Source organism: Lithobates pipiens, unplaced genomic scaffold (genome assembly GCF_037356315.1).
Source record: "Lithobates pipiens isolate NorthernLeopardFrog02 unplaced genomic scaffold, aLitPip1_a1.2 Scaffold_25, whole genome shotgun sequence".
Classification (NCBI taxonomy): Eukaryota; Metazoa; Chordata; class Amphibia; order Anura; family Ranidae; genus Lithobates; species Lithobates pipiens.
This window is the reverse complement of record NW_027507787.1, coordinates 126,487,850-126,559,938: the sequence shown is the minus strand read 5'-3', so window position 1 is coordinate 126,559,938 and position 72,089 is coordinate 126,487,850.

Here is a 72,089-nt window from a genome sequence, read left to right as displayed (position 1 = left end):
TTTGGCTAAGGCTGGGGTCACACCTATGCGAATTCGATGCAGGTTTCTCCACATCCAATTCGTATAGCAGGAGATTGTGACCGGCTCTCTATGGAGCCAGTTTACACATCTCCACAGTGGCTCTGGTGCAATTTTGCACAGATGCCCTGTGCATTTTTTGGCCTATTTCAGGTCACAATTCAGCCAAAAATTCAGGCCTGAAACTGTGAATGGAGACGAACCGGACTCCTGCTGTGAGCCCCTGTGTGTTATAGTGTGAACCCAGCCAAACTCAAAGAAGCCAGATGATCTTCCAGAAAGACCGGTGGGGTCCTCTTCCATTGTGTCTGTGCAAGTGAAAGGCATCTACATTAAGGCGTTATTGGACACTGGAGCACAGGCCACACTGCTGTATAGGGACTACTATGACAGATACCTAAAACACATCCCCCTGTGCAAGCTGGAAGAGCAGGAGATGTGGGGAATTGGGACTGAGAAATTTCCCTATGATGGATACATACAAGTTCACTTTTGGGCCAGCAGCAGCCAAGAAGATAGAAACATTCAATATCATAGCTGTGATGTGCCCTAGGCCCCCAGGGGCTGAACAGAACTCTATGCTGATTGGAACTAACACTTTCCTGATGAGAAGATTATTAGTTCCATTGATAGGGAAGGAAGAATCGGCGCCTAATGAGATACACCTTCAGCTGCATCAGGCCTTCAAATGGGTAGCACAGGAGCAGAGTGCCCCAGCAGAGGGGCGGGAAGACTGGAGATTAGGAGTCAAGGAGAATGTGTGTAAGCCAGGGGAGATTGTTTACATGAAGGCATTGTCAAGCTGACCTGGAACTGGCCCTTTTTATTGTGCTGGAAACAGATGCTCAAGCAGGAGCCGCCAGGGTGGTATTAGTCCCAGAGATAGTCTCCATAAAAGCCTTATCCCGTAATCGAAGGAAGGTCCCGATCACACACGCTAATGGGGCAGGGGAGTGGAGCTACTCTAGTGACGCCCGCTGAAGTGCTGGAGAGGAAAGCGATCACAAGTTGAGAAGTGAGTTTCTCTCCTGCTTTGAAACACTGCCTCCTAAATGGCAGAAAAGAGTCCGACTTCAGTTGTTCAAGTGGGAGAAGATTTTTTCCCAGAATGACTGACATTGGGTGCGCCAAGAGTGCCCAGCATCACATTCGGCTAGGAAAGAAGAAAGAAATGGCTGCACATCCAGAACTTCCAATTGCCTTTTATTTTGCTTCACAAAGAAAACACCGGAGACACCAAACTGTGGTCACGTAGACGCGTTTCACATATACATCTTGTGCTTAACCATTACAATGACTGAGACAACTGATAGATCTTAACCACTTGCCGCCCGCCCTATTACAAAAAGACGGCGGCAAAGTGGTTTGATAATCCTGACCGGACGTCATATGACGTCCTCAGGATTATGAGCCGCTGCGCACCCCCGGGGGCGCGCATCGCGGCGATCATTGTTGCGGGGTGTCAGTCTGACACCCGGCAACTACGATCTCGGTAAAGAGTCTCCGACGGAGACTCTTTACCATGTGATCAGCCGTGTCCAATCACGGCTGATCACAGTGTAAATGGGAAGAGCCGGTGATCGGCTTTTCCTCACTCGCGTCTGTCAGACGCGAGTAGAGGAGAGCCGATCGGCTGCTCCTCTGACAGGGGGGGTCTGTGCTGATCGATTATCAGCACAGCCCCCCCGAGGATGCCTACACTGGACCACCAGGGACACCACCAGGGAAAAGGTAATCCTCCCTAGACCACCAGGGATGCCAATGGTCAGCACAATGGATGCCAATCAGTGCCCATAATGGATGCCAATCAGTGCCCACAATGGGCATCACTGATTGACATGCATTATTGTTTGGCACTGATTGGCATCCATTAGTACAGTATAACACCAATGCCGCCTATGAGTGCCCACCTGTGCCGCCTATGAGTGCCCACCTGTTATGAGTGCCCACCTGTGCCGCCTATGAGTGCCCACCTGTGCTGCCTATGAGTGCCCACCTGTGCCGCCTATCAGTGCCCACCCATGCCCATCTGTGCCGCCTATCCATGCCCATCTCTGCCGCCCATCCATGCCAATCCATGCCAGCTATCAGTGCCAATTTGTGCCACCTATCAGTGTCCATCCATGTCGCCCATCCGTGTCACCCATCCGTGTCGCCCATCCGTGCCGCCTATCAGTGCCGCCTATCAGTGTCCATCAATGCCACCTCATCAGTGCCACTTCATTGGTGCCCATCAGTGCCGCCTTATCAGTGCCCATCAGTGTAGCCCCATCAGTGCCCATCAGTGAAGGAGAAAACTTACTTATTTACAAAGTTTTGAAACTGAAACAAAAAAAAACATTTTTTTTTTCAAAATTTTCGGTATTTTTTTATTTGTAGCGCAAAAAATAAAAACTGTAGAGGTGATCAAATACCACCAAAAGAAAGCTCTATTTGTGGGAAAAAAATGATAAAAATTTCATTTGGGTACAGTGTAGCATTACCGCGCAATTGTCATTTAAAGTGCGACAGCGCTGAAAGCTCAAAATTGGTCTGGGCAGGAAGGTGTTTAAGTGCCCTGTATTGAAGTGCTTAAATAGACCGCCCCAATAGCTACAGGTGTAGCTATGAATTATACCTAAACACTGTGTACTGCAAGTAATAGGAAATAATTTAAGTAGCGCTAGATATCATTAATGAGTGATCTAAAAAAATATATAAATTTATATATTTTAGGTATATACCAGTGTTTAGGTATAATTTATTTTGTTTCAATATTGTTTCATGAAAGTAGCAGCTGTTTTTCACTGACATTTTGTTGTATGTTATTGCTTGTTTTGGCGCAGTGGTGGTATTGAATAATATTTTTTTTGGGGAGGTTATTTGTCAGTACCAGCAGACTAAAGGTGCTTTATTGTCATAAAAGGAAAAAATACAGTATATCAGTTGACACAGTACATAACACTACACGTGAGTTAGACATAATTACTGACAGAAATCAAATTGGTGCAGGCAAGATATAGACCATAGTGCATTTGTACTAGTACATTGAGGAAGATGGGTCCCTTAATTTCCATATTTCCACTCCACCCCTAAAGCCCTTATGGATATGAAATGAAGGGTATTAGGAAGATGTCCATGCAGCCCACACCTTCTCAAAATTTCTATGGACATCCCGGTTCACATAAATGATCCTATACATGGGCAAGGCGGCCTTAATCTGTGTTTCCCAGGTGGGGAGGGATGATGGGGAAGAATCAATCCATTTAAGGAGAATTAATTTTTTGGCATAAAACAGAAGATAAGAAATCAGCAGTTTCCGATGGTGGGAACATTGCTCGTCATCGTGTACCCCCAGTAGGGCAAGTGCACGTGAGGTTGGGATGGCCATTTGTAATCTAGAATTGATCTTGCTAAACACTGCTGCCCAAAATGTCACTATAATGGGGCAGTCCCAGAAAACGTGGAGGAAAGTACCTATTTGGGTCTTGCATTTGGGGCACATAGAGTCTCTATCTGCGAAAATGCGATGGAGCCTCTGAGGGGTATAGTAGATCCTGTGAAGGAATTTTACCTGGATTAGTTTGTCTTTGGACGCTATTACTAGCTTTGGGCCATGGTCCAGACAGTCCTCCCATCCCTCCCTATCTAGTGTCGATATATTGCTATGCCATATTTCCCATCGTTTCTCTATCTTGGGGGAGTCCTTGCCTAGGAGTGTGCTATATGAAGTAGATAGTGGTTTATTAAGGTCCCCACGGGTTAGTACTTCTTCAATGGGATCAGCTTGGAGGAGGGGTTTTTGAGGGAACTGGGCCCTAGCTGCATGTTTGAATTGTAGATATCTAAATCTCATCCATTGGGGTAACTGGTATTTAGTCATCATCTCTGAGAGGGACATCAACTCGCCCCAGGGCATTACCTGCTCCAGAGTTGTAATGCCATAGCGGGCCCAGACCTGCGGGTCTGGGATAGTATGGAAGTGTGCCAATGTTGGATTTCCCAAGAGTGGTTGTGCAGGGGACAATTGGCCAGGATTTAGGTAGCAACGTCTAGCAGCCACCCACACCCTCCATGTCGTGCGCGTGGGTCCTGTAATCTCTGGGTATGCCCCGGGCCCCTGTAGGGGAGGTTGCGAAGGTCAGCCAGTGAGCCCAAGCAACTTGCCTCAAGGTATACTCTGGCATTAGATCAGGGTCCCTGGAACCACCAGTGGACCGAGACTAGCATAGCGGCCCAAAAATATGTTTGAAAATTCGGAAGGGGCAGGCAACCATTAAGTGGACCGTGCCAGCCTGGGTGTCCCGCCGCTCCAGATGAAGGAACCCACGCAGCCATCAATCTCCTTGAAGAATGAGCCAGGGACCCATACAGGGCTCTAAACAAGTAGTTAACTTTAGGCAGCATCATCTTAAGGAGGTTGATTCGTCCCAGTAGGTTTAGTGGCAGGTTTGCCCAAGCTGAGCATTTTGTACGCAGGGTTATCATAACTGGCGTTAAATACTTTTCTATATAGTCAGAGGGATTTTTGGTAATCAGGACCCCAAGGTCCACTGCAGCGGGGAGGAGGGAGCCTCCAATGCAGTGCCCTCATCAATTGGGAACAGTACTGATTTAGTCCAGTTAATTTGAGTGCCTGAGAGTCCCCCAAAATAATCAAAGATTCTTAGGGCCTCTAGCAGTGAGGGACCAGCGTTGTTTAGGTATAATAGTGCTTCATCGGCATACAGATACAGCCGCTCCTCCAGCATACCCACCCGCAAGCGCCGGACACCCGGAGCACTCCTGACCAAATTTGCCAGGGGCTCCAGTGCCAGGGCGAACAGGCTGGGGGAGAACGGGCATCCCTGCCTCGTGCCGCGAAACAAGTCAAACGGATCCGATATCCAGTTATTCGTAAGGACTCGAGCTCTGGGTGCGTGGGATAGTAAGCGAATGCCATGAATAAACTTAGGTCCATTAAACTGAGTCAAATGCCTTCTCGGCATCAAGGGAGGCCTTGGCTCTGGTACCTGAGTTGACATGTGGGGCAGTGAGGTTGAGGAAGAGACGTGTCAGACTTTGCATACCTGACTGATGAGCCCGAGATAGCAGCGGAAGGTCTCCCTTACGTGTCTGGTTCACGGCCCCTGGTAGTATGGACAGGAGGCACGGGAGCACAGACTGGTATGAGAGCCTGGCGGGTTAGATGCAGGAGAAGAGGCCCAAGGGCCTGATGCTGATGGGTTGAAGGTCCCCAGGCAGCTGGACTTTGGCAGCGGATGCAAAGCAAGAGCTGGTGAGGCAAGTCCAGTCACAGGCACGGTTGGCAACAGATAGGTGGTGCAGTGCAAGGGATCAGGCAAGTTCAAAGTCCAGGCCAAAGGCAGGGTTGGCAACAGGCGGGCAGCATGGTACAGTGGAGCAGGCAGGTTCAAGGTCACAGACAGGCCAAGGTCAAGGGCAGGCAGCAAACAGGGCGATCCAAGGGTCAAGCCGGGTAGTCAGGAGATCAGTAGCTTCAAGCAAGGTTACGGGTACTAGGGCACAGGGAGTTGCAGATCGGACAGCACCGAGCACACTGCAGGGGACACCTAAATAGGCCGATTGGCGGGATAGACAGTGAATCAAGAAAGGAGGAGAGGGCAGAGTCTGTGATATTTGTCTGGGAGGAATAAACTTCTATGAAATATTCTCTAAAACGACTATTGATATTACTTGGCACAGTGAGTAGCTGGCCAGAGCTGGCTCTTATGGAGCCTATAGGAGTAGAGGGTATATTACCTTTAGCCAGCCATGCCAGAAGTTTCCCATTCCCCCCCCCCCCCCCTATGTTCAAAGACTCGTTGTGCAGAGTATAGGAGAGCTTTGTCTGTCTGAGCTACTCTAGCAGTGGGTAGACTGTGTAGTGCCTGTTGCCATGTCCTGTACCGCTCATCTCCCGGGGCGGAGACAATGTCAGCCTCTAATGTGGCAGCCTTTGCTTCAAGCTCTTCCAAGGATCGGGTAGATTCTCATTTTAGGCGAGTGATGTTGGTCATAAATTCCCCACTAGCCCAGGCCTTAAAAGAGTCCCAGAGGATAGGTGGGGTAGTGAAGTCAGAGTTTTCAGTCCTGAAGTTACAGATAGAGGTTCCTGCAGTCTCTCATTATTTGCCCAAAATCTGGACAAACGCCATAAACGGGTCCCAGGGGGAGTAGTCAGAGTGAGCGTTAAACATAAGGGCGCATGATCCGATATGCCCCTGGGAAGCACAGTCAGGTCATGTACATATTGTAGAGCTAGACTAGAAGCATGCACAAGATCTATTCTAGACAGGGTTTTGTATGAGGAGGAATGGCAAGTGTATTCCTTCAGCGTTGGGTGCATGTGTCTCCAAATGTCAGTGAGGATGAAAGTGTCAGCCCACTGCCTGAGATCTGGAGTGTCATGAGCAGTTGAGTGCAGCCTGTCCATTTCCATAGAGGGGACCATATTGAAGTCCCCCAGAAGGAAAACAAGGGCTGTATCAAACTGTACAACAATTTGCATGATTTCATGGAAGATCTGGCCCGAGGCCGGTGGTGGGATATAAATCCCCACCAGAACCACATCTTTATCATAAATATTAGCATGAACTATGATAAATCTTCCCTCCCTGTCGGTTTTGACCTCCAGAAGCCTTAATGGTAGAGTCTTGCGCACTAGGATGCTAACCCCACAAGCATGTGGAGTAAGTGGAGTGATAATTTAGTCCCACCCAAGCTTTTTAAAGGCAGACAATTTTGTTTCCCAACAGATGTGTCTCCTGTAGGATACAGATCTGAAGGGTTATACTTCTGTAAAAAACGGAACACCAGGGAGCTCTTCATCGCTGAGTTGAGGTCCCACACATTCCATTAAATTATACTGAACTCAGCCATCATAAATCAGAGACGGGGTAAATGTAGGGGTGATCTGCTCGCGAGGGTAGCTATCCGGCCCCGTCAGCACACATAGCATCACACATAGTTCCATGTCAACAACCTTTAAGTACAGACAACATAAAGCACCTATGGAGAAAAATGAGTTAACAAATAAACCAACTACCCCTCCCCCCCATGCCGCATCCCCCACCCCAACCAAGGAATGCTTAGGTTCCAAAACATCAAACACCCAATGTCAGGGAGCGTGAACCAGTGGGTGCAGTCATTCAGTGGATTTAGTCTGTCCACATATTGTGGAGCGAGGCTCCGTCACCAGAAGGAAGCAGGAGAAAAAGCAAGGAGAAGGTGTTTGCAGGCTGTTTCCATCACTACCACAATAAAAATAAAAAGGAAAAAAAGCCCCCAGATTTAACAAAGTTTCTTCAGAATCAATCCATGGTGCCGTTAAATGTAGAGTAACATAGTCCAGCAGCACAAGAGAACCTGCAGGTGCTGGAGGCACTTATCCCACCAGGAAGTGGTCCAGAGCGGATCTCCAGCAGGGCTCAGTTTGTAGGTGGGTATCAGGCACATCGGTTTATAGGCCATAATCGAGGGACAGTAGAGAAAATAGCATGTGCTCTTGAACTGCAGGAACCTGCCACTAGAGTCTGCTGTTGAGTAGTCAATAGGCCCATTGAAATCACAATGAATGGAGCACCATATGTTGTGAAAGCTGCGGTCTTGTAATAGTAAGTAAAAAGCACACCGAGTAGGTATATCCCTTCCCAGGGAGTCCATTAGACTGTTGGTAGTATTAGGTAAGGCACAATTAATCCTAATTCGCAGGATGGCAGACTTACAGTCAAACATCACCTGGTATTACCAGGGGCACATATAAATAAATAAAATGCTGTAATGGATGACTTTGAGTCGCATGGCCACTTTAACTTGGTCAAAAGAGCGTCTCAACCTTTGGGTTTCAAGGGAATAATCAGGAAATATGTTATTTTGGTACAACAATTCGCCCTTCACTCTGGCTGCCCTGAGCACCTCATCCCTATCTCTAAAGTTTAAAAACTTGAGGATGATGGTGCGTGATGGTGCTCCTGGGGGTCCCGGTTTGGGTGGGATACGATGGGCCCTCTCCACTGCATAAAAGGGCGAGAACTGGGCTGATGGTAGTAAGGTGCGGAGCAGATCTCCACAAACTCAGTTGGGCGCTGACCCTCAACCCCCTTCGCCATACCAACGATGTGGCGGTTGTTCCTCCTGTTGCGATTTTCGGCATCCTTGGATTTGTACTCAAGGGCTCTAATTTTAGTATGGAGGGCACGGAGGTCTGCTCCTTGGGTCTCCACAGTGTTCTCCACATGTCTCATGCGCTGCTCAGTGGTGGTCAGTCTGGAGCGCATTTTGTCCATGTCCTGCCTAATAAGCCCTACATCCAATTGTACTGCGTCCACCTTAGTGGTTAGGGTGGTAACAGAAGCCTGGCAGCAGGGCCGCAGATAAGCCAGTACAACTGGCCCTGTTATACCGGGCCTGGCCACCAGGGGGGCCCGAGCAATCTGAACAGATTGCAGAAGAAAGAAAAAAAAGTCTTTCTCCAACTCTCCACTCCTCCCATAGCAGCTGTTGAACTGCTCTCAATGAGCACTCACTGGGGCTAAACATCTCAGAGGCAGAAAGGCGGAGCCTGACTGTGAGATCTTGTAGTTTGAGTGGGTGGGAGGGGGTGTGGCTGGCTTCAAGGATGATCGTTCCTGGCTTCTTCTGTATAGGGGCGGGGCCAGGGGTGGGGCTGAAGGGGGCCCCGTCAGGTAGGTTGTACAGGGCCCCATGATTTCTATCAGTGGCCCTGCCTGGCAGCCTGCTATAGCTGCCAGGACATCAGCTAAGCCAGGCTGGGGAGAAGGGGATAGCTCTGCCTGCTCCGTCTGGGACGCCATGTTGGGGAAGGAGCGTGCTCCAGCCGCCACGCGGCCTGTGCAGGCCGGCACTGATTCCTCAGTCACAGGGGGAAATTTAAGCTTCTTAATCCTTCCTCGTGGAGCACGAGCTGAGCGGCGGTGCATGTAGGTGTTTTTCGCCGTAAATCCGGGACCTGTTGCTGCTGTGGAGGATGAAAAGCCTAGGATCCCAACTGAGCTTTTGTTCCAGGCGTCCTTTCACAGCGCCATCTTGGCCATGCCCCCAGATATCAGCTTTTTCAGCCAGCGATTCCCTACACCATAAGAACTATCATAATGACTGTTCTGCTGCTTGATCATTCTTACCCCCCCCCCCCCCCCCCGCTGCCTTATGGTGCTTCTACCGACTCACCGCTACGATCGAAGCCAGGATAATTTTTTTCAATTTTATTTCAGGCTTTCCAGCCTAGAGGTGAGATGTGGGGTCTTATTGACCCCATATCTCACTGTAAAGAGGACCTGTCATGCCATATTCCTATTACAAGGGATGTTTACATTCCTTGTAAAAGGAAAAAGTGATCAAAAAAAAATTTTGGGGGGAAAAAATTGTCAAACTAAAATAAAGTAAAATGAACAATAACATTTTTTTTTTTTTTTAAAGTGCCCCTGTCCCCATGTGCTCGTATGCAGAAGCGAATGCATATGTAAGTCCCGCCCACATATGAAAACGGTGTTCAAACCACACATGTGAGGTATCGCTGCGAACGTTGGAGCGAGATCAATCATTTTGGCCCTAGACCTCCTCTGTAACTCAAAATATGTAACCAGTAAAAATTTTTAAAGCGTCGCCTATGGGGATTTTTAAGTAGTGAAGTTTGGCGCCATTCCACGAGCATGTACAATTTTGTAGGGTGACATGTTAGGTATCTATTTACTCGGCATAACTTCATCTTTCACATTATGTAAAAATATTGGGCTAACTTTACTGTATTGTTTTTTCTAAAGCACAAAACATTTTTTTTTCCAAATAAAATGCGTTCAAAAAATTGCTTCGCAAGTACCATTGTATTCTCTAGGGTCTTTGCTAAAAAAAAACATATATAATGTTTTGGGGTTCTATGTAATTTTCTAGCAAATAAATGATTTTTACATGTAGGAGAGAAATGTCAGAATTGGCCTGGGTGCTCCAGAACGCCTAAAGGTGCTCCCTGCATGTTGGGCCTTTGTATGTGGCCATGCTGTGTAAAAGTCTCACAAGTGTGGTGTCACAGTAATAGCAGAATGTGTTTTGAGGTGTAATTTGTGGTATGCATATGCTATGTGTGAGAAATAACCTACTAATATGACAATTTTGTGAAAAATAAAATAAAAAATCGTACATAGTAGGGTAGGTTGAAAAAAAACACAAGTCCATCAAGTCAAACCTATGTGTGTGATTATATATCAGTATTACATTGTATATCCCTGTATGTTGTGGTCGTTCAGGTGCCTATCTAATAGTTTCTTGAAACTATCAATGCCCTTTGCTGAGACCACCGCCTGTGGAAGGAAAATCCACATCCTTGCCGCTCTTACAGTAAAGAACCCTCTAGGTCATGGGTCTTCAAACTATGGCCCTCCAGTTGTTCAGGAACTACAATTCCCATCATGCCTAGTCATGTTTGTGAATGTCAGAGTTTTACAATGCCTCATGGGATTTGTAGTTTTGCAACAGCTGGAGGGCCGTAGTTTGAGGATCCCTGCTCTAGGTAGTTTAAGGTTAAACCTCTTTTCTTCTAATTTTAATGAGTGGCCACGAGTCTTGTTAAACTTCCTTTTGCGAAAAAGTTTTATCCATATCGTGGGGTCACACTGATTTTGCAAAGAATTGTGGGAATTGTGACAACTTCAAAAAATTCACCATGCCTCTTTCTAAATACCTTGGAACGTCTTCTTTCCAAAAAGGGGTCATTTGAGGGGGGGGGGGGGTATTTGTACTTTTCTGGCATGTTAGGGTCTCAAGAAATTTTCAGATATTGGCACCATAGTTTGCAGACTCTAAGCCCTTGTACACACGGTCGGACATTCCGACAACCAAATCCGTCGGATTTTGTCCGAAACTGTTGCATACACACAGTCGGACAAAGTTGTCCGAAAATCCGATCGTACTTAACGTGATGACGTTATTTCGTTAGGACGGGACTACGTTCAGGCTAGTAGCCAATAGCTTTGGTCTAGGAATTTGATCTGAGCATGTGTGGCACTTTGTCCGATCGGAATTCTCTACACATGATCGGACAAAGTTCAATCGGATCATGTTGTCGGAAAATTTTATAGCCCAGCTGGAAAACTTGCTCCATCGGATACTCTGACGGAAACAATCCTATGGAGCCCACACACTTTTGGATTATCCGAAAAATACAGTCCTATCGGACATTGTCCATCGGAATATCCGACCGTGTGTACAAGGGCTATAACTTTCACAAAGACCAAATAATATACACCAATTTGTACTTCTTTTTACTAAAGATATGTAGCAGTATAAATTTTGGCCAAAATTTATCAAGAGAAATTACGAAAAAATATTTTTTTTTTTCAGAATTTTCAGTCTTTTTTCTTTTATAGCGCAAAAAATAAAAAAAAACAACAGTAACTAAATACCACCAAAAGAAAGCTCTGTTTGTGTGAAAAAAAAGGACAAAAATTTCATTTGGGTACATTGTTGTATGACTGAGCAATTGATCAAAATATCAAATCAGATAAATGGCCAGACTGGGCAAGTAAGAGAGAGTTGCCTGGGAGCGGTTTCCGAGGAACATACCTTGCCATCAATGACTGCCAGACTGACATCTAAAAAGCACATGGAGCTGTTGTCAGCAGCGCCAGTGAATGACAGATTAAGATCATTATCATTAAGGTATGTAAGCATAGATGGTGTGAGATCCACTCCCCCACATACAACCAGCAATAGGTCGTCAATGAATCTTAGATAAATAACAATCCTAGCTCTATAGGGATTTCTATCCCCAAAGATGCGGGACCGCTCCCACCAACCCATATAAAGGTGGAAATGGTGGATGGTGGAAATTTCGCACCCATAGCTGCCCCACACCTTTTAGAGGTAGAAATCCCCATCAAAAACAAAGAAATTATGTAACCGAAGATATTCCAGCACTTCAGCAATAAAGAGACAATGTTAAATTGATAAGTTTGTCAGTGTCTCCAAGTAAAAATGTACAGCCGTTATAGCCTGCTTCTGGGGGGATGGAGGAATACAGTCTACTCACATCAAAAGTAACCCATGAGTAGTTTTCCTGCCACGCAAGATCCTTCATAATATATAAAAGATGGTTGGTGTCTTTCAAAAATCCCAGGAGCTGGTTCACCAATGGCTGTAGTTGTCTATCAAGCCATTGGCCCAACCACTCATTTAGGGAATTAATCCCCAATATGATCGGTCTACCCTCAGGGGCTCTAACTTTGTGTTTTTGGCAAATGATAAAATGTAGGGAGGACGAGAGAATGGGACATTCTGGTACTAGAGACTCTGCCACAGATTCAGCTACAGGAAGGCAAACCATTTTGAGAAAGGGCTCAGCGTGTACCTCTTAGTGACCCAAAAGATCTCAGAGAGCAACTGGCTGAGCTGAAGAGGTTGGGAGTCATCTGAGCATCTATAAGCCGCTATGCTTCCCCTAGTGTGGTGGTACGGAAGAAGCAAGGAACATTACGGATGTGTATTGACTACTGGACTCAGGAGAACCGTTCCTGAGCAATACACTACCCCCTATAAAGATGCCTTGCAGTGTCTCTCTGGGGAGAAATGGTTTAGTGTGCTGGATTTGAAGAGTGGGTATTACCAGATACCAATGCAACCCCATGTTAGGTAGAAGACAGCATTCACCCTGGTATACCTGGATGACATCATTGTCTTTGGGAGGACCCTGGTGTTTTGGACCCGGACTAGAAAAGCCCGGTATCTTGTTTCTGTTCCCCTGGCCAAATGAATCCTTAATATAAAGTGTGCACACTTGAAGTCAAACACTGACACACACATAGTTCAGTATTCAGATACTTCTGCTTTTTATTTCCTGAACTCCGGCTGATATACAGTGAGCCGTATATCTTACTATCAAATCAAAAATTAGATAAAAGACAGCGTGTACAAACCACAAATTATACATATTCATTATTTTGACGAAGGATAAGCTTTTTAGCTGGGTCATGTCTTAAAAAGGTAAAAGCAAGCTACGGTAGCTAAAATAGAGTCTTGTTCCCAGCCCCCTTCCTCTTGGTTGTACTGTCACGGTGGCCGGGAACAGGCGCAATTCTTCTCTTTGACATTGCTCTCTTTCTTTTAACTCTTGCAGTTTCACATGAAGGGAGAAGCTGGCAGACATCTTAATTATGATTAAATGAGTATGATTAAGGTTGATAACTGATAATGAAAGATAAGCACTTATATCCATAAGAGTACCAGAAATAGGCATTTCACTTATAACACTCATGATCACATCCATTACACTGGAAGAATATGAGGCAAGGCTGGAGAAGGTCTTCACAAGACTCCATGAAGAAGAGTTAGAGTTGTCTCTAGCAAAGTGTCAGTTTTACAGGACTTCAGTCACCTACTTAGGTCATGTTGTCTCATCAGAGGCTATTGCCATGGACTCAAAGATTTTGGAAGTGGTAACCACTTTGCCTAGTCCAAAGACGGTGACAGAGTTCAGATCCTTTTAGGGATTTTTGCTCTTACTACTGGAGATTCATGGTGAATTTAGCAAAATGAATTGTTTCAATCCGCCACGTAGGATGAAGAGAGTAGATCAATTCCTAGAAAACATGGAGCACACATGAAAGGAGAGCCAATACAAAATCAACGGACTTCCCAATGTGAGGTGGCTTTCCGCCGCCTCATAAGAAGCCTCACTGAAGCATAGGTACTAGCTAATGCAGATCTAGCTAAACCCTAAGATCTCCACGTGAATGCCAGCTGAGAGGGACTGGGTGGGGTCTTGTACCAGGAGCAAGATGGCGGTGCTCAGACCCATAGCTTATGTGAGCTGCAGTTTAACCCAGTCCAAAAAGAATTATCCAGTACACAAATTAGAATGTCTGGCCCTGAAGTGGACGGTCATGGATAAGTTGAAGGACGATTGATACGGAGATACATTCTTGGTAAAGACAGATAGAAATTCCTTGACATAGCTGTTATCTTCAGCCAAGCTGGGTGCTACATGTCACAGATGGCTGGCAACCTTGTCGGGCTTCCAGTTCAGCCTGATTTATCGACCCGGGGCTGGAAAGTGAGACGCTGATGCTCTGTCTCAAAGATCTCACAGACACACCAAAGAGTCAGGAGACTGGACTTACGTGAATGCTGAAGATGTGCGAGCCCTGTGTCAGGGCACCGCTCAGAGACTCAGGTGGGAGTTGAGTCCATAGGAGCACACCCTTCAGGAGTACCAAAGTGCTACTGTGATCTAACTCAAGTACGAAATGAGGGTCTCCCTCAGTTATCCAAAAGAGATTTGAAGACAGACCAGAGTAAGGACCCATTGAAGCATTGACCAAGCAAAACCAAAGCTTAAGAGTGCTGTGGCTGGGTCTAAAGTGATACACTGGGAATGGAACAGGCTACAGATGAGGGGTGGACTGTAGTACAGGAAGGGCACCTCTGAGGATTCAGAGGAAGAGTGGCAGCTATTTCTCCCAGAGAAACATTGTCAGACTGTGTTGGCATCACTACATGATGAGAATGGGCACTTAGGCCCAGAAAGGACATTTTGACTAATCAGGGACAGGTTTTAATGGTCTAACATGAGGACAGAAGTGGAGAGCTATTGCCATTCCTGTTTGCCATATATCTAAAGAATACCAGTTATGGCTGTACCCATGGAGCTGGTTTGCATTGACTTTCTGTGCCTGGAGCCCAATTTAGGTGGATAAAGGAATATCCTGGTGGTAACTGATCCTTTTTACTCGGTATGCTCAAGCTTACCCCACCAAAGATCAGCAGGCCACCACACTGGCGAAAGTACTAGTGGAAAAGTTCTTTGTACATTCTGGTCTACCCATGCGAATACACTCTGATCAAGGCAGGGGCTTTGAAAGCGGACTTGTACATCAACTATGTCAACTGTTTGGGCATAAAAAAGTCCAGAACCTCTCCTTATCCGCAGGGAGATCCTCATCCCGAAAGGTTTAACTTAATTCTACTGAACATGCTGGGAACTCTACCTACTGAGAAGGAGCAACATTAGGGAAACCATATTGCTGCTATTGTGCCACCTAAAATAGCACAATGAATAATGCTACTGGATACTCCCACAACAGACTGATGTTCTAGAGGGAAGCGCAACTCCCGGTTGACTTTGGCCTTCAATTGACCACACTTCTTTGACTTCCCACAAGGGATATGTAGACAGACTGCTGAGACATTTGAAACAAGCTTATGAGAAGACAGTGGAAAGTGCTACCACTGGTGAGCAAAGAAACCAGAAGAACTTTGACCTAAAAGTGAATGTGCAATGTCTCCAGCCTGGGGATTGTCTGTTGCTGAGGACCCTGAGGGTGCCTGGGAAGCATAAGTTAGCAGATCAGTGGCGGCCTCAATTCTATGTTATCTGCAAACAACTTCTAGGACTGCCTGTGCACCAAATCTATCCTGAAGGGAAAACAGGTTCTTTGAAGATGTGGCACTGGAAACATCTGCTTTCACTCTCCAATGCTGTCTGAGTGCCTCAAAAATCGACTCCTCCAAGCAAAGAATTGACACCCCCCAGAACCCAGTTGCACCAGCAGCATCCAAACCCACATCCATTAAGGGAGGATGAAGACAGTAAATATGAAGAAATAGTGCCTTTACTGGTTATGGCCCTTAACTCAAGAAACTCAGGGTCCTGTGTCACTGAATGAGAAAGAGGAGAGAGCCCATCCAGTTCAAGAGTTGAGATCTTTCCTCCACCTGAGAAGGTAGGTGAAGTCAAGATTGAAAGCACTAGTCCATCCACTGAAAGGGGCGTTGGAGATCTGATCAGCTTCGCTGATGAAGACCTGTTGTTTCCTGAGCCAGGCAACTCTCTTAAAGCTGGAACCTGACTACTGGGCAAGGAACCTAGTGAAAATCCCGTACACATACCCGATCACACTAAAGACGCAAACCTTCCCATTCCTGAGTTCAACTCTGCTGACTTATCTACTGATCTTCCATTGGAGCCCCGTGACCCTACTGGTGATGATAATCTGAATGTGAACTCTGTTCCTGTGCTTGAAGATCATTCACCTATTAGATTAAGATAGAATATAAATAACCCTAAGCCCTTGTACACACGGTCGGAAATTCCGACGGAAGGTGTCCGATCGGACCGCGTTGTCGGATAATCCGACTGTGTGTGGGCTCCATCGGACTGTTTCCGTTGGACATTCCGACGGACCAAGTTTTCCAACTTGTCTATAAAATTTTCCGACAACATGATCCAATCGGATCAAATTCCTAAACCAAAGCTATTGGCTACTAGCCTGAACATAGTCCCGTCCTAACGAAATAACGTCATCACGTTAAGTACGATCGGATTTTCTGACAACTTTGTCCGACTGTGTGTATGCAACAGTTTCAGACAAAATCTTAGCCCTTCATTCTCTGGGCTGGCTGCTCAACTGTCAGCTAATTGCCAGCTCTCATCTTTCTTCACAGTTAACCAGCTGTTCCTGATCTTGCTCGTCTGACATGCCTACTGTAAGCTGTCCAGCTCACTTCATCTCTGCCTTCGTCTTGGTCACATCACAAGAAACCATCTCCTGCGTAAAGACTGACTTGCTGACATCCCTTCTGGCTCCTTATCCTGTTTGCTGTTCCTCCACTTGGAACCCTGACTTCTGGACTGGCTGACTACTCGATCTGGTTACTGGACTCTGACTATGCTTTGACTACGCTTACTCTATTTACCTTTTTATTTTTTATTAATAAACAAGTGTGATTTAACTGCTTAACCAGTTCCGGACCAGCGCACGCTGATGTAAGTCGGCAGAATGGCACGGCAGGCATATTGGCGTACAGGTACGTCCAATCTTTAATGCCGCCCTGCCATTGCGAGCACGCCACCAGTGGCGCGCTCGCGTGCTTGTCGGGACCCCCGTGAGTCCAGTTGCGGGTCCCGCGGACTTGATCACCGCGGCCATACCCGTGATCGTGTCACGTGGCGGCTGAACAGAGAGATGCCGTTGTAAACAGCATCTCCCCGTTCTGCCTAGCAACAAGTGATGCTGACAACAAGATTGTCTCCATTTATGGCGAATTATGGTTTCCAACCTGCCATGTTGCCTGACTCGTTTGTTCCAGAGAGTATTCCTGCATTAGAGGAGCATCTTCGTGGTCTTCGTTCCACTTGGGTACAAGTCAAGGAGGCTTTGCGTCTTGCTAATGATAGGTACAGACTCCATGCTGACCGCAGACGCCTGCCTGCACCTTCCTACCTAGTTGGGGACAGGGTCTGGCTGGAATCTCACAATCTCCGGCTTCATGTTCCCTCACTGAAGTTTGCACCTTTCCGTATCCTTCACAGGATTAACCCAGTGGCTTACGGGTTGGAACTTCCTCCTAGTATGCACATCTCAAATGTGTTTCATGTCCCCTTATTGACCATTGGTCAGCAACCGATTTACCACCTCGGTGCCATGTCCTCACCCTATTCAGGTTGAGGACCATGAGGAGTATGAGGTAAAATCCATTGTTGACTCCCGTAGGTTCCGTGTGCACATACAGTACTTGGTGCATTGGAAGGGGTACGGTCTGGAGGAACGCTCCTGGGTTTCATCCACGGATCTACATGCCCCTGTCCTCCTCCACGAGTTCCATAGACATTTTCCCCTCAAGTCCGGTGGCCCTCCAAGAAAGGGGTCTTTGAGGAGGGGGTACTGTCAGGGCTGGCTTAGCCCTTCCTTCTCTGGGCTGGCTGCTCAGCTGTCAGCTAATTGCCAGTTCTCATCTCTCTCCACAGTTACCCAGCTGTTCCTGATCTTGCTCGCCTGACCTGCCTACTGTAAGCTGTCCAGCTCACTTCATCTCTGCCTTCACCTTGGTCACATCAGAAGAACCATCTCCTGCGTAAAGACTGGCTTGCTGACATTCCTTCTGGCTCCTTATCCTGGTTGCTGTTGCTCCACTTGGATCCCTGACTTCTGGACTGGCTGATTACTTGATCTGGTTACTGGACTCTGGCTATGCTTTGACTACGCTTACTCTATTTACCTTTTTATTTTTTTATTAATAAACAAGTGTGATTTAATTGTACTTCTGTCTCGGTCTGATTCATGGTTTCTGACATAAACAGAATCCAAAGCAAATTAATCAAATAAAATAAATGAGGTTATTGTTGTATTCTTTATATGAACAAGTACATGAATGGTTAACTGAAGTTCCTTGTGCAGTAATGCCGCGTACACACGATCGAACTGTATGACGTACTTAGTCCGTCATACAATCCGACGGACAATCCGGCGTACTTTCCACTGAACGGACTTGACCACACACGGATACACAAACAGTCCGACGAAAGCTTGCGCGATGACGTACAGCACGTACGACGGGACTAGAAATAGGAAGTCCAAGACACAGCAAAGCCCTGTAAATCCTTTCTGGGCATGCGCCATTCTTAGTCCGTCGGACTAGCATACTGACGACCGTATTGTCCGCTGAAACCAAAGTACGACGGAAAGATTGTTGTGCAAACCGAAATTCTTAGTACTCCGGACTGCACGCTGAAAAAGTCAGCTGAAGCCCACACACGAGCGGATTGTCCGTTGAAATGTGTTTCAACGGACTAAGTACGTCATACAATTCGACCGTGTGTACGCGGCATAAGAAATCCTTTGACTAATCAAAACAATCCCAGAGGCCGGGTTCACACTGGTACAGCAAGACAGTCATACCACTTTGGATCCAACTTTGCCCTGCGATTTGAAGTCCAACGTGCGTCCGAATTTAATGAACAGGGATCATACTTTGATCCCCGAAAATACCAGGCACTGTGTCTGGTATGGATCTTTAGGGGGAACTCCAAAAACTGGCTTGGGTCCAATCTCCAAGACCATACCAGGCCCTTCAGTCTGATATGGATTTTAAGGGGAACCCCCAAGATCCATACCAGACCCTTATCAGAGCACACAGCCTGGCAGGCCAGGAAAGGAGCTGGGGACAAGTGAGTGGTACCCCCTTCTTGAACTGCACCAGGCCCCCTCTTGAACTGTTGTACCAGGCAACATGGGGTGGGTTCTTTGGGGGCAGGGGGTTGCACCCCCCCACATTAAAGCATCTCATCCCCATGTTGAAGAGGACAAGAGGCCTCTTCCCGACAACCCTGGCTGATGGTTGCCAGGGTCTACGGGCATGGAGTTTATCAGAATCTGGAAGTCCCCTTTAACAAGGGAGTGCCCAGATGCTGGCCCCCACCCTATGTGAATGAGTATGGGGTACATTGTACTCCCACCCATTCACCTAAAAAAAAGTGTCAAAAATAAAACACATTACACATGTTTTTAAAGTCATTTATTAAGGCAGCTCTGTCGTCTCTTTCGATCTCTTCTCCCCTCTCCAGCTCTTCTGCCTTCTCCGCTGACATCTTCTGCCTCTGTTGGTTCTTCTCCATTGATGTCTTCTAGCCCTCTTCAGTTCTTCTGGCTCTGTCCACTGTCTTCTGCCTCTGCTGGGTCTTCTTCGCTATCTTTTTGCTCCTTTGCTGGGTCTTCTCCGCTGTCTTCACCCTCTGTTCTTCTTCCAATGTTGACTCAACGCTCTCTCCCACGATAATGCTGGGTGCGCGGTGTACCACTACTCATATTGGAATAGGGCGGGGTCACCGGAGACCCACCCCTTATGATGTCACCAAACATTATGCCCCGGATGGTGCCATCATAAGGGGTGGGGCCTCCAGATGACATCACAAGGTGACCCCGCCCCATACCAATATAAGTAGTGGCACACCGTGCACCTGGCATTAGAGCGGGAGAGAGCATTGAGTCAACATCAGAAGAAGAACAGAGGGAGAACACAGTGGAGAAGACCCAGCAAATGAGCGAGAAGATAGCGGAGAAGACCCAGCAGAGACAGAAGACAGCAGACAGAGGCAGAGGAACTGGTGCGGGCTAGAAGACATCAGCGGAGAAGTCCCAGAGAGGGGAGAAGAACTAGCAGAGGCAGAAGAAGTCAGCGGAGGAGGCAGAAGAGCCAGAGAAGGGAGAAGAGATCAGAAGAGACGACGGAGCTGCCTTAATAAAAATGACTTTAAAAACATTTGTAATGTGTTTATTTTTGACACTTTTTTTTTTTCGGTGAATGGGTAGGGGTACAATGTATGTTATTCACATAGAGTGGGGGGCTGGGATCTGGGGGCCCCCTTGTTAAAAGGGGTATGCTGCCCCAATAGAGCATAGAATTCATATATATACACATTGTTTTCCTAATAATTTTTCTATGGATATTTATATTCAGTTCACATGCTGCCATCTAGTGACATTTTGTGGTAATGCATTTGTGTTCTCAAGTTTATTTTTTCCATTATATTATGACATACTTCCTTTGTATGTAATGCTCCACACTTCTTCCTGTGTTTTGTACTTCCTGTGTTTTTGTACTTCCTGTGTCATCAATGGAGTAACAAGCCTCATGTAGCCAGCACATGTATTCATCATGTATTCACATGTATTCCTCATGTAACAAGCACATGTATTCTACATTGCAAGCTACAGACAATATCATCTTTTGATTGCACAATACCACAACCTGTTCATCTGTTTGTATCCTGTCATCTGCTTTAATCTGATGCTCAGAATAAAAGCATCTTGTGGATGGAAATCGGTATTGGTGAGTTCAAGCTATCTGATGAAGATTGTCCTCAGTGATTATATCTGCTTATACAGGCTAGCAATAGAGGTCTCACAAGGGATAGATCGCTTCACAACAATCAGAGTCAGAATAGGGTGCTTCCAGATTCCGATAAGCTCCCTGCCCACAGACTCCGGCAACCAACGGCCAGGGTTGTCGGGAAGAGGCCCTTGTCCTCATCAACATGGGGACAAGGTGCTTTGGGGGTGGATTTGGGGGGGCACTTTCTTGACCTGCCAGGCTGTGTGCTCGGATACGGGTCTGGCATGGGGGTTCCCCTTAAAATCCATACCAGATCAAAGACGTGGAGTTCTCCTTCAAGATCATCACACACATCACATAAGTCGCATGCCAGATCAGTTAGGATGGCGATCCGACTTTAATCCGACTTCAGTGATATTGAATGGGCTGAACTAGGGTCAAAGTTGGACCAAAGTAGTGCAGGGAGCATTTTCAAGGTCGGACTGACTTGTGTTGGACTAGTTAAGACGACTCTCATAGGGAGCATTGATTTTCATAAACCATGCGACATGAGCTCCCAATGTTGGAGCGTTTGTTGTACCAGTGTGAACCCGACCAGAAACGGTGAACAGGGATGCACCGTACCCCTGCTGTGAGCCGCTCCACGAGGCTGTGTGAATCCCGCCTCAGTCTGCTGGGCTGTTATGTCAGGAGGTGTGCAGATGTCTGGAAGTTTAGGGGGGGGGGGTCTATTTATAAAACATTTGTTGCACAAGTAGTTGAACAAAGAGATTAAAACAGATCTTCACACTTTTTGTAAAGTTTTGTCTCCTCTTAATTGTCATGCTAAATTATTTCATCTTTGGTTATTACAATGTAATCTTTTCTTTATCAATAACTTGTTTTAAAAATCTCCCACTGCTTCTGGTTGCGCCACCTAAGTCATTGATGTCATATTGTTAATCCTGTTGACTCCTGGCATTAGAGTTGAAACCTCATCCCTTTAAACCCGAACAGATGAATTACACAGGTTCTCAGGCTATTTTAACGCAGATGAGGCACCAAGTAAGTTTAATTTCCACCCTAATCAGCCACAGAACCTGTGTAATTATTATGTATTCGGTTTTATGAGGTGGCAACCCTACCTGGCATATCGGCGTCATCCCAGGAGACTTTAGGCATCCCCAGCTTGTGACATCGCATTTCATGCCTGGAAATCATGTGATTACAGGAGGGGTTAGGCACCAGACTTTGAATATAGCTTTCTCATTGAGATATTTCAAAAAACTGTATCACATTTTGGGCACTAGATGGAGTAGATGATACAGTTATTAATCTTCTAGGAAAAATATTCAAGCTATTGATTTTAATAAATAGACCCCGAAGTGTTAAAGATTACATTACAAAATGCTATATTATTTTGTTTCACTTATCCAGGAAATAAAATACCCCCAAGATCAGTGTTGTTTCAGCATAATACCCTCAGAATTAGTGTCAGTGTAACACAATATGACCAGGATTGGTGCCATTGCAGGCAAACATGCCTATGGTTGGTGTCGGTGCAGCAAAATACCCCCCCCCCCCCCCGGGGTTGGTGTCCATGCAGAAAAATAATCCAAGGATTGATGTCAATGTAGCAAATAAAAAAAACAGGGTTGGTGTCAGTGCAGCAAAATGCCTGCAGATTTTGTGTGAGTGCACCAATAGAAACCCTGCTTTTTGTGTAAATGCACAAAATATTAAAGCAAGGATTGATGTCAGCTCAGAAAATAAAAATCCCAGGATTGGTGTGAGTGTAGCAAACTCAAAAAACAAAAACCCATTGTTGGTGGCAGTGCAGCAAACCCCCCCCCCCCAAATTATTGTCATTGTGGTGGTGATGTCAGGGTGCAGGCCAGTGATAGGATAACTGTGGTGGCAGATCAGTGTGGAAAAGCCATGTGACTGCATAGTTCTGTGGACATTCCAACCTGCAAAAACTCAATTCAGGGAGGTGGCAACTAATTTCAGGGAGGTGCGTAGCCGCCGCCAAAATGCGGGTGTTGGGATGTCTGGTTCTGTGGCAGTGATTTCACTGGAATACATTTTTGAGTGCCAGTAATGTGCAGAAGCTTATGTAGCACCCTCTACCTTAGGTATGTAGGTGCAGGAGGTAGCTGTTTTTTTTTTTTTACAGCCAGTGCAGGTAAATTTAGGCAGGCTTATCTAAAAGCTAGGCCTGTTTGCTTTTGATCTGGAGCCTGGGAGTAGTTTAGAGCAGCAGCAGGTGACTGACATGTGGCTTCATCTTTCTGGCACCTCCCTCTGGTTTCCAGAAGGTTCTGGAAAAGAGGTGGGGAGAGAGGATTGGAGTGGCATGGGGTATATCTGGGAGCCTTGCTCAAAAAGACTCTTTTTTTAGTTGCTATTGGTTGCTACACCAAAGGGGACTGCAGACCCCTGCCAGCAAATGATGAATCCTTAACTGTTATACAGAGTGGGGCCTAACCATATGCTAGCTGTGCCAGGAACTGAGTATCACACAGTAGAGGAAGTACCAGGTCATTAACCACTTCAATACAGGGCATTTTCACCCCCTTCCTGCCCAGGCCAAGTTCCAGCTTTCAGTGCTGTAACATTTTGAATGACAATTGCATGGTCATGCTACGCTGTACCCATATTATAATTATTATTATTATTATTCAGGATTTATATAGCGCCAACAATTTACGCAATTTACAAAATAAAAGGAGACAATACAGTTACAATACAATAAAATACAAGAGGATTAAGAGGGCCCTGCTCAGAAGAGCTTACAATCTAATAGGGTGGGGCAGTGGGTACAAAAGGTTAAACTGTGGGGGAATGAGCTGATGGAAGCAGTAGGAGATTAGTTGGAGACATGATAGGCCTCCCTGAAGAGATGAGTTTTCAGGGATCGTCTGAAGGTAGCAAGAGTAGGGGATAGCCGGACCAGTGGAGGTAGCGAGTTCCCGAGGATGGGAGAGGCTCTGGAGAAATCCTGGAGATGAGCATGGGAGGAGACAAGAGAACTTGAGAAGAGCGGAGGGGACGATTTGGGTGATATTTGGAGACAAGATTGGTGATGTAGCTCGGGGCAGAGTTGTGAATGGCTTTGCATGTTGTGGTTAGTATTTTGAATTTAATCCGCTGGGTGATTGGGAGCCAGTGTAGGGATTGGAGGAGAGGGTTGGCAGACACTGAGTGGTTGGTAAGGTGGATAAGTTTGGCAGCAGCATTCATGATAGACTGAAGAGGGGATAGCCTATGGAGAGGCAGGCCAATGAGAAGGGAGTTGCAATAGTCAAGGCGAGTAATAACAAGGGAATGAATGAGGAGCTTGGTGGTTTCATTTGTTAAGAAGGGGCGAATTTTAGAGATGTTACGGATTATATTACTCAAACATGCCATGGGCATATGCAAAATTACATCCCAAAATGCATTCTGCCTGAGTATGGGTCTAGCTGCATAGAGGACCCCCCGAAAACCAAGCACCGCCTTCAGGCTTTCTAAGGGCGTACATTTTTGATTTCACTCCTCTATAACTAGTCGCTGATTTACGTATAGTGAGAGCAAACGCTGTTGTTGTCAAGATAAATAAATCAGTGCTGCAGCTGAATGGCATACCTGAAAAGTAAACAATGGTAACAATAAAACATTAACTCAATAAACTAACTTATTTTATTTATTTGATTGCAGTCTGTGCCTAAAAAAGATATGCCGAAGCATGGGGGCAATCCGTCCCCCATGCTTCAGCATACATGCTCTTTTTTTTAAACTGCAGTGGTAAAATCAACTCCTACAGTGCTGGAGTCGCTGATTTACGTATCATAAGAGCAAACCCTGTTGCTGTCAAGATAAATAAATCAGTGTTTCAGCTGAATAGCGCATCTACAAAGATAATAACGGTTAACAATAAAACACAGTAAACAGTAAAGTATAAAGGAATTACATAACTGCAAAGTAAACATGATAAAACATAGTAACATTAAAACATTGCAGTTATAGAATAGAGTGAAACAGAGCCGAACAATAGAGAGAGAAGAACAATAAAACAACATCTATTTTTGGCTTTATTTTATATATTTTTTTAATTTTTTACACTTTTATTTCTAACTATAAGGGTTTCAGGTTGGCATCTTCGGAGACCCTGTGAAAGCGTGCCCTATGACTGTGCAGTGCTATACCCTAAGCTAATATTCCACTAGTGTGTGGTAGCGCTGGAAACATTCACTGATGCAGAGACCAGGTTAGTTAGGACAGAAGGGACATGTGGGTGTCATGCCTGTATCCACGTTTCCTACAGACACAACATCTTTTTTGGGGTGTTCTTTAGCCTGAGGTACCATGGAGGACTTCTGGGAAGTGCCTCTCATGCAGCCAGCTCACTGCATTTGCATTGGGAAGTTGGGCCACAGCACCATCTGGAAACAGAAGGGCTGTGATGATCTCTTCCTGGAATTAAAGGAAGGATCCAGTTCGTCCTGAAACTTTGTATAGCACATAAGCGTTCAGCAGAACCAATTGAAAAAGGTATACAAACAAATTTTTGTACCAGCGTCTGGCCTTACTGGCAATTAGGTATGGTGGCAACAACTGGACGTTGAAGTCCACCCCTCCCATATTAAGGTGGTATTTGTGAACACAGAAGGGCTTCTCAACAACACCAGTAGCTTTTTGAATTTGGACAGTTGTATATACGTGAAGGGAGGACAGAATGAAAACATTCCGATTATCCCTCCAGTTCGCTGCATGCAAATTATTACACTTCAAGCAGACTCTCTCCCCCAGTCTAAGTCAGGATTCTACAAGCCACTGGGGTTAGATCGCACAGTGCCAATTCCATGATCAAGCATGTGACAAAAAAGTGGCGACCTCGTGTAATTGTCCACATACCAGTGATAACCCTTTCTGAATAAGGGTTGAACCAAGTCCCACACAATCTTATCAGCGCTCCCTATGTAGTTTGGGTAGTTCTCGGGCTCGACGTGACTATCTTTTCCCTCATTAATCTATATGTATAGCCTGTTGCTCTGTCACAGAGCTTATACAACTTGACCCCATATCTGGCACGCTTGGTGGGAAGATACGGTTTGAAAGACAAGCGGCCAGAAAATGTAATCAGTGACTCATCAATGCAGACAACTTGATCAGGAGAAAACAAGTCTGGAAACTGTTGATTGAAGTGGTTTACGAGGGGCCGAATTTTGTGGAACTAATCAAATTCAGGGTCACCCCGAGGACGACAGCGTTCATTGTCATTAAAATGCATGAACTGTAAGATCTGCTCATATCTAGCCCTGGCCACGGATTCAAAGAACACAGGCATATGGTGAATTGGGTTAGTGGACCAATATGACTGCAACTCACTTTTTTCAGCTATGCCCATGAGGAGGGATAGGCTCAGAAAGGCCTTAAATTCGGAAACTACAATAGATCTGTAGAGAACGTCCATGAAAAACAGCGAATAAAAATCAAGTGACGTAAAATCAACGGTTTCCACCTCAATTCTTGGTTGGTCAGTGAATAGGGGAATTACAGGTGCTGCAAGTGGTGGGCAGTGGTGGGCTCCCAGGAACAGGATTGAAAAATGCAGCGGGAAGGGCACTATGGGCTTGACACATCCTAGTGATTAGTGCCATATACAGTGTCTCACAAAAGTGAGTACACCCCTCACATTTGTGTAAATATTTTATTATATCTTTTCATGTGGCAACACTGAAGAAATTATGCTTTGCTACAATGTACAGTACAGTTGTGAGTGCGTGTACAGCTTGTATAACAGTGTAAATTTGCTGTGCCCTCAAAATAACTCAAGTAATAAAAATAGTGTAGCGCTTCAATGGTAATAGATATAGTCAACATAAATTATAAGGATGATCATATAACAGAAATCATATAAATGATATAGATGCCTAGAGAGAAAAAGTCCAAAATTGGGCACACATTCCACAATGTAGCTAGCACGGGGGTGACCGAACCGTCACGGAAGAGGGAGGAATCACACTAGGCGAATGTATTCATGTAAATCTGCTTGACTGTAAACATCAGGGAAAGTAGATAAATACTTCTTACCAACTCTGTTGGACTCACACAGTCGTATGACAGTTGAGTCGGAAAAGGCTTGAGGTCACAATCTGGGACCAAGGAGTATAAGGAGGGAGGTCTGTTGAGCTGATGAAGGAACTCCAAACGGCTGTATGCCCGATAGTATATTTCTCAGATGGAACGTCAAGGTTGTTTGTAGTCCAGCTCAGACGCGGCCCGTTGCACTGATACTCCAATCTCCCCCGAATGGGGAGGAGGATATTTGGGGGTTTAGACCAAAGAAACGGAAAAACAGGAAAAGAAAAAAGGGCTCCACATGGTGCGGGTCAAACGGTATAAAAAATGGTAATTTATTAAAGTCAAAAGGTTATTAATGACTTTGTGATCACAAAAATAGAGTAAAATGAAATTAAAAGCAATGTAGGGTGCCAACAGCTAGCCCAACGCGTTTCGACACATATGTCTTCGACAGGGACATGCCCCTGTCGAAGACATATGTGTCGAAACGCGTTGGGCTAGCTGTTGGCACCCTACATTGCTTTTAATTTCATTTTGCTCTATTTTTGTGATCACAAAGTCATTAATAACCTTTTGACTTTAATAAATTACCATTTTTTATACCGTTTGACCCGCACCATGTGGAGCCCTTTTTTCTTTTCCTGTTTTTCCGTTTCTTTGGTCTAAACCCCCAAATATCCTCCTCCCCATTCGGGGGAGATTGGAGTATCAGTGCAACGGGCCGCGTCTGAGCTGGACTACAAACAACCTTGACGTTCCATCTGAGAAATATACTATCGGGCATACAGCCGTTTGGAGTTCCTTCATCAGCTCAACAGACCTCCCTCCTTATACTCCTTGGTCCCAGATTGTGACCTCAAGCCTTTTCCGACTCAACTGTCATACGACTGTGTGAGTCCAACAGAGTTGGTAAGAAGTATTTATCTACTTTCCCTGATGTTTACAGTCAAGCAGATTTACATGAATACATTCGCCTAGTGTGATTCCTCCCTCTTCCGTGACGGTTCGGTCACCCCCGTGCTAGCTACATTGTGGAATGTGTGCCCAATTTTGGACTTTTTCTCTCTAGGCATCTATATCATTTATATGATTTCTGTTATATGATCATCCTTATAATTTATGTTGACTATATCTATTACCATTGAAGCGCTACACTATTTTTATTACTTTATTTGGTGGACTTTGTTTGTTTTTGGTGTTGGCTGCTGTTTTGGCTGTTGAGGCCTTTTACTTTACATACATCTAACTATAGCGCAGTGTTTTCCCCCTAATTGTAATTTTCCTCAAAATAACTCAACATACAGCCATTACTGTCTAAACCACTGGCAACAAAAGTGGGTACACCCCTAAGTGAAAATGTCCAAATTGGGCCCAATTAGCCATTTCCCTCCATGTTGTCATGTGATTAGTTAGTGTTACAAGGTCTCAGGTGTGAATGGGGAGCAGGTGTGTTAAATTTGGTGTTATCACTCTCATTCTCTCATACTTGTCACTGGAAGTTCAACATGGCACCTCATGGCAAAGAACTCTCTGAGAATCAGAAAAAAAGAATTGTTGCTCTACACAAAGATGGCCTAGGCCAGTGATGGCGAACCTTGGCACCCCAGATGTTTTGGAACTACATTTCCCATGATGCTCATGAACTCTGCAGTGTAGTTGAGCATCATGGGAAATGTAGTTCCAAAACATCTGGGGTGCCAAGGTTCGCCATCACTGGCCTTGGCTATAAGAAGATTGCCAAGACCTTGAAACTCAGCTGCAGCACGGTGGCCAAGACCATACAGCTGTTTAACAGGACAGATTCCACTCAGAACAGGCCTTGCCATGTTCAACCAAAGAAGTTGAGTGCACATGCTCAGCGTCATATCCAGAGGTTCTCTTTAGGAAATAGACCTATGAGTGCTGTCTGAGGTTGAAGGGGTGGGGTCAGCCTATAAGTGCTCAGACTATACAAATGCATGCATCAAATTGGTCTGCATGGCTGTCACCCCAGTAGGAAGCCTCTTTTAAAGATGATGCACAAGGAAGCCAGCAAACAGTTTGCTGAAGACAAGCAGACTAAGGACATGGATTACTGGAACCGATTTGATGAGACCAAGATAAACTTATTTGGTTCAGATGGTGTCAAGTGTGTGTGGCGGCAACCAGGTGAGGAGTACAAAGACAAATGTGTCTTGCCTACAGTCAAGCATGGTGGTGGGAGTGTCATGGCCTGGGCCTGCATGAGTGCTGCCAGCACTGGGGAGCTACAGTTCATTGAGGGTACCATTAATTCCAACATGTATTGTGACATACTGAAGCAGAGTATGATCCTTCGGAGACTGGGCCGCAGAGCAGTATTCCAACATGATAACGACCCCATAAACACCTCCAAGAAGACCACTGTCTTGCTAAAGAAGCTGAGGGTAAAGGTGATGGACTGGCCAAGCACGTCTGAAGACCTAAATCCTATTGAGCATCTGTGGGGTATCCTCAAACAGAAGGTGGAGGAACGCAAAGCTTTTAACATCCACCAGCTCCGTGATGTCGTCATGGAGGAGTGGAAGAGGACTCCAGTGGCAACCTGTAAAGCTCTGGTGAACTCCATACCCAAGAGGGTTAAGGCAGTGCTGGAAAATAATAGTGCCACACAAAATATTGACACGTTGGGACCAATTTGGACATTTTCACTTAGGGGTGTACTCACTTTTGTTGCCAGCGGTTTAGACATTAATGGCTGTGTGTTGAGTTATTTTGGAGGGGGCAGCAAATTTACACTGTTATACAAGCTGTACACTCACTACTTTACATTGTAGCAAAGTGTAATTTCTTCAGTGTTGTCACATGAAAAGATATAAAAAAATATTTACACAAATGTGAGGGGTGTACTCATTTTTGTGAGATACTGTACATCAATGTGTTTGTGACATACTGTCATGGTTATGCAGTGATCTTCCTGTGTTTGCTTACCTTCCCTCATGTCTTCAGACTAAGAGGCCAGCCACTTCCACCTGGTGGTTTTTATAACCTCTCCTCTAAGCATGGCTCCACCCCAGGCCCTATCAGGGAGCCCTATATTAACCTGTGCACTGCAGGCCATCAGTGCTGATCAACCATTGTGTATTCCTTTGTGTGTTAGCTTCCTGTTTCCTGCCGTGTGCTTTGCTACTGTTTTCCGTTACCGACTTTGGCGTGTCTTGACTGTCCCTGTTTGCCTGTGATCCTGACCTTTTGGCGTGTACCCGACTATTCTTGTCTGCTTGTGGCCCCGACCTTGGCTTTGTCCCTCACCATCCCTATTCTCCTGTTGCCCACTGTGGGTGTGAGCTGGGGGACCCTGGGGGTCGCGACCTGGAGCCAGTTGCAGCCAAGTCCATCCTCACCACCAGAGGTGCTGGTGAACACCTGCTGGCTCTTAGACTCCACGCCCCAGGGAATCTTACGCTCTAACCCCAGTGGGATCTGTCCCCCATCTGCAGCAGTCAGCCATAGGGTCCACAACCTTGCGGTGCACTCCTGATCCCTACGGTGTGCACCTGTCACCTCGCCTCAAGGTGACCTGACACATACAAAATCAAAATACAACAAAATTATATATAGTGGTGCTTCTATAAAAAAAAGTGCAACGGTGCACCAAAACTTGGCAAAATGTGAGGTGACTCCCCCGTCGTTGACACCACTGACCAGAAACAATAGACCCTCAGCTTCAGTCTGGGATCAAAAAAGGCAGCGATTTATTGCTCTGGGGATATGTAGGTTGGTTCCTCAGCAAACTCTTCCAAGAGGGTGTTTTACGACAGAAAGGATATGCCACACTCCATAATCCAATACAGATTTGTGCATATTATATTATATATAATTTTGTTGTATTTTGAATGTCACAAACACATTGATGTATATGGCACTAATGCCTAGGATGTCTATTGTATAATATAGGCCGCCAGCACTGTTTTATACTTTCTATCACTTTTAAGGTTGTAGCACCTTTGCATAGCAGCTGCAGTCTTATTTTCATTTTTATTCTGATTTAGTACTGGAGCACGAATTTTGAATAGTTTTTTCACTACTTGTGCTAGCCACCTCACTGGCTTGGACTGCACTTATGGGACTTGCCGCGTCACCACGTGATAATGCAGTGCTGGTTTGACTTTGAACAGGGTGTACTAGGCCGCTGGTGCTTGTCAGTTCGCCAGAAGGATAAGCAGCACTAGTACTGGCTCTCTGCTCTATACGAGAGCCCTGCAGTTCTTGCACCTCAACAACAGTAGAAGAATGGGTTCGGGTACGCCTGACCTTAGCAGAGACCACTCTGTCTTTAGAGCTATCAGGGTGCCGCTGCTGTGTACTGGATCCTATTCTGAGCCTGAATCTGACAGATGGGTCCTCTTCACTCTCATCTGTCATGCTCAGAAACGTGTAGGTCTCTTCACTAATGTACCTTTGATTAGACATTGTGGCCTCTAAATTTACTGGTACAACTAGTGAAACTCACAGACAAAAAGAGCACCTGATTGTCAGAGCCTGCTTTAATCACTACCAAAAAAACTGTTAGCGTTCGCAGTGATCAGGCCTGACTCTGCGAATGCTGCAGTTATGTGTTTTGTAAGTGTCAGTGATCGATTGATACTGCACTTGGGTGGGCTGGGATTGTCAGAGGGGCTAAACGCAGGTGCTAGCAGGTATCTGGGCTGATCCTGCTAAAGCTGATCTCTCCCCCCCACCTCTGCAATGCTTGTATCGCGGCAGGCTATGGAAGCACCAAAGGGCGCTCTGCTGATCTCCTCTTCTCCTGCTTGTCAGCAGGGGGGTCTCGGCCCCCTCCCTCTGCAATGCTGGATTGCGGCGGGCTATGGAAGTGCAGAGGGGCATTCAGATGATCTTCTCTTCTCCTGCCTGTCAGCGGGGTATCTCGGCCCCCCTCCCTCTGCAATGCTTTGATCATGGAAGAGAGCTCCAGCGGGCTATGGAAGCACAGAGTGGTGCTGTAAGAAGGTAAGTGACAATTGATTACAGAAACACACACATTTTTCATTATATTCTACGGTAACAGTGAGGATTCTTGCAGTTTACAGCCACTTTTACTTCACGTCACACTGGGGATTCCTGCTAGGCAGGTAGGGAGAGGGGGCAAGAAGACAGCTCATTAAATGGCAAGCCCTACCCGAAAATAAGCCCTACTGTGTTTTTGGCTGCCAAAATGAATATAAGACACAGGCTTAATTTCGGGTAAACATGGTTAACTGGCTTATTTTAGAGGAAACACTGGCTAACTACACACTGACAGGAGGTGAAAGGGTTAACTGGGATGCGATCAACAGGTTAAACCTTTATTAGGGTGGTACCCTAAACCTATCTGGACCTTCAGGACCATTGGCCTGGACCTGTAGACTTATCGGTTCTGTAACTAATCCGTTCGCCGCGGGTGGTCTTCAAGTGGTTAACAACCTTCCCATTTGATTTTTACTAATGAAAACCATCATTAACACCTAAACAGAAAAAAAAAAAAAACAAGGTTACAATGGGCTAAAGGAAAGCAATCATGAACTGTGGATGACTGGATGAAAGTGATAGTGGTTGAGTTGCATTTTCACCACCTTTACCATCTTTAACATGGGTGCTTTTCATCACATCTTGTAAAAATGATCCATCCTGTTATGTTTGGTGGCCACTACTGTCACCGAATGCCATCTATTCCAGAGAATGGGGCCACACCACAACTGGGAGTCAAATGCTAGCCCCCACCAGTGTGGTGCAGTGTTTCCATGTGTTGCAAAGGGCTGTAAAAAAATGCAGTCATTCAGGAGATGGCAGTATTCCTTCCTGAATGCCTATCAGCTGCACCTGCACTGCTCTGTGAAAAGCGATCCACCAAAGATCATGGATCACTTTTTACAGACCAATGCAATTTTAAATGAGCCCATCCTTGTACTGGGTCCTGTTAAAAAAGGCAGTGTTAATTCAAAGTAATGAAATAAAAAGTATTTTTAAAAAATACCTTGCATAAGTTTTGGATAATAGACAAGGACGCATAAGGCCCCAAAGCTCAGGGCCTAAAGAAAAGCATTCTGACTGTGTTATCAAATTGGTAAATGTTTTTGCTTTATTAAAGAAACGGAATTTGAAGAACATTTTATAGTCATTAATTATTTTAGGAATGGCCATCAGCTTATGATGTGTATTTGGTAATGGGAAGGAGTCAAAGTTTAGTGATGGAACCTGATGCGGGGCGGGGGTGGGGGGGTTTACAGATGACCCCTCATTCACACGAGATGCTATTCCAAGGGTTTGTGTAAATGACTTTTTCAGAGGCTGTCCAAGGGCCTGATCTTGGGCTATGAATAGGTTGTTTTGCATACAGGGAAAAGCATCTGAATTGGTCTTGTTACTATTTGGATAATTTACAACAATCAATTGCATCTGCACACAAACATTTCATGAAAACTATAAGGCCTGGTTCACACCTATGCATTGTTTAGTGAGTTTTCAGTTTTGAAGAAACACACTACAGTCCATTTAACATGGTTTCCTATGGGTCACGTTTACATCAGTGCATTTTATGAAAAATAGTATTTTTGCCTTACCGTAAAATCCATTTCTCTGAGTTCATTGACAGATACAGCCTTCTATATTCAGAACTATAGGGTTATATCGCCCCCTACAGGAGTAGGACACTAGGCAGACAAAAAGACTTGGCTACGCCCATGGGCAGTCCTAGGTGATATACACCCCCCCCCCCGGCTAAAGGGCCTTCAGTTATGTAACAAGCAGTATCAGAAGTATTAAAAACTCCATAGAGGGGTGGGTGCCGTGTGTCAATGAACTCAGAGAAACAGATTTTACGGTAAGTAAAAAATCATTTTTTCTCTTTCGTTCATTGACAGACACAGCCTTCTTTATTCAGAACCATAGGGATGTCCCAAAGCAGTGTCAAACATGAGGGGTGGGGAAGCCAACAAAAACAAAAAAAACCCCAGGCCAACCAGACAACCTGGAGCCCACCTGACCAGCAAAAAAAGCCCCCTTTACAAGAGAAAAACCCTCTAGACTACAGCCTGCAGATCCTTGCGGCCAAAAGAAGCATCCGCAGAAGCCAGTACATCCACTTTGTAAAATTTTGTGAAAGTGTGCACCGATGACCAGGTGGCTATCTTGCAAATTGCGTTACTGACTGATGACGGAAGGCCCAGGAGGCAGTCAGTGCCTGAGACGAGTGCACCTTCACCAGGCAGGGAGAAACCTGACATTTGATAGAATAGGCCTGAGTCCCCATTTGCCTGATCCATCTAGAGATGGTCGCTGAGGAAGCAGATAGCCCCTTTTTTGGCCCGTCTGTGATCACGAACAGAGAGTCTGACCTTCGGAAAGACTCAGTGGCCTGCCAAATACACCCTGACTGCCCGTACCACATCTAAGGTGTGCAAGGCCAATTCCTTCGGATGTTGTGGCCAGGGATATAGAGAAGGCAACACGATGTCTTCATTTAAATCAGAGACAACCTTTGGAAGGAAAGAAGGACAAGGACGAAGCACCACCTTGTCCTCATGAATCACCAGGTAGGGCATGTGACAGGATAGCGCCGCCAACTCTGACACCCTGTGAGCAGAAGTAATAGCCACCAAGAAGGTCACCTTCTGTGATAGCGTGAGCAGGGGAATTTCTCGAATATCCTCAAATGGAGACTTCTGTAGAAAAGTACAAGATTCAAGTCCCACGGTGGCAAGGGAGATCGCACCGGTGGAACCACATATCGCATTCCCTGAATGAAGGTACGCACCAGGGAATATTAAGCCAGGGATTGTTGAAAGAAAACCGTCAAGGCCGACACCTGGTCTTTGACAGTACTAAAGGCCAAATTCTTTTCAACTCCCTTCTAAAGAAAAGTCAAAATCAAAAAGGAACATGGGTAAAACCCGACTGACTCACCACACCACAATATATACGCTTTCCACGTCCTATAATATACTTTCCTGGAAGAAGACTTTCCAGCTCTGAGCAGCGTTGGAATCACCAACGCAGATAAGCCCCTATTCTTCAAAACCTGGCTTTCAATAGCCAGGCCGTTAAAGCCAGCGATGGTAAGGAAGGGTGGAAGATTGGCCCTTGGGATAGCAGATCCTCCCTGAGAGGCATCTGCCAGGGGGCATCTGTGACCAGACTCACCAGGTCAGCGTACCAGGACCGACGAGGCCAGTCCAGGGCTACTAGAATGACCAGAATTCCTTTGGTTTCGATCCTGTGCAACAGCTGTGGCAGAAGCTTGGGAGTAGGAAAGGCGTAGATCAGACCATACTGGCCCCACGGAGTGACCAGAGCGTCTGAGGCATCCGCCAGAGGGTCCCGAGACCTGGCCACAAACCTCTGCACCTTCCTGTTGATTCAGGATGCCATCAGATTTACCTCTGAAGATCCCCAGCGTAGGCAGATCTGTAGAAATACCTCCCGATGGAGAGAGACCACTCCCCTTGGTACAATAATTGAGGACTGAGGTAATCCGCCTGCCAGTTGCCCACCCCCAGAATATGAATGGCGGAGATGGCCGGGATGAAACATTCTGCCCACCGTAGAAGGCCGACTACTTCCAGGCCGGCTAACACACTTCTTGTTCCTCCCTGGTGGTTGACATAGGCCACCGCTGTGGCATTGTCTGACTGGATCCATATCGGGACCCCCTGAAGCTGCGTACACACAACCGGACTTTGAAAGCAAAGGTCCGACAGAACAAATCCGTTGGACAATTTGATCGTGTGTGAGCTCCATCAGACCTTTGCTGTTCAAAAATCTGAAGGACTTTAGAAATAGGACATGCTTCAAATTTTTCAGCCGGAACTCCGCTGGACCCAGTTCCTATGGAGAAATCCGCTTGTCTGTATGCTAGTCCGACGGACGAAAACCAATGATGGCTATGACCTTCATTATTCTAGTCCGGTTGTACGTCATCACATTCTAATCCGTCGGACTTTGGTGTGCTTGTGTGTGGCCAAGTCCATTCATTCAGGAAAGTCCATCGGAACTAGCCTGTCGAAAAGTCTGCTCGTGTGTACGTGGCATAAGATGTTGATAGGTAGCCTGGATTCCTCCAGCATCCAGTGACCCTGAGCCGAGCTCAGGCCCAGGAGTCCTCCCCACCCGGACAGACTGGCATTTGTGCCAAAAGATTTCACCTGCCGAAGAGTCCAGGAACAAAGCCACCAGATGAGGGACCCTTTGGCTCCTTGACTCTGCTGAATCTGACTGTCTAGAGGCTCGGCACAATTGTCCCATTTTGACAAGATTTCCCTTTACAGGGGTCTCGTATGAAACTGAGCGAACGGGACACCTAGAAACGTAGACACCATCAGGCCCAGTACCCGCATGCAAGTCCAGGGCTGCTGCCTGTAATTTCTGGAGTACGTTTTGCAGAAGGACCACTCTGGCCCGAACGGAATCCAGAGTCCGACCCAGATAAACCAATTTCCAAACTGGGGTCAACACAGACTTTTGGTAATTTATCAGCCACCCAAAATCGGCCAGAGTCTGAGGACTCTGCTCGCAGCAGAAGGCCGTCCAGACAGCCCAGAACAGAAATTCCCCACTGGCGAAATTCCCCACTTGTCATTCATCAGAGAGGTCCACAGGCCCGGAAACCAACAAAGACGTCCCCCCACCTGGACTGCGGGTGAGGGCACTTCTTCATGCCAAAGGAGCCTTATCTGGGGGTCTGAAGAAACCCGCTCTCGGTTTGCCCACTTAGAACTTCCCGAGGAGGGCTTGAAAGACTTCAAGCCTTTGTCAGTGGACCCTGAGGGACGAAAAAAAACGTTCTGTGTGCCGAGAAGGAACGGCCACGCTTACTACTTGGCACCTTCCCTTTCTTTGACTGTGAAAGAAAAGTACTCTCCCCCCCTGTGACATTGTTAATGATATCATCCAAAGTGGCTCTGAATAAGTAGGGGGGGGGCTAGGGCCTTCTTTGAGGCCTGGTCCGCAGTCCAAGACTTCAGCCACAATACCCATCAAAGCACTACTGCTGAAACAGACAGCTTAGAAAGCAAGGGAGCTGTGTCTAAAGAGGCAGACAAACTGCAGCCCATGGAGCAGTTGGTCCGCTAATTCCGTGAAGGCAGGTGGAAACTAGTCCCCTTCCAGGTCACGGCGCAACGGCTTAGCCCCAGGGCCGTCTTTAATATTGAGTGGACCCTGGGCAAAAATTTTCTTGGCCCCCCCCCATTAAATTTCACTCTCCACCTGCTTTTAGACATACAATAAATAGCAGCTAGACTTAAAATCAGTTTATTATATCGGATCAGGAAGCAGTTGCGTTTGGTTGCCAGCGGTTACAGCATATAATTACTGCTTACTGACTGGTTGCTAGAGGTTACAGCACACATTTCGGCTTATTGATTAGTTGCTAGAGGTTACAGTAAATGATTTCTGCTTGTTAATTGGTTGCTAGAGATTACTGTTCAATATTACTGCTCACTGATTGGTTGCTAAAGGTTACAGCACATCATCTCCTCAATGCAGGGGTGCATGATATACATATGTCGCCTTTATTTACATATCAATGCTGCCAGCGACAGCTATTTATTTATGAATGCCACCACTATTTACATATGAATGCTGGTTATTTACATGTAAACACAGGGTCTGCAGGTGAGTCATCTGTACACAACAATAAGGCAGAGCTGGGCAGTATTAGTACCAGCACTTCACACTGAGATATTAGGACACAGCACAGGACTAAAACTTCAAAGGACAAGGGAATTTAAACTGGGATAGTTGGCAAGTATGAGGCAGCTGCTTTGGGCCCCACAACAATGACAGGGCCCAGGGCAGCTGCCCCTTTTGCCCTGCCTTAAAAACGGCCCTGCTTAGCCCACTCTGTCAGCGTTTGCAACACCAGAGCAATAGCCAAAATCGGCCAAAGCGACGAACCCGCAATAGAGAACATAGTGCGGCTCAGAGACTCTGCCTTCCTGTCAGCCGGGTCTTTAAAGGACGGAGAGTCCTCAACAGGAATCATAGTGGTTTTGTTCAACCGGGAAATCGGGGGATCCACCACAGACAGAGGTGTCCATTTTTTGAGCAGACTTTCCTCAAAGGGATAACGCACAGTGAAACACTTTGTGATCACAAAGGGGCGTTTTGGACGGTCCCAATCTTTATAGACAAACTTGTCAAAAAATCAGGGATAAGGAAAGACTTTTGCCGCGTGAGGTGGCTTGTGAGTGCCAAAAGGGACCAGCATCTCCACTGCAGCCGTGGCTGCATCCTTCATCTTTAAAGTTTCCCGCACAGAAGTAATCGGTGCATCCACCAGCGCCTTCTCGTGCGCAGCCACTGGGGCCGAGGAATCATCCTCACTGTCCGAGAGATCTAGGAGCGTGGCCACAGACCCCGCAAGGTGGGCCCTGCCCATGGCAGCCAAATCAGTTTCAGGATCTGATGAGACAGATGAAGCAGGGGAAGGCAGGGGAGGCTTCCTGCTAGTCTGCCGCCCAAGAGCCACCTCCACCCGGGACACAAAGGACTTCAGGGCCGCCATCAGTGCATCAACGGATGACTGGGACCCAGAGGGACCTGCAGCCTCTGACAGGGGGTCAGGCAGGGAAACAGACTCCATAAGAGAGAAAAAGGAGCGCCCCACAACAAGAGTGACCACTACAATGGGACACCCCCCACACTGTTAGTGATACCAGACCACCAAGACACCCCGCAGCCTGCAGCAGAGAAAGGAGGGATCCCCAGACTCACCACCCCACTAGCGTAGTGCTTGCTGCCTCAGATGTTGACCTGCACACACGTGTCATCCAAGGGAGAAGAAAGCACAGGAGTCAGTGTCAGGTTAAAAAGAGGAGCTTCTGTCTGCAAAAAAGCATTTCCTGGGCTACACAGTAATGGCTGCTGTTGCCTGAGCCAAAAATCCACCATATCATGGCCGCCGAGCTACACAAACATGGCTGCCAGCCATATGAATTATTGGGAAGCACTAGGGAAGAGGACTCCGGCTATGGCAAAATGGCCGCTGGCCATAGAAAGTCCTCAGGCGCTAGGGAAGAGGATCCCGTCTACTGTAAAATGGCCGCCACCTGTGCTACACGAATCTACCACAGATGCAGGAGAACCCTGTAGCCTCCTAGGATGAGAGCGAGAGAGAGAGAGAGAGAGGATCCAGTGCCTCCCCCACGGTAAGCACAGCACCTAGGTGGTGCACACCCCCAGCCCACCAGTATTCAACCCCATCCCCCAGTACCCACCACATGCACACTACCCCATATGGAGGAGGGAGGGGAAGAGGGGGGGTTCCAAGGGACCTCCAGGGCTAGGAAAAGAAGGTACAGGGATAGAGGGGACCCGCAGGACTGACTAACCCAGGGAGGGGCCCTAAGGGGAGAGGGGGACTTTTACTCACCATACCAGGACCAAGCGGTGGTGAGGTCCAGCAGACATCGGAGCCTATTAAATTTTTTTTAACACAAGTGGAGACCATCAAAAAGCTCAACAATTTAAAGTGCACGATACTGTATATGCCTTTAGGCTCGATTCACATCCATGCATGTTGCTTTTGAGCATTTGTGCAGTGCTTTTTGCGGTGCTTGTCGCTTTTTTGGACATGCATTTTTACCGTGATTTGCATTTTTTTTTTACACTGTATATAGCTCCGCGTACTTAACAACAGATGAGTCATCGGTTGTCAGTGGGCTTCCCGCTTAATGTAAAAAAAAAAAAAAAAAGAATTGCCAGCTTAAAAAACAAAAGAAATAAAGAGAAAAAAAAGACTTGGGGCTATTATGGATTTGGAGGAAACCCTGTGCCAAAATAATTTAAAAAAATGGTGTGGGGGTACCTTCAAAATCCATACCAGACCCTTATGGGAGCATGCAGCCCAGCAGGTCAGGAAAGGGAGGTGACGAGTGAGCGCCCCCCCCCCCTCCTGAACCATACCAGGCCGCATGCCCTCAGCATGGGGGGGATGGGTGCTTTGGGGCAGGGGGCTCTACGCCCCCTACCCCAAAGTACCTTGCCTCCATGTTGATGGGGACAAGGGCCTCTTCCCGACAACCCTTGCCCGGTGGTTGTTGGGGTTTGTGGTTGGGGGGCTTCTCAGAATCTGGAAGCCCCTCCTCTAACAAGGCCACCCCCATGTGAATGAGTATGGGGTACATTATACCCCTATCCATCCATTAAAAAAAAAGTAGTGTAGTGTTAAAAAATACAGTTGACAGTTTTGACAAGTCTCTTTTATTAAAAATCTTCTTCTTCTCCTTATCTGGACCTCACGCTGTTTTTTTCACATTTTTTTTTTAGCCGGCATTTTTTTTAATACATTGAGCGGGAAGCCAGCTGATAGCTGGTGACTCATCGGTTGTTGAGGACGCGGCAGCCAGCTTCCTGGCCCCCTCCTTAGCAACCAGCTATATACAGTATAAAAAAAATGCAAATCGCAGCAAAATCACGGTACTTGCGTTTTGGATGCAGGTCCATTGAATTCTATTATATGCAAAGCGCTGCATTTTGAAAAAAAGTCCCGACCCTTTCCAAAAACGCAGAGGCACAAAAATGCATTGATGTGAACATGTTCCATAGGAACCCAGGTTAAAAAATGTCCCTGCATTTCTGCAAAATGCATCAAAAAAATACATTTGTGGGGGGCGTGGCGACCGAGCTCCAAGATGGACGCCTGAGCTAAGAGCTCCGCTCGGCCACCGGAGAGAACTACCCTGTCGCAACTCCATCGGTGACATATACCTGCATAAACCTATCCGAGACGTAGCGCAGACACCGCCGCATCCACTAAATATGCCCAAAAATAAGAAGAATCCACAGACGCCGCGGAAACTCCCGAACTTCTTCGGAGCACGCGGGCCTACACAAAATGGCGCCGGATTGCGCGAGACTGAACATCCGGAGAAGGCCTTACAACAGCATCACCTCCGGGCTGCTTCCCTCAGCAGATCCTCCTCGGGGACTGATAGCCCGACGACAAGAAGCCCAGCCAAGCAAAGGCAGAGGATCTCTTCTCCGGACGTAAACCGAGCGGATCGCGACATGGAGGTAAGCGGATCCGCTCCTATAGGCCATACTCCACAACCGCCGGCCTCCGACCCGATTGCGGCCTACCCCACCTCCGATCGACCGGTCTCGGATACGGTCCTTAAGGAGATGTTGCTATCCCTCAAAGCCTCAATACAAGCTGACCTCACTGTGGAAGTCGCTAACTGCCATAGAGAAGTTTTGGCCCTGGGCAACCGAGTGGATCAAGTGGAACGCAGCATGGGGGAATGCACTACCTCTTTCAATACTCTAGTAGAGGCCCACAAGTCCCATTATGAAGAGATAGCATGGCTAAAAAGTAAGGTAGCAGACCTCGAGGACCGCTCTAGGAGGTGCAATATTAAGATCAGAGGTGTCCCTGAGGCTGTACCTCCAAACCAATTGCTACAGTATGTACACACGCTATTCTCCACCATTATCCCTACATTATCTTCTCAAGAACTGACCATTGATAGGATACATAGGATCCCCAAGCCAGCATTCCTTCCTGAAGGCGCCCCTCGGGATGTTTTGCTCAAAATGCATTACTATCATATCAAGGAACAAATTATGACTGCGTTTCGTACACGAGGCAACAACCTCTCTCAATATGCAGCATTAATCCTCCTCCCTGACCTGTCAAGGCACACCCTTCAATTGCGCCGAAACCTGGCGACCATCACGAAGGCCTTGCGCAATCACAATATACCTCACAAGTGGCGTTACCCAGCAAAGTTGTCCATCTCACATGATGGTACCACGCACACAATCGCCACTTTAGCTGAAGGTATTGCACTCTTGCGACAATGGGGCATACTTCCACAACAAAGCCCTCTGGAACCACCCGCTACACAACTATGCTCCATTTCAGATGAGTGGCAAGTAGTTTCACGCAGACGGGCCCCCAAAAATGCCACCGATGGAAATACATGATCATACACCGCTAACCACTCAGTTCTCTCCTTGTACACAAGGGCTCTTCATCATTCCTTGTCCTTACCCCTGACATTTGTCATTTATGCAGCTTTGTCTGCATCTGGATCGCTTTCATGATTCTATTTTTATTATTCTGTATGTTATTGTTTGCTTTTGTGGTTACACCTTATGTTTTAATGGCACCGGACCTACACATTATGGACCATCACCTCCTGCCCTGCTGCATATCCAGCTACCATGGCAGTACATCTTATACCGACCTCGTGGAGATCAGTTGACCCTGACAACTCTGAGGACACTGTAAGTACGCTTACAAGCTTTCTCATACCTGAAAAATGACTATTACATTTGTTTCCATTAATGCCAGAGGCCTCAACCACCCTATTAAACGCCATTCGCTGTGGACCGAAGCCCAGAAACTAAGGGCGGATATCCTGTGTGTGCAGGAAACCCATTTCCAAAAAGACAACCATCCCAAATGCGCACACAGGAATTACCCACATGTGTTCATAGCACCTACTCCGAATAAAAAATGCGGAGGGGTTCTCCTTGTCGTCCGTGACATGGTCTCCTTCCACCTCAAGAACTCCATTGCAGTTGACAACGGTCGCTACATCATTGTTCAGGGTAATATCAACTCTAAACCTTACACCATTGTATCCATATATGCCCCTAACACCCGACAGGTCAGATTTTTGAACAGACTACTCCGTAAAGTGCACTCTATCCAATACGGTAGTCTCATTATTGGTGGCGATTTCAACCTCATTGTCGATCCACAACTTGACACTTCTAATGTCACCCGTAGTAGCAATACCTACCTTAATAAGATCCTACAATCAGAGAAGCTGTACGACGCGTGGAGATGTACACATGGCAACGAGAAAAGACTCTACCTTCTTCTCCCATAGGCATGGTTCTTACTCAAGGATAGACTTATTTTTAACGGATCAATGGACTCTACAAAATGTATCATCCTCTAAGATTTATGACATTACGTGGTCGGACCACACTGCCATATCACTTTCTATTCATGAGAAGGGTGTCTCCCCCTCTTCACCCATCTGGCGCTGCAATGTTAGATTGCTACAAGACCCCGGTACTAGGGAACTGATCTCTCAAAACCTACAAACATACTTTCAACAAAATGAACACTCAGTAGAGAGTCCTTTTACGCTCTGGAATGCTAATAAAGCGTTTATCAGAGGTATCCTTATCCTAGGCGCTAGAGCTAAAAAGAAATATACAGCAACTATAGACTCCATAACTTCCGACATCCACAACCTAGAAGCCCTTAATAAGTCATTACCCTCCCACCAGCTGACTACTCAACTATCTACACTTAGAGAAAAATTGAGAGATCACTTGGCCCAAAATTATGATTTTTACCTTCGTCGTTTGCAGCTGCGTACCGACACCAGTGCAAACAGAGCAGGCAAATACCTTGCTAATAGGATCAGAGCAATACGCACCAAAACTAGGATTTCCCATTTGATACACCCTACATCCCATCACAAAATTATTAATCCTCAGGACATCGCAAACCACTTTGCACAATACTACAGTGAGCTTTATAACCTCAATACCGACCCCCACACTACTCAACCCACTGTTCCTAAGATACAGCATTTCCTCAAAGATTTAGATCTCCCTATGCTCTCGGAAACACAGCTTGAATTGCTAAATTCTCCCTTCACAATTCATGAGATAGCATCAGTTATCACCTCACTTCCTCATGGAAAATCCCCCGGTCCTGATGGACTAAACAATGAGTATTTCAAAACATTCTCCACTATTCTCTCCCCATGTCTCCAAAAAATTTTCACACAAGCAGCAGACTCAACGTCCTTTCCTCATGAAATGTTAAAAGTCTACGTGACCACCATACTCAAACCTGGTAAAGATCCCACTACTCCTAGTAATTTTAGACCTATTTCCCTCCTGAACACGGATATAAAGATTTACGCCAAACTTATCGCCCTTAGACTAGCAGAGTTTATGCCATCCTTAATCAAGAGCGACCAGATGGGCTTCATAAGGGGGAGAAAAACTTCTGATGCTACAAGATGCATTGTCAATATTGTTCATTATGCCAGTATATCTAAAATGCCTTCTCTGCTGCTCTCCACAGACGCAGAGAAGGCGTTTGATAGGGTGGAATGGTGCTGCATGAAAGAAGTCCTCCAGAGATTTGGCTTCCACGGTCTTATCTCCAACGCAATGTTAGCTTTGTATTCCAGTCCATCTGCCCAAGTCTTGACAGCTGGTATGCTCTCCACACCCTTCCCTATCTCTAATGGCACTCGTCAGGGGTGTCTGCTATCCCCATCTATTTTTAATCTTATGATTGAACCCCTGGCGGAGGCCATTAGATCCCAGGTCAATATTACTGGACACGTGTTAGGATCCCGTAACCACGTTATCAACTTATTCGCAGATGACGTTGTCCTGATGCTAACAAACCCATCCCGGTCTCTCCCCTTAGTTCATGAAACTTTGAAAAACTTTGGTGAGATATTGTACTACAAAGTTAATTTCGCTAAATCCTTGATTTTAGACTTAGGAATTGACAAGCATACCAGACTCCAACTTTAATATACCCTCCCATATAAATGGAAGGATGATAGCATACCCTACTTAGGTATTAGGATCACCAACTCCACGAAAACCCTGGTCTCTACCAACATTAAACCACTGCTTCTAAAGATTGAGGAAACGCTTAAATGCATAGCCAAGACTGAATTGTCCTGGATGGGTAGATTGGCAGCGTGTAAGATTTTGGTTCTCCCTCTCATATTGTATATGTTCAGATCCATACCTTTACCTATCCCGACCCATTTCCTTAAGACCTTGTCTACCACTCTGTGGAAATTCTTGTGGAATGAGAAAAAAGCTTGTTGCTCTCCTAGCAACCTGACCTCGAGTAGGTGGAGTGGGACTAATTGACGTTCCTGATTACTTGTGGGGGCGACTAGACTAGACCAACTCCAACACTGGTTCAAGCCTGTAGATATACCGCTTTGGGTTGAGTTGGAAAAACACATGGCCCCAATACCAGATCTAGTGGCACTACTCATGAGTGATGTCTGGAAGCCTTGGGCTCTCCACTCCATCGCCCCTACCATCCAAGTCTCCTTACAAGCATGGAGGTTCTTCTTACACCATGCCCATACATCTCCCAACACCGTGGACTACAAATTTCCACTTAGCCTACTCGAAACTAGAATTCCTATGCTGTCCCTAAGGCAGTTCCCCAAACATGGTATCCATACCATCCAGGACCTAGTGTCCACTGGTAAAGCTCTCACCAGCGCACAGATCATGGCTCAATATGATCTTCCCAACAAATACCAGTTCGTGTGCATCCAGGTGGCACACTTTCTAAAACACAACCCTCCCCCCACGCTAACATTGCCATCCATTGCATGGACCTTTTTCACTCGCGAGCGCCCCACAAGGAAAGGCATCTCGCTTTTCTACTCCCTCCTACAGGATAAGCAGTCCTTTGTAAAGACAAAATCGATTAATAAATGGGAGGCAGATTTAGGGAAAACATTCACGGATAACCAGTGGACGACTGCATTCCGCGAAATCCAAAAAGCCTCACACTCTATTAATCACTGGGCAATGACCATTAGAATTATCAATAGATGGCAATACACACCATGTAGACTAGCAACATTTTCCCCATGCGCCCCGAGCCCATGTTGGAGGAACTGTGGACAACCAGGACATCTACTGCATATGTTTTGGGAGTGCCCTAATCTGGTTAGCTACTGGAACCAAGTGTTCCAACTAATAACATCACTCACAGGTATCAACACTCATCCCAATCCATCCCTAGCGATCCTACATATAGGTATTGACAAATTTCCACATGACATGAGGATTGTTACCTCCAACATTCTTCTTTCTGCTAGATTCCTGATATTACAACACTGGAAAACTGCCATGACGTAAACATCTCTGACCTGATCAGAAGAGTAAACCAACACCATACTGTAGAGCGTGCACTAGCCATAAATGCACTGAAGTGCAGACTATTTGATACGCACTGGAAAATCTGGACTACCAAATATAAGAAATCTTTGACTTAACTGATCTTAGTCCTGATAAGAACAGTTATGTGCAGTAACAAGTACTTGCATTGTTTGTGTAACTACCTATTTTTTTTTTTCTTTCTTTTCTTTATCTCCCCCTTTGATACCTTGTTCACTCATACCCTCTTCCCTTTCTGAACTGCATCGACAACTGATTACTTTTGTAAAATCAACATGTCATATAACACCTACCTTTGTATTACCTTTGCAAAACAATAAAAATCTATTGAAATAAAAAACTACATTTGTGTGAATCAAGCCTAAATTGAATCTTGTGCGCATGAGCCCCCAGTGGTAAAATAGATGTTAAAACATTTTTTTGCAGGAAATTAAATGGGACGTTTAAAAACATTCTGTAATAATAAAGTATGTAAGATAACAGCATTTGGTTTATTGCTACAAAAACATATGACATAGATGAAAACACAAGTTAGACAGGTTATAGATTTCTATCACTATATAATATGTGTAAGAAATGTATACAAGTATAAGAAGATATTAAGTAGCACAAAAATATGTGCAGACAGCACAGTAAGGCCATGTATACAGTTTGAAATAAAATAGATGCATTCAGAGAATATAGCGCTCCCTCGGGATATTGCCATTGACAAACAGGGAAGACATTTCTAATATTTCATCCTAATTCATATGTTGCCTCTGTTTGGCAAATGATGGGTGAAGAACTCCTTGTCCCATGGCCATTAAGATGTTCAGTCTACAATAATAAATATAGCATTGGTGTAACTATTCATTTTTTGAATGAAATGAACATTCAGCTGTTCTCTTAATAACTGTTATTTTATCTTACTGATGTGACTTATTTTCTTGCCTACCCCAATACAAACCTCAATAAAACTCACACTTATTGTCACCATGAGGCTAGTGCTGTTTTTTTTTTTTTTTTTTTTTTTTTTTTTAGAGGCTAGTGCTGTTTTAACCACTTCAATACAGGGCACTTTCACCCCCTTCCTTCCCAGCCCAATTTTCAGCTTTCAGCGCTCTAGCGCTTTCAGTGACAATTGCGCGGTCATGCTACACTGTACCCAAATGAAATTGTTATCATTTTGTTCGCACAAATAGAGCTTTATTTTGGTGTTATTTATTCACGACTCCGTTTTTTTTTTTTTGCGATATAAGCGCAAAAAAAGCGGAAATTTGGGAAAAAAACAATATTTTCTTTTTTCTATTTGAAAAGAAATCCAATAAAATCAAATTTTGTCATAAATTTAAGCCAAAATGTATTCTGCTACATGTTTTTGGTAAAAAAAATTCCGTTAAGTGTATAATAATTGGTTTGTGTGATCACGGACATATGTACGCAAATGATCATGTACATATGTGTGCAGGTGATCACGTACATATGTGTGCAGATAATCATTGGGACATGTGATTTTAGTGGGACATATGTGGGGGACATGTTTTTATTATTAGGGACATGTGTTTTTATTATTTGGGGACATGTATGTTTTGGGGACATGTGTGTTTTGGGGACATATGTGGGGACTGTGTTTTCACTGTGTGGTGTGTTGTGTGTTTACACTACACTGATGATCAGTGAGTAAAAAGCTGTGAAAAGCAGCCCATACTCACTGATCATCAGCCGGCTGCAGCGTTCTGCTCTCCTCTTCTCAGCGGTGACTTCCGTGTGAGGAGAGGAGAGCCGATTGCCTAGCAACCGGCTGTTTGTTTACATCACATGACGGCCGTGATTGGACACGGCCGTCATGTGATCAGGAGGGCCAATCACAGAGCCCTCCTGCCGATCTGAGATGTGCCATGTCCGGGTGACACGAGCACATCGGGATCGCGCCGCTGCGCGGGCGCGCGCGCGCGCGATCCCGCTGCTCCTGAATGACGTTCCCGAACGTCCTATCAGGAGCAGGCGGCTCCCACCCGGCCGTATATATACATTGGCCGGGTGGGAAGTGGTTAAAGTACAACAAAAGGCTCCTGCAATAAAGTTAGGAATTTTCCTACCACCAATAGCGAGGCATGTCGTTTTTCTTCTACTGACCAATTACACTGGGCATTTTTGCTAACATTGACCACCGTTAGTGGGGAATTTTTTCGTTCATCCACTGACCACACATGCCAAGGCATTTTTCCCTTCCACTGAGCATCATGGTAAGGAGCACTGTTACATAATCTTAAAGTGTTTTTAAAGTATCTTTTTTTTTTTTTTTTACTTTAATTCATTCTTTGCATTGTCTGTGTCTATGGATGGCATATTGGCAAGATATTCCCAAGCTGCTTAGCCTTTCTAGCTGCATGAAAATGGGCAAGTGTGACTAGGCCCTAAAAAATAAAGTAAATAAAATACCCTATGGGTTATGGGAACGAATCCGTCGGACAAGTCGATCGTGTGTGGGCTTCATCGGACCTTTGCTGTTGAAAAATCAGACGGACTTTAGATTTAGAACATGTTTTAAATCTTTCCAATGGACTTGAGTCTGGTCGAAAAATCTGTCTGTATGCTAGCCCGACGGACGAAAACCGACGCTAGGGCAGCTATTGGCTACTGGCTATGAACTTCCTTATTCTAGTCCGGTCCTACGTCATCACGGTCGAATGCATCGGACTTTGGTGTGATTGTGTGTGGCCAAGTCCATTTGTCAAGTCTGTCGGAAGTCCGCCGAAAGTCAGTCGGGAAGAACGTCAGACCTAGTTTGCCAGAAAGTCCGGTTGTATGTACACGGCATTAGAGAAACCGTTTGTGCCAACTACTGAGAACATAATTCTTTTTTTCTCTACACTGCAAGGAAAACTCCTAGATGAGCATCTGTACTTCCTCAGAGTATTTACATTTGCATTGTAATGCATATATTTGAAAAATTATTCAAAAATACAAATTACTTTACATAAAAGATCTTCATGTCTGTGCATAACACTTTTTAATTCTAATTACCGTATACTTTATTACCTTTTATAACCTAATGTTCTCTGTTAGCAGCATTTTTTACAATAAAGCTACTCATATGAAGGGATTTGTGTTTATTTAGAAGTAAGATTTTTAAAAAGAACATTATATGGATAATTTAGCTCCACGGTACTGACAAAGGCATAACACTTTTCCCACCCAGTGTGACCTCATTCACTATCCAAGCAAATCACTTCCCACTCAAAACAACAACCATTCATTGTATGGTCCTGCTTTAGAGGTATTTGAGAAAGGAGATTTATTTTTAATGGTTCTCTGCTCACTTTCAACATTTGTCATCACCTGAATATGCAGAATAGGTAAAAGGAGGAGCTTCTGTCTGCAAAAAAGCATTTCCTGGGCTACACAGTAATGGCTGCTGTTGCCTGAGCCAAAAATCCACCATATCATGGCCGCCGAGCTACACAAACATGGCTGCCAGCCATAGGAATTATTGGGAAGCACTAGGGAAGAGGACTCCGGCTATGGAAAAATGGCCGCTGGCCATAGAAAGTCCTCAGGCGCTAGGGAAGAGGATCCCGTCTACTGTAAATTGGCCGTCACCTGTGCTACACGAATCTACCACAGATGCAGGAGAACCCTGTAGCCTCCTAGGATGAGAGCGAGAGAGAGAGAGAGGATCCAGTGCCTCCCCCACGGTAAGCACAGCACCTAGGTGGTGCACACCCCCAGCCCACCAGTATTCAACCCCATCCCCCAGTACCCAACACATGCACACTACCCCATATGGAGGAGGGAGGGGAAGAGGGGGGGTTCCAAGGGACCTCCAGGGCTAGGAAAAGAAGGTACAGGGATAGAGGGGACCCGCAGGACTGACTAACCCAGGGAGGGGCCCTAAGGGGAGAGGGGGACTTTTACTCACCATACCAGGACCAAGCGGTGGTGAGGTCCAGCAGACATCGGAGCCTATTAAAATTTTTTTAACACAAGTGGAGACCATCAAAAAGCTCAACAATTTAAAGTGCACGATACTGTATATGCCTTTAGGCTCGATTCACATCCATGCATGTTGCTTTTGAGCATTTGTGCAGTGCTTTTTGCGGTGCTACCGTGATTTGCATTTTTTTTTTACACTGTATATAGCTCCGCGCACTTAACAACAGATGAGTCATCGGTTGTCAGTGGGCTTACCGCTTAATGTAAAAAAATAAAAATAAAAAAATAAAATAAAAAGAAGTTCCAGCTTAAAAAACAAAAGAAAAAAAGAGAAAAAAAAGACTTGGGTCTATTATGGATTTGGAGGGAACCCCGTGCCAAAATAATTTAAAAAAATGGTGTGGGGGTCCCTTCAAAATCCATACCAGACCCTTATGGGAGCATGCAGCCCAGCAGGTCAGGAAAGGGAGGTGACGAGTGAGCGCCCCCCCCCCCCTCCTGAACCATACCAGGCCGCATGCCCTCAGCATGGGGGGGGTGGGTGCTTTGGGGCAGGGGGCTCTACGCCCCCTACCCCAAAGTACCTTGCCTCCATGTTGATGGGGACAAGGGCCTCTTCCCGACAACCCTTGCCCGGTGGTTGTTGGGGTTTGTGGTTGGGGGGCTTCTCAGAATCTGGAAGCCCCCCCTCTAACAAGGCCACCCCCATGTGAATGAGTATGGGGTACATTATACCCCTATCCATCCATTAAAAAAAAAGTAGTGTAGTGTTAAAAAAATACAGTTGACAGTTTTGACAAGTCTCTTTTATTAACCACTTGCTTACTGGGCACTTAAACCCCCCTCAGTCCCAGACCAATTTTCAGCTTTCAGCGCTGATGCACTTTGAATGACAATTGCGCGGGCATACAACACTGTACCCAAATGAAATTTTTATCATTTTTTTCCCACAAATAGAGCTTTCTTTTGGTGGTATTTAGTTACAGCTCGGAGTTTTATTTTTTGCTAAACAAACAAAAAAAGATGCAAAAAAAAAAAAATCATGTTTTAATAGTTTGTTATAAAATTTTGCAAACAGGTCATTTTTCTCCTTCATTGAAGTGCGCTGATAAGGCGGCACTGATAGGCTGCATTGGTGGGCACTGATGGGCTGCATTGGTGGGCACTGATAGGCTGCATTGGTGGGCACTGATAGGCTGCACTGGTGGGCACTGATAGGCATAGTTAAGGCGGCACTAATAGGCACAGATAAGGCGGCACCGATGGGCACAGATAAGGCGGCACTGATGGGCAAAGATGGGCACAGATAAGATGGCACGGATGGGTGGCACGGATAAGTGGCACGGATGGGTGGCACGGATGGGCACTGATAGGTACCACAGATAGATGGGACTGATGGGCACTGATAGGTGGCACTGATAGGTGGCTCTGATAGGTGGCACTGCTGGGCACTGATGGGCGGCACTGCTGGGCACTGATGGGCGGCACTGCTGGGCACTGATGGGCGGCACTGGGGTGCAGCACCTTTGAGGCAGATTGGGTGGCACTGTGGGTGGCACTGTGGGTGGCACTGTGGGGTGGCACTGTGGGTGGCACTGTGGGTGGCACTGTGGGCACAGACGGGGGGCACTTACTTTTACTTTTAGTTATACTTCAGGATGGCACTGCGGGAGGCAGGTGGGCACTGGCAGGTGGCATGTGGTGCCTTGCATTGCTGGCCGTGATCGGGACTGATGTCCCGATCACGGCCGCCGGTGATCGGCTTTTTTTTTTTCTCCTCGCGCTGTTAGCGCGAGGAGGAATAATAGCCGATTACCGGCTCCGTTCTATCACATGATCAGCTGTCCTTGGCTGACAGCTGATCACGTGATAAGGGGTCGGGATCGACCCCTTGCACGGATCGGTGATCAGGCGAGTCTCATAGACTCGCCGATCACAGAGCGCGCCGCGCGCGCCCCTCAGGGGGCGCGCAGGCCGCTCGTAACCGGGACGACGTCAATAGACGTAGTCCCGGAAATCTAGGTCCGCGCTAATGCCGTCATTCGGCAATAGCGCGGTACCCAAGTGGTTAAAAATCTTCTTCTTCTCCTTATCTGGACCTCACGCTGTTTTTTTCACATTTTTTTTTTTAGCCGGCATTTTTTTTAATACATTGAGCGGGAAGCCAGCTGATAGCTGGTGACTCATCGGTTGTTGAGGACGCGGCAGCCAGCTTCCTGGCCCCCTCCTTAGCAACCAGCTATATACAGTATAAAAAAAATGCAAATCGCAGCAAAATCACGGTACTTGCGTTTTGGATGCAGGTCCATTGAATTCTATTATATGCAAAGCGCTGCATTTTGAAAAAAAAGTCCCGACCCTTTCCAAAAACGCAGAGGAACAAAAATGCATTGATGTGAACATGTTCCATAGGAACCCAGGTTAAAAAATGTCCCTGCATTTCTGCAAAATGCATCAAAAAAATACATTTGTGGGGTGCGTGGCGACCGAGCTCCAAGATGGACGCCTGAGCTAAGAGCTCCGCTCGGCCACCGGAGAGAACTACCCTGTCGCAACTCCATCGGTGACATATACCTGAATAAACCTATCCAAGACGTAGCGCAGACACCGCCGCATCCACTAAATATGCCCAAAAATAAGAAGAATCCACAGACGCTGCGGAAACTCCCGAACTTCTTTGGAGCGCGCGGGCCTACACAAAATGGCGCCGGATTGCGCGAGACTGAGCATCCGGAGAAGGCCTTACAACAGCATCACCTCCGGGCTGCTTCCCTCAGCGGATCCTCCTCGGGGACTGATAGCCCGACGACAAGAAGCCCAGCCAAGCAAAGGCAGAGGATCTCTTCTCCGGACGTAAACCGAGCGGATCGCGACATGGAGGTAAGCGGATCCGCTCCTATAGGCCATACTCCACAACCGCCGGCCTCCGACCCGATTGCGGCCTACCCCACCTCCGATCGACCGGTCTCGGATACGGTCCTTAAGGAGATGTTGCTATCCCTCAAAGCCTCAATACAAGCTGACCTCACTGTGGAAGTCGCTAACTGCCATAGAGAAGATTTGGCCCTGGGCAACCGAGTGGATCAAGTGGAACGCAGCATGGGGGAATGCACTACCTCTTTCAATGCTCTAGTAGAGGAGCAAAAGTCCCATTATGAAGAGATAGCATGGCTAAAAAGTAAGGTAGCAGACCTCGAGGACCGCTCTAGGAGGTGCAATATTAAGATCAGAGGTGTCCCTGAGGCTGTACCTCCAAACCAATTGCTGCAGTATGTACACACGCTATTCTCCACCATTATCCCTACATTATCTTCTCAAGAACTGACCATTGATAGGATACATAGGATCCCCAAGCCAGCATTCCTTCCTGAAGGCGCCCCTCGGGATGTTTTGCTCAAAATGCATTACTATCATATCAAGGAACAAATTATGACTGCGTTTCGTACACGAGGCAACAACCTCTCTCAATATGCAGCATTAATCCTCCTCCCTGACCTGTCAAGGCACACCCTTCAATTGCGCCGAAACCTGGCGACCATCACGAAGGCCTTGCGCAATCACAATATACCTCACAAGTGGCGTTACCCAGCAAAGTTGTCCATCTCACATGATGGTACCACGCACACAATCGCCACTTTAGTTGAAGGTATTGCACTCTTGCGACAATGAGGCATACTTCCACAACAAAGCCCTCTGGAACCACCCGCTATACAACTACGCTCCATTTCAGATGAGTGGCAAGTAGTTTCACGCAGACGGGCCCCCAAAAATGCCACCGATGGAAATACATGATCATACACCGCTAACCACTCAGTTCTCTCCTTGTACACAAGGGCTCTTCATCTTTCCTTGTTCTTACCCATGACATTTGTCATTTATGCAGCTTTGTCTGCATCTGGATCGCTTTCATGATTCTATTTTTATTATTCTGTATGTTATTGTTTGCTTTTGTGGTTACACCTTATGTTTTAATGGCACCGGACCTACACATTATGGACCATCACCTCCTGCCCTGCTGCATATCCAGCTACCATGGCAGTACATCTTATACCGACCTCGTGGAGATCAGTTGACCCTGAAAACTCTCAGAGGACACTGTAAGTACGCTTACAAGCTTTCTCATACCTGAAAAATGACTATTACATTTGTTTCCATTAATGCCAGAGGCCTCAACCACCCTATTAAACGCCACTCGCTGTGGACCGAAGCCCAGAAACTAAGGGCGGATATCCTGTGTGTGCAGGAAACCCATTTCCAAAAAGACAACCATTCCAAATGCGCACACAGGAATTACCCACATGTGTTCATAGCACCTACTCCGAATAAAAAATGCGGAGGGGTTCTCCTTGCCATCCGTGACATAGTCTCCTTCCACCTCAAGAACTCCATCGCAGTCGATAACGGTCGCTACATCATTGTTCAGGGTAATATCAACTCTAAACCTTACACCATTGTATCCATATATGCCCCTAACACCCGACAGGTCAGATTTTTGAACAGACTACTCCGTAAAGTGCACTCTATCCAATACGGTAGTCTCATTATTGGTGGCGATTTCAACCTCATTGTCGATCCACAACTTGACACTTCTAATGTCACCCGTAGTAGCAATACCTACCTTAATAAGATCCTACAATCAGAGAAGCTGTACGACGCGTGGAGATGTACACATGGCAACGAGAAAGACTCTACCTTCTTCTCCCATAGGCATGGTTCTTACTCAAGGATAGACTTATTTTTTTTTTTTATCAATAACGTTTTATTGAAAGATATTCGACATACAGTTGAAGTGCTTTCGGTCAACAATATAAAACTTCCAATCGGGAAAAACATGTAACATCTAATTTTTCAAGTACTGTGTCTATCCACAGACCATGTGCCCGTATACACTTCGCAAGATTGTCCAGCGCAGGATATATATACAACCTATGCAATCACAGTCAAACGTATCATCCTGCCGGCATAATAAACGGTCGCATGGGTCCCAAGAGGATACCCATGGACAGAGATAGATGAAAGAAGAAAGTAGGAGAAAGAGGGAGAGAGAGAAAAGAAAAAAAAAAAAAAAAAAAGGGGAAAAGAAAAAAGAGGGGGGGAGAGAGGGAGGGGGGGGGAGATGGAAGGCTCAACCAACATCAGCCAATACCTGGGTTTGGATTACTAGGATCCTCTCGGCGGTGCCACAGTTCCCAAATCAGGTTGTGTGCGTCCAGGCGGTCCTGCATCCTCGCTGTCATCTTCTCCATTGTCTCTACCTCCTTTACCCTAGCATATAGTGCTCCCTCCAGTGGAGGGGTCCGGCGCTTCCAGTTCAGTGCCACTAGGCAGCGAGCTGCCGTGAGAATGTGCCTGACCAGTTTCCCCTGTGGGGCCGGGATTTTCAGGGGCGACAGCCCTAGCAGGAAAAATTTAGGGGTGAGGGGGACGTCCCTCTCTAAGAGGTGAGTCAGGAGTTGACGTACTGACTCCCAGTAGGGTACTATCAGTGGACATTCCCAGTATATGTGATACAATGTTCCCCTGTCTCCCAGGCATCTCCAGCAGCGATCAGAGCTTGCCGGATGGATGGCGTGGATTACATCAGGGGTCATGTACCAGAAGTAGAGTATTTTATAAATATTTTCTTTATAGAGCGTGCATAGCGAAGACTTGGATGCCTGAATCCAGATAACCCTCCACTGGTCCACGGGTATCTCCTCTCCCAGTGCCTTTTCCCACTTAAGCATATATTTGTGCTTGCCCGCTGAGATAATGGGCCTGTCATTCAGTATTGTATAGATGTCCGAGATCAGACCTTTTTGGGTCGAGCCTGCCAAGATGAGGTTTTCAAAGGGGGTCGGAGTGGAGAATTGCAGGCTCGGTGCAAATGTCAAGGCATAGTGTCGGATTTGGAGATACCCGTAGAAAACCTGCTTCGGGAGATCGAATTTGGACCGTAAGTCAGCAAAGGAACGCAGTTTACGGGTGCAGGGATCTACCAGATGGCCATAATGGAAAAGGTTTCTAGTGGTCCACGGTGAGGACATCCGATGAGTCAGGCTATCCGGCAGTTTGGGATTACAGGCAAACGAGGTCAGGAGCGAGCTTTCTGATGCTAGCTCATGTTGCCGCGATAGTGCGCGCCAGAGCTTTCGGAGTAGTGCCATCGGGCCTAGAAGCCGTGCAGATTCTACCTCCGCGTTCGTATTCCATAGCAGACTATTGGGGTGTATCGGGGCGAGCCATAACTTCTCTATCTCGGTCCATTTATTATATGTCCGGAGCGTAAACCAAGAGGTTACTGCCCGTAGTTGTGCCGCCTGGTAATACTTAGTGAGGTTAGGGAAAGCCAGGCCGCCATCCGATCGGGCCGCCTGCAATACAGAGCGCGGGATCCTATGCCTTCTGTAGTTCCACGTGAAGTTCAGTAAGTCAGCCTGTAAGTGATTCAGTTGGCCGTAGGGGACTGGTATGGGTAGTAGTGATGGACGAACTTCCGACGGGACGTTTCGCGAACGCGAAACGCGAACGGACACAAACGTTCGCGAAAACGACCGTTCGCCGCGGGCTCCATTGACTTCAATGGGAGGCGAATTTCGCAAACCTTTAGGTCGAATTTGCGGCCACGGGGTAATTATTAGGGGGTAGCACGTAGTCCCACCACCTGGACAATAGCATAATACATGTATGAGGTGAATTTGGGATCGATAACTACAAGCATTTTTTTTTTATTTGGGAAATTGTTCTGACAATTCAGGACTATGGAGCTAATGAAGGCAATGGAGGAGAGGGAAGGTCAGGGACCAGGGTAGGCAAACAAGAGGGTGCAGGAGATACAGAGCACTGACAGCAGCACCGTAATACAGAGCACTGACATCAGCACCGTGACATACAGCGCTGACAGCAGCTCCGTGACATACAGCGCTGACAGCAGCTCCGTGACATACAGCGCTGACAGCAGCTCCGTGACATACAGCGCTGACAGCAGCTCCGTGACATACAGCGCTGACAGCAGCTCCGTGACATACAGCGCTGACAGCAGCACCGTGACATACAGCGCTGACAGCAGCTCCGTGACATACAGCGCTGACAGCAGCTCCGTGACATACAGCGCTGACAGCAGCTCCGTGACATACAGCACTGACAGCAGCTCCGTGACATACAGCGCTGACAGCAGCTCCGTGACATACAGCGCTGACAGCAGCACCGTGACATACAGCGCTGACAGCAGCTCCGTGACATACAGCGCTGACAGCAGCTCCGTGACATACAGCGCTGACAGCAGCTCCGTGACATACAGCGCTGACAGCAGCTCCGTGACATACAGCGCTGACAGCAGCTCCGTGACATACAGCGCTGACAGCAGCACCGTGACATACAGCGCTGACAGCAGCTCCGTGACATACAGCGCTGACAGCAGCTCCGTGACATACAGCGCTGACAGCAGCTCCGTGACATACAGCACTGACAGCAGCTCCGTGACATACAGCGCTGACAGCAGCTCCGTGACATACAGCGCTGACAGCAGCACCGTGACATACAGCGCTGACAGCAGCTCCGTGACATACAGCGCTGACAGCAGCTCCGTGACATACAGCGCTGACAGCAGCTCCGTGACATACAGCGCTGACAGCAGCTCCGTGACATACAGCGCTGACAGCAGCTCCGTGACATACAGCGCTGACAGCAGCTCCGTGACATACAGCGCTGACAGCAGCTCCGTGACATACAGCGCTGACAGCAGCTCCGTGACATACAGCGCTGACAGCAGCACCGTGACATACAGCGCTGACAGCAGCTCCGTGACATACAGCGCTGACAGCAGCTCCGTGACATACAGCGCTGACAGCAGCACCGTGACATACAGCGCTGACAGCAGCTCCGTGACATACAGCGCTGACAGCAGCTCCGTGACATACAGCGCTGACAGCAGCTCCGTGACATACAGCGCTGACAGCAGCTCCGTGACATACAGCGCTGACAGCAGCTCCGTGACATACAGCGCTGACAGCAGCTCCGTGACATACAGCGCTGACAGCAGCTCCGTGACATACAGCGCTGACAGCAGCTCCGTGACATACAGCGCTGACAGCAGCTCCGTGACATACAGCGCTGACAGCAGCTCCGTGACATACAGCGCTGACAGCAGCTCCGTGACATACAGCGCTGACAGCAGCTCCGTGACATACAGCGCTGACAGCAGCTCCGTGACATACAGCGCTGACAGCAGCTCCGTGACATACAGCGCTGACAGCAGCACCGTAAGCAGCCCCAGGAGGAAGTCAGCACAGCACAGGGATGGTGTGATCCCCTCATAATAAGAACCCCCAGGAGGAAGTCAGCACAGCACAGGGATGGTGGGAGCCCCTCATAATAAGAACACCCAGGAGGAAGTCAGCACAGCACAGGGATGGTGGGAACCCCTCATAATAAGCAGCCCCAGTAGAAATATGACACCGCTCAACCTCTTCAAAGAGGAGGGTAGGGGCATATAGTACGGTGTGCTTTTTTGGGTCAGGGAAGTGAGCCAAATGAATTAAGAAGGTCTGTGTGCTTGATTCCAAAAATTGTTTATAGACATATACATGGTCTACTGATCACATGTGTTGAATTCCTCCGAGATCCATGCCTCATTCATTTTTAGAAATGTGAGGTAGTTAACACTGTGGTGAGCTAGGCGAGTACGCTTATCGGTCACAATCCCCCCTGCTGCGCTGAACGTCCTTTCGGACAGGACACTGGATGAGGGGCAAGCCAACAGTTCGATTGCAAATTGGGCAAGCTCTGGCCAGAGGTCAAGCCTGCCCACCCAGTAGTCTAGGGGTTCATCACTCCTCAGAGCGTCCACATCGGCCGTTAACCCAATGTAGTCGGACACCTGACGGTCTAGGCGTTCCCTGATGCTGGATCCGGATGACACCTGTCGATGGGTCGGCTGAAAGAATGACCTCATATCCGAAGTCACCAACACATCTTCAAACCGGCCTCTTCTTGCAGGCGCTGTTGGATTGGTACCCGCAAATCCTTCTCTGGGAGTGGGAATTGCTCCTCTGCCAGCGCACGCAAAAGCAGAATGCAGCATTTCTCGAAGCAAGGCCTGGAAGTGCTGCATTCTGACAGCCCTCTGCGACGGCGGTAACATTTCCGCCATTTTGTGTTTGTACCGGGGGTCTAAGTACGTTGCCACCCAGTACTGGTCCTTGACCCTCATGCTTTTTATACGGGGGTCCCTATTAAAACACTGGAGCATGAAGGCCCCCATTTGCACTAAAGTGGAAGCGGTGTGGTGGCCTGGCTCCTGCTCATCATCCAGGATAATGTCGTCCTCTTCATTCTCCTCTCCCCATCCTCGCACAACAGGGATCCCAGAAAGGTTTAAAGCATGCTCTTCTTGCTCCTGCTCATCCGCCCCGGCACCATCCTCCTCTGACTCCTCATCAGACTCCTGTTGTTGACTTGTCTCAGATAGAGTAGCCCCCCCTGGGAATTCATCCAGCATTGCGACTTCCTCATCTTCCCGCTCCTGCTCCTCCACAGCCTGATCAATGACACGACGCAATGCACGCTCCAGAAAGAAGGCATAAGGTACCATGTCACTGATGGCGCCATGGCTGCGACTGACCAGTTTGGTGATCTCCTCAAATGGCCGCAGAAGTCTGCATGTGTCGCGCATGAGCAGCCACTGGCGCGGTGAAAAAAAACCCAGCTCCCCAGAACCGTTTCTTTCGCAGAGTTCATACAGGTAGACGTTAACTGCACGTTTCTGCTGGAGCAGCCTATCAAGCATATAGAAGGTTGAGTTCCATCGCGTCGGGCAATCGCAAATAAGACGTCTGACCGGCAGATGGTGTCGCCGCTGAATGTCAGCAAGGCGAGCCATGGCCGTGTAAGATCTTCTGAAATGGGCCGAGATTTTCCTTGCCTGCCGCAAGATGTCCTGGACCCCAGGGTATTTGACAAGGAATCGCTGCACGACCAAGTTTAAGACGTGTGCCATGCACGGCACGTGCGTGATTTTGCCCTGTTTCAATGCGCTAAGCAGATTGGCACCGTTGTCACACACCACTTTACCAACTGTCAAATTGAGCGGTGTTAGCCACTCATCTGCCTGTGAACGCAAAGCTGAAAGGAGTGCCGGGCCAGTGTGGCTCTTTGCTTCCAGGCACAACAGACGCAGCACGGCATGGCAACGTCTCACCTGGCATGTGGAATAGGTTCTGGGGAGCTTGGGCGGTGCAGTGGAAGAGACGCTAGCAGCGGAAAAGGAGGAGGCAGCTGAGGAGGAGAGGGAGGAGGATGGAGTAGGAGGAGGAGAAGAAGAGTCAGGCCTGCATGCAATCCGTGGCGGTAAAACCAAATCTACACGGGTGCCACGGGTTACATGCTTGACGGCCGTCAGAAGGTTCACCCAGTGGGCAGTAAAACTGATATACCTTCCCTGCCCGTGTTTGCTAGACCACGTGTCTGTGGTCAGATGTATCTTGGCACCGACACTGTGTGCCAGAGATACATTCACTTGCCGCTGAACATGGCCATATAGCTCTGGGATGCCCTTCTCTGAGAAATACTTCCTTCCTGGGACCTTCCATTGTGGTGTTCCAATGGCCACAAATTTGCGAAAGGCCTCCGAGTCCACCAGTTTATATGGCAGTAGTTGGCGGGCTATGAGTTCTGACAAGCCAGCCGCCAACCGTTGGGCAAGAGGGTTATCCGGCGTCATCATTTTTTTACGCTCAAACATTAGGCCCACGGAAGCCTGCCTTTTTGCAGAAAAATGTGAGCTTGGCGTGATGGAAGGTGGAGTGGAGGACAATTGTGAGGAGAGAGGAGAAGGAGAAGTAGAAGACGAGGCTGGACGGTGAGAGCCTGCAGTGTGGCTTTGTGTGTTCCGTTGCTCCCACTGGGCTCGGTGATGGCTGCTCATGTGCCTTCTTAAGGCGGTCGTCCCTAGGTGAGTATTGGGCTTACCGCGACTAACGCGTTGACTGCAAAGATTGCAGATGGCAACGCTATTGTCAGCAGCGGACACGTTAAAAAAAGCCCACACTGCGGAGCCATGTGCCGGTGTCCTGGGAGCGCCAGATGTGACCGTACATGGTCGATGACTCGCTCCTGATACATTTGCAGTCTGCTTTGTCCCTGCTGTGCAATGTAAGTCATTGCTGCTTCTCCTCCCTATCTGCTGGTCCATATCTCCCTCTGAACTCCCCTCCTCTTCCTCTCTTGTGGGCACCCACGTGACATCACTAGACACGTCATCATCAACGTCACCTTCCCCACCGCTATAAGTAGAGTAGGCAGCAACACCGGGGACCAACCTCCTCCTTGGGCTGATCTGGGTACTGGCGTCAGACTGCTGAGTAGCGCTTGTTGCTACCTCCTCTTCCTGATCCAATACCAAGAGTGGCTGCGCATCAGAAATGTCCTCTTGATATGGATCGGAAAATAATTCCAGTGACTCAAGCGGAAGGTATGTGGTGGTGGTGGTGGTGGTCGTGTTGTTGGTGGTAGTGTCTTTGGGGGTGCACATAGCAGAGAGTGAAGAAGAGGGTGCAGATCGAGAGGATGAGGAGGGTGCAGAAGAGTAAGGCTGAGCGAGCCACTCAACCAAGTCTGGTGCATCCTTTAAAGTAATTGAACGCACCTTCTGCAACTTCCCACTTTGGCTCAAGCCTGTTGCTCCTGCCCTACCCCTACCACCCCTGCGGAAGGGCCTGCCTCTTCCTCTGCATGTCATTTTTTAAATGACCCTGTGACAAAACTCTTAGTCCCTATACCGCTGAAGGACTGCTGCAGTATAGGTGAGCGGTCAGCAGTGGTGCACGTCAACCCTATCTATTGTGGACCTATAGCGGTCCTTACAGAACAGCAGACTGTACCGCACTCAAGCCTATGTACCGTAGCACCCTATACCAAGTTACCAGTCCTTATAAGAACTTTTGTGGACCAAGCAGGTTGTGTATTAGTGTTTAGCAGACTGTACGTCAGTCCCTATACCGCTGAAGGACTGCTGCAGTATAGGGCAGCGGTCAGCAGTGGTGCACGTCAACCCTATCTATTGTGGACCGATAGCGGTCCTTACAGAACAGCAGACTGTACCGCACTCAAGCCTATGTACCGTAGCACCCTATACCAAGTTACCAGTCCTTATAAGAACTTTTGTGGACCAAGCAGGTTGTGTATTAGTGTTTAGCAGACTGTACGTCAGTCCCTATACCGCTGAAGGACTGCTGCAGTATAGGGCAGCGGTCAGCAGTGGTGCACGTCAACCCTATCTATTGTGGACCGATAGCGGTCCTTACAGAACAGCAGACTGTACCGCACTCAAGCCTATGTACCGTAGCACCCTATACCAAGTTACCAGTCCTTATAAGAACTTTTGTGGAACAAGCAGGTTGTGTGTTAGTGATTAGCAGACTGTACGTCAGTCCCTATACCAATGAAGGACTGCTGCAGTATAGGGCAGCGGTCAGCAGTAGTGCACGGCAACCCTATGTATTGTGGACCGATAGCGGTCCTTACAGAACAGCAGACTGTACCGCACTCAAGCCTATGTACCGTAGCACCCTATACCAAGTTACCAGTCCTTATAAGAACTTTTGTGGACCAAGCAGGTTGTGTATTAGTGTTTAGCAGACTGTACGTCAGTCCCTATACCGCTGAAGGACTGCTGCAGTATAGGGCAGCGGTCAGCAGTGGTGCACGTCAACCCTATGTATTGTGGACCGATAGCGGTCCTTACAGAACAGCAGACTGTAACGCACTCAGGCCTATGTACCGTAGCACCCTATACCAAGTTACCAGTCCTTATAAGAACTTTTGTGGACCAAGCAGGTTGTGTGTTAGTGATTAGCAGACTGTACGTCAGTCCCTATACCAATGAAGGACTGCTGCAGTATAGGGCAGCGGTCAGCAGTAGTGCACGGCAACCCTATGTATTGTGGACCGATAGCGGTCCTTACAGAACAGCAGACTGTAACGCACTCAGGCCTATGTACCGTAGCACCCTATACCAAGTTACCAGTCCTTATAAAAACTTTTGTGGACCAAGCAGGTTGTGTGTTAGTGTTTAGCAGACTGTGCGTCAGTCCCTATACCGCTGAAGGACTGCTGCAGTATAGGGCAGCGGTCAGCAGTGGTGCACGTCAACCCTATCTATTGTGGACCGATAGCGGTCCTTACAGAACAGCAGACTGTACCGCACTCAAGCCTATGTACCGTAGCACCCTATACCAAGTTACCAGTCCTTATAAGAACTTTTGTGGACCAAGCAGGTTGTGTATTAGTGTTTAGCAGACTGTACGTCAGTCCCTATACCGCTGAAGGACTGCTGCAGTATAGGGCAGCGGTCAGCAGTGGTGCACGTCAACCCTATGTATTGTGGACCGATAGCGGTCCTTACAGAACAGCAGACTGTAACGCACTCAGGCCTATGTACCGTAGCACCCTATACCAAGTTACCAGTCCTTATAAGAACTTTTGTGGACCAAGCAGGTTGTGTGTTAGTGATTAGCAGACTGTACGTCAGTCCCTATACCAATGAAGGACTGCTGCAGTATAGGGCAGCGGTCAGCAGTAGTGCACGGCAACCCTATGTATTGTGGACCGATAGCGGTCCTTACAGAACAGCAGACTGTAACGCACTCAGGCCTATGTACCGTAGCACCCTATACCAAGTTACCAGTCCTTATAAAAACTTTTGTGGACCAAGCAGGTTGTGTGTTAGTGTTTAGCAGACTGTGCGTCAGTCCCTATACCGCTGAAGGACTGCTGCAGTATAGGGCAGCGGTCAGCAGTGGTGCACGTCAACCCTATCTATTGTGGACCGATAGCGGTCCTTACAGAACAGCAGACTGTACCGCACTCAAGCCTATGTACCGTAGCACCCTATACCAAGTTACCAGTCCTTATAAGAACTTTTGTGGACCAAGCAGGTTGTGTATTAGTGTTTAGCAGACTGTACGTCAGTCCCTATACCGCTGAAGGACTGCTGCAGTATAGGGCAGCGGTCAGCAGTAGTGCACGGCAACCCTATGTATTGTGGACCGATAGCGGTCCTTACAGAACAGCAGACTGTACCGCACTCAAGCCTATGTACCGTAGCACCCTATACCAAGTTACCAGTCCTTATAAGAACTTTTGTGGACCAAGCAGGTTGTGTATTAGTGTTTAGCAGACTGTACGTCAGTCCCTATACCGCTGAAGGACTGCTGCAGTATAGGGCAGCGGTCAGCAGTGGTGCACGTCAACCCTATGTATTGTGGACCGATAGCGGTCCTTACAGAACAGCAGACTGTAACGCACTCAGGCCTATGTACCGTAGCACCCTATACCAAGTTACCAGTCCTTATAAGAACTTTTGTGGACCAAGCAGGTTGTGTGTTAGTGATTAGCAGACTGTACGTCAGTCCCTATACCAATGAAGGACTGCTGCAGTATAGGGCAGCGGTCAGCAGTAGTGCACGGCAACCCTATGTATTGTGGACCGATAGCGGTCCTTACAGAACAGCAGACTGTAACGCACTCAGGCCTATGTACCGTAGCACCCTATACCAAGTTACCAGTCCTTATAAAAACTTTTGTGGACCAAGCAGGTTGTGTGTTAGTGTTTAGCAGACTGTGCGTCAGTCCCTATACCGCTGAAGGACTGCTGCAGTATAGGGCAGCGGTCAGCAGTGGTGCACGTCAACCCTATCTATTGTGGACCGATAGCGGTCCTTACAGAACAGCAGACTGTACCGCACTCAAGCCTATGTACCGTAGCACCCTATACCAAGTTACCAGTCCTTATAAGAACTTTTGTGGACCAAGCAGGTTGTGTATTAGTGTTTAGCAGACTGTACGTCAGTCCCTATACCGCTGAAGGACTGCTGCAGTATAGGGCAGCGGTCAGCAGTGGTGCACGTCAACCCTATGTATTGTGGACCGATAGCGGTCCTTACAGAACAGCAGACTGTAACGCACTCAGGCCTATGTACCGTAGCACCCTATACCAAGTTACCAGTCCTTATAAGAACTTTTGTGGACCAAGCAGGTTGTGTGTTAGTGATTAGCAGACTGTACGTCAGTCCCTATACCAATGAAGGACTGCTGCAGTATAGGGCAGCGGTCAGCAGTAGTGCACGGCAACCCTATGTATTGTGGACCGATAGCGGTCCTTACAGAACAGCAGACTGTAACGCACTCAGGCCTATGTACCGTAGCACCCTATACCAAGTTACCAGTCCTTATAAAAACTTTTGTGGACCAAGCAGGTTGTGTGTTAGTGTTTAGCAGACTGTGCGTCAGTCCCTATACCGCTGAAGGACTGCTGCAGTATAGGGCAGCGGTCAGCAGTGGTGCACGTCAACCCTATCTATTGTGGACCGATAGCGGTCCTTACAGAACAGCAGACTGTACCGCACTCAAGCCTATGTACCGTAGCACCCTATACCAAGTTACCAGTCCTTATAAGAACTTTTGTGGACCAAGCAGGTTGTGTATTAGTGTTTAGCAGACTGTACGTCAGTCCCTATACCGCTGAAGGACTGCTGCAGTATAGGGCAGCGGTCAGCAGTGGTGCACGTCAACCCTATGTATTGTGGACCGATAGCGGTCCTTACAGAACAGCAGACTGTAACGCACTCAGGCCTATGTACCGTAGCACCCTATACCAAGTTACCAGTCCTTATAAGAACTTTTGTGGACCAAGCAGGTTGTGTGTTAGTGATTAGCAGACTGTACGTCAGTCCCTATACCAATGAAGGACTGCTGCAGTATAGGGCAGCGGTCAGCAGTAGTGCACGGCAACCCTATGTATTGTGGACCGATAGCGGTCCTTACAGAACAGCAGACTGTACTGCACTCAGGCCTATGTACCGTAGCACCCTATACCAAGTTACCAGTCCTTATAAAAACTTTTGTGGACCAAGCAGGTTGTGTGTTAGTGTTTAGCAGACTGTGCGTCAGTCCCTATACCGCTGAAGGACTGCTGCAGTATAGGGCAGCGGTCAGCAGTAGTGCACGGCAACCCTATGTATTGTGGACCGATAGCGGTCCTTACAGAACAGCAGACTGTAACGCACTCAGGCCTATGTACCGTAGCACCCTATACCAAGTTACCAGTCCTTATAAGAACTTTTGTGGACCAAGCAGGTTGTGTGTTAGTGATTAGCAGACTGTACGTCAGTCCCTATACCAATGAAGGACTGCTGCAGTATAGGGCAGCGGTCAGCAGTAGTGCACGGCAACCCTATGTATTGTGGACCGATAGCGGTCCTTACAGAACAGCAGACTGTACCGCACCCAAGCCTATGTACCGTAGCACCCTAGACAGACCAAGTTACCAGTCCTGATAAAGAGCTTTGTGGAACAAGTGAGTTGTGAATGATTAGCAGACTGCAGCAGAAGGGCAGCAGTCAAGTATAATATTCTTTCTATATTTGGAAGAAAGAATATTATACGTGTACAAGCCTATTACCGTACCACTGATACCAGTCCTGAAAAGAACCTTTGTGGAACTAATAGTAACAGCAAGTCTTTAAAATTATCCTCACTGCCTGACACACTGCTTCCTGCCTGTCCCTATACAAATTGGCAAAAAAGAGTAGGCTGGAACGATTAGCTGGAACAGCTCTTTTGTGGACCTGATAGTAACAGCTAATGATGATGATGATGATGATGATGAAGAAAGACTAATCTGGCTGAGCTGTCCCTAAAATAGCAGCATACAGCGCTCTGTCCCTTTATCTAAACTGACAAAAGAAACTCAGGCTGCTGACCTAACACCTATACCAGTCCTGAAAAGAACTTTTGTGTACCAAATAGCTAGCGTTTTCTCTGTCCCTACTCCACACAGGATCCTTTCCCTACAGTGACAGAAGAAAGAATGTAAAATGGCCACCGGATCGGGTGTATTTATAGGTTAGGGGGAATGTCCAAGTGTCCATGAGCTGTCATGTCTCAATTGGTTGTCCTGTAACACATGATAAACGTGTCACGAAAGGTTAAAGTTCTTGTATACATTAAACACGTAAGTCCGCCGGGGCGAACGACGGAAAAAGGCGTTCGAACCCGCGGACGGCGAAAGTCGGAAATTCGCCGCGAAACGACCGCCGGGCGAACCGTTCGGCCATCACTAATGGGTAGGGTTTGGAAGAGGTATAATAGCTTCGGGAGGATAGTCATCTTTATAGACGCAATCCTCCCAAGGAGTGAGAGATGGTGTTTCTTCCACTGTTGGAGGAGGGTTCTAATGTTATGGAGAAGGGGGGGAAAGTTCGCCTGATAGAGCGTGGAGTACTGCGGGGTGATATAAATCCCTAGGTACTGCAGTGCCTTAGTCCTCCAGCTGTAGGGGAAGTTGGCTTTGAGATGTGCTACCTCCTCTACCGGGGTGTTAATTGGGAGTGCCTCTGACTTAGAGGTATTTATTTTATATCCCGACAGGGCCCCATAGTGTTCCAGTTCCCTGTGAAGATTAGGGAGGGAGGTTCTGGGTTGTATCAGCGAGAGTATAACATCGTCTGCGAACAGGGAGATTTTAAACTCCCTGTCTCGCACCATTACGCCCTTAATGTCCGGGTTTTTCCGGATAGTGGCCGCCAGGGGCTCGACACATAATGCGAAGAGCAGGGGCGAAAGCGGGCACCCCTGTCTGGTGCCATTATGTACAGGTAGTGGGGTAGAGAGGGCAAAGGGGAGCTTGACCTGGGACGTAGGGTTCAGGTATAGGTGCTGGATAGCCCTGAAAAAGGGTCCTCTGATCCCTATGTGGCGAAGCGTGGCAAACAGGAAGGGCCACCCCAGGCGGTCAAACGCCTTCTCTGCGTCCAGACCCAACAGCAAGGCCTGGCCTCCCTCCCTGTTCACCACCTCCACCAAATCTATGATCTTCCTGGTATTATCCCCTGCTTGGCGCATGGGGACAAAGCCCACCTGATCTTTATGGATCAGGGACGGAAGGACCACACTTAAGCGCAGAGATAGGAGCTTGGTAAAGATTTTGAGGTCAGAGTTCAGCAGGGTTATTGGCCTATAACTGGCACACATGGCGGGGTCCTTCCCCGGTTTAGGGATTACCGTAATGAAGGAGCTCTGCATATCCCGTGGGATCGGGGTATCCTGCAGGAATGCATTAAACAGCCTGCACATAGTGGGGAGCAGGGACGGAAGGAACGCCTTGTAATATTCATACGGAAAACCGTCCGGGCCTGGGGCCCTACGATTGGGTAGGGATTTGACGGTCTGCTCTATTTCCTCCTGTGTAATCGGGGAGTTCAAGGAGTCTAAATCTGTTGTTTGGAGCTTTGATATTCCACTATGGTCTAGATATTGCTGCATTCGCGCGGCAAGATCGGGCGAGGGGGGATTGGTCGGGATGTCATGATTATTGTAGAGGGTCCTATAGAAGTCAGCAAAGGATTGGGCAATGTCTCTAGGGTGAGAGACCAATCGGCCCGATCTGTCCTGAATCTGGTGTGGGGTCGACATCAAAGCGTTGTCCCTCAACTTTCTCGCCAAGAGTGTATGGGCCTTATTACCCTTATCATAGAACAGCTGCTTCAACTTAAGTAAGGCCTGTTCAACTCTACCCAGAGCGAGTTCAGCTAAAGTTGCCCTGAGGGACGTGATTTTCTTTAGGAGAGTTAGGGTGGGGGTGTTTTGCAAACGCTTCTCTAAAGTTCTAAGCTCCCTCTCCGTGTGTAGCTGCACAGCCTTCACATCCTTCTTCATGGCAGAGGAGAGGGCCAAACATCTGCCCCTCAGTACCGCCTTATGGGCCTCCCACAAAGTGGGCACGGACACTTCTCCAGTGTCATTTTCCTCTAGATAATTTTGCAGGGTAGTAAGGAGTTCTGTTTTCGAGGGGAGGTGCTGGAGCAGGAACGCATTGAGACGCCAGGTACAGGGCCTGCGCGCCGGGGAGCCCAGATCCAGGGTCAGTACCACCGGGGCATGATCCGACCATGAAATTGGTAGAATCTGCGCCGTGTGGGTCATGCCCAGGGCAGCACCATTGACAAATAGGTAATCAATGCGGGAGTGGGTGCGGTGGGGGGCCGAATAGAATGTGTACTGTCGATCGCCAGGATGGAGGGCCCGCCAGGCATCAAATAGGGCATACCGTCTAGTGAGTTGTCGGAATTGTTTCGAATCCCTAAGCGCCTGAGCGGTAGGAGCCCTGGGGCCCACCCCCTGACGATCCGACAGCAACGAGTGGGTAAGATTAAAGTCCCCTCCCACCACCAACACCCCGTGGTCTGTGCGGAAAAGGCGGGTCAGCACTCCATTCAGAAATCCTATCTGCTTAGCATTTGGGACATATATTGCGCAAAGCGTAATCTCCCTGTCTAGCCATCGTCCCCGGAGGATGAGGAAGTGACCTCGGGGGTCGGCGTAATGGGACGAGTACGTAAAAGGGGAACCTTGTTTAATCAATATGGCTACACCAGCTCGTTTATGGGGACCCGATGCTTGGTAATGCTGCGGAAAATATCTGGATGCGAACGCAAAAGAGCCCTCTCGATCAAAGTGAGTTTCTTGCACCATTATAATACTCGCTCCTGACCGCCTAAACTCCCCCAATGCCAGCTGCCTTTTACGGTTAGAATTTAGACCGTGGACATTCAATGACAGAATCTTAGTCATGGGTACTGGGGTGGGGGGCGTATATACTCATCTGATGCAGGTGGAATCGTTCCAGACAGCGAGGCACCGCACGGGAGGTGATCCGGGCGTTTAGAAGACTAATGCTGTGGAGCCAATTACCATCACAGGATGGGGAGGGGTGAGGAGAAGCTAGGAAGAAGAGAAAAACATTTAGAACAGTAAAACCAAACATAAAGAACAATAACATCAGCAGTGGACCCGTAGAGGCCAGTTGGCCTAGGTCTAACCGGCTTCCCGTGAGACCCACCAGCCCCGCTCGGGTAGGGTGAGCCAGGGGGGCCCAGGGGAACCCAGAGACAAACATATAAGACCTTTAGAAACTGCTTGTATTAAAAGTTCAGCAGTCTAAGAGGGGGGGTGGTAAAAGATACACGGCTACCATCTCTCTAAAGTCTCATCCGAGACTAGCCCATAGTGTTCATAAAAAAAAATTTGTGGCTAAGATGCCAGAGGCATTATGTACGTGGCCTATGGCCAGGGTAGCTCCAGTGGGGAGGGCAGCAACAAGCCCAGGGGAGAACAATAAGAAACTAGTGTCTCCTCCGGTATCTGATCAGGCCCGACCATAACACGTTCACGACCTGCGTTGTGGATTGCTTCTTCCTCTGGGGGACATCTCTGGACCGCGGAGGCGCTTGGTTGAAGGAACGGTCTGCCACACTGTAGGAGGTGTAGGGGGGGTTGTGACAAGGTCCCAGTCTGGAAGCTGGGGGGCTTTAAGCCCCAAAGTGTCGCAGAAAGCCTTTAAGTCCTCCGGATATCGCAAAATCGCCGTCCGGCCTTGGTGTCGGGCTGTAAGGCTGAAGGGGAATCCCCAGCGGTATGGGATGTGCTCGTCTTGGAGGATACGCAGCAGTGGTTGGAGTAGTCTGCGTTTCTGCAGGGTGATCCAGGATAGGTCCGGGAACAACTGAACTTGGTGCTCGCCGTGGGTCACGTTGCGGACGAGGCGGGCTTGCCTCATGATATCTTCCTTCAGTGGATATGAAGTCAGCCTGCAAATAATGTCACGGGGCCTGGCCGTGGAGCCTTTAGGCCGCAGTGCTCGGTGTGCTCTGTCCATTTCAATATTATGGGCGTGGGCCTCCCCGAGGAGATCATTGAAGAGCGATCGCAGGACATTATGGACATCCTCCTGGCCCTCCGCTTCAGGAATCCCTCGGACACGAATGTTGTTCCTGCGCCCCCGATTATCCAGGTCCTCCAGGTGGCGTTGCATGTCCCTGAGGAGGGTGCGATGTTCCGATCCCTGAACCTGGGTACGGTGGACAGCCAGTTTTGTTTCTTGGATTTCCTCCTCCGCCATCTCCACCCTGTCAGCTAGATGTTTAAGACCTGACTGGAGGGTTTGGATCTCAGATCTGCAGGTTGACTTCACGTCCTCTATTAGTTGTTTGAAATCATCCTTGGTCGGCATCGCTTGAAGATATGCGTGCCATGGGGAGGGCAGCGGGGGGTGCATCTCCTGTCCCCGGGCCCGCTGGAAGTCATCGGGTGGGTGCCGGGGGAGACAATCCGCTCTCCAGGGGGGATTCGGAGTGGCCGGGTAGGCAGGTGTCTCTTCCCAGGGCTCAGTCCAGTCCGGGCCATGTGGGAGCAGGCGGCCCTCCTCCAGGACCTGTGGTGACGGTGCCCTGGCCGAAGTGCTGGCCACCTGGGCATAGGAGAGAGCCGTTGCAGCAGGAGGGGGCGGTAAGTCCGGGCGCCCCAGTCTCGGGGATCTCAGTGCCCCAGGTGATGGAGGGCCCGAGCGGGTGGATCCGCTGGTGGTGGTGGCATCAGCGCGCCCATAGGGTGGGGACAGGTAGGGCCGATTGGTCAGGGATGGGAAGTCCTCATCTCCCCCTACATAGTCTAGTGCCCCTGAATGCAACCCCGCCATGCCTGGGTCCGAGGCCGTGCGCAGCAAGCGCGGAAAGGCCTCCGAGCATTGGGTGTAGTTCATCTGTGGCTTCATTGGGAGTCCCAAGATGGCCGCCGGGAGTACAGGGAGGACGGCCGCCTGCTGGGATAAAGGCCCGTGGGGAGGACTCACCGCTCCTCGGTCCCGGGATGTCCCCTCCGCTGGCTGGGGTAAGGTGTGTGGATGCGGGGGGGCCCGCTGCTGCTGCATGGCTGGGAGGGATCCGCGGGAGTGTGGTGCGGCCTGCTCCGTGGCGCCGGCCGGCGCCATCTTGGACTTCCGTCCCGGCGGAGCTTCGGACTGTGCAAAATAGCCCCGGAGGGTCGAGGACGAGCGCAAGGGGGGTTGAGATGATCCCCGCGACTTTGCGGAGCGGGTCGCCCTGGAGCCGCCCATGTTGGAGTGGTGAGGATGCCGGTCTGTGGCTCGTGTAGCTGGGGCTGAGAGAGAGCTCACAGTCTATGCTGCCATACTGTTCCGGTGCCGGCCACGCCCCCTCAGACTTATTTTTAACGGATCAATGGACTCTACAAAATGTATCATCCTCTAAGATTTATGACATTACGTGGTCGGACCACACTGCCATATAACTTTCTATTCATGAGAAGGGTGTCTCCCCCTCTTCACCCATCTGGCGCTGCAATGTTAGATTGCTACAAGACCCCAGTACTAGGGAACTGATCTCTCAAAACCTACAAACATACTTTTAACAAAATGAACACTCAGTAGAGAGTCCTTTTACGCTCTGGAATGCTAATAAAGCGTTTATCAGAGGTATCCTTATCCTAGGCGCTAGAGCTAAAAAGAAATATACAGCAACTATAGACTCCATAACTTCCGACATCCACAACCTAGAAGCCCTTAATATGTCATCACCCTCCCACCAGCTGACTACTCAACTATCTACACTTAGAGAAAAATTGAGAGATCACTTGGCCCAAAATTATGATTTTTACCTTCGTCGTTTGCAGCTGCGTAACTACACCAGTGCAAACAGAGCAGGCAAATACCTTGCTAATAGGATCAGAGCAATACGCACCAAAACTAGGATTTC